Source organism: Lissotriton vulgaris, chromosome 4_1, assembly GCF_964263255.1.
Source record: "Lissotriton vulgaris chromosome 4_1, aLisVul1.2, whole genome shotgun sequence".
Lineage (NCBI taxonomy): Eukaryota > Metazoa > Chordata > Amphibia > Caudata > Salamandridae > Lissotriton > Lissotriton vulgaris.
The window spans coordinates 1,459,808,097-1,459,880,185 of record NC_141691.1 but is presented as its reverse complement, the minus strand read 5'-3'; the positions used below and the strand labels follow the sequence as shown (position 1 = coordinate 1,459,880,185).

Below are 72,089 nucleotides of genomic sequence, written 5' to 3'. Positions count from 1 at the left end.
CTCCCCACGGGATCCTGCACCACCTAAACGGCTTGTGGAAAGCCTGGTGATCTTGGAGCCCTATATTAGGCACCTGTTGGGGGTGTCTTTTAGGACCCACACTGTACCTATAAGGTAGAAACAGGCGGTAGTACTCCCTCTACAGAAGAAACCGAACATCAGTTTTGAGAAACTGGAGAACCTCCGCCCCATATCACTCCTACCCTATATGGCCAAAGTAGCGGAGAAGGTCGAGAATATCCAGCTGATGGAATTTGTGGAGGAGGTGGCCCTCCTGCACGCCACCCAGTTTGGATTCCGGCCTCGACATTCCACCGAGTCGGCCCTACTAATGGCAGTCGAGACCATCAGACAGGGAGTGGATGAGGGCCAAACCATGGCCCTGATTCTGCTGGACCTAAGTGCAGCGTTCGACACCGTAGCACATACCACCTTGCTACAGTGTCTGAATAAAGGCGGGGTCTCAGGCGCTGATCTGAAATGGATCCAGTCCTTGATGGTAGAGAGGGGTTTCCAGGTCAGGCAGGGGGACTGCTACTCCAGAGTGGTCAATTTGGGTCAGGGAGTTCCTCAGGGCTCGTCCCTGAGCCCAACCCTTTTTAACCTGTACGTGTCCCCGGTGGCCACCATCGTGAAGGCTCATGGGCTGCGTATAGTGTCCTATGCTGATGACACACAGCTGGTCATCTCCCTATCACGCGCGCCCCGGGTCTTGCTGCGGACAGTTTCAGAGCGTGCATGCAGGAGCTGGCAGCCTGGATGTCTTCCAACTGCCTAAGGCTGAACGGCAGCAAGACAGAGGTGCTCATGGTGGGGGGGGGGGGGAGCATCTGTGTGGAATTCAGCATGGCGGCCACCCTGTTTGGGGTCGGCACCGACACTTTGTCAGGAAGCCAAAAATCTTGGCATCTGGCTTGATACCGACCTGACATTTAGGCCTCAGATCAACAGAGTGGTGGGGGCATATTTTGGTGTCCTGAAGGGCCTGCGGAAGGTTCTTGAGCTCCTACTCACGGAGGCCCGAAGGACGCTGTTGCATGCCCTGGTAACAGCACGCTTGGACTATGGCAATCTCCTTTATCTGGGGGCCACAGAAAGGAGTCTCAACCGTCTCCAGGTGTTACAGAACGCCGCGGCCCGCCTGGTTCTGAGGCTGCCCAGGAGATCGGCCTCGAAGGCAGCGCTCCGAGCTCTTCACTGGCTGCCGGTGAGGAGTAGAACTGAGTTCAAGGTTCTGTGCACGTGCCGCCGAATCATGGGCGGTAAGGCACCGGTGCCATTACAGGATCTCGTCACCCGCTATGAGCCGCCTCGAGCATTGAGATCTGCTGGCTCTGGGATATTGAAGGTCCCCAAAGTGAGAAAGGCCCGCATGGGGGCAGGTCTTTCAGGTTCTTGGCTGCCAAATGCTGGAACAAGCTCCCACTGGAACTGCGCCTCGAACCCTCTGAGTCAAGATTTAGGGGCAGACTGAAAACCCATCTGTCTGTTCGGTAGACTGGCCCGATATTAAGCTGTGAGGGTTCTGTCAGTTCCACCCACCATAGTGCGGAGACACGCCGTTGAGCGTTTTCAGGCGCTTTATAAACTTGCCTATTATTATTATTATTATTAATTGAAGTTTACAATATATCTGCTGATTTATTAGTGTTAATATTTATGTTTTGTTTTACTGATATCACCACCAAGAAAGTTGCTTCTTGTAAAGTCGCTCAACAATAGTCAATTGATGGCACTTTCTATGGAGTATTGTTCTTGACTTTCACGATGTATGCAAATTAGGGGGCCTCGCACATTCCCTTTCTACCTGGGGCCCCAAAAATCTTAGGACTGGCCCTGTCTTAGATAACCATCTATGGCCTTCTTTATGAATCTTTGTATTCATTGCCCTTGCCTTGTTGATGAACCTTCCTCTTCATGGTCGCAATTCTCAGGCACGCACTCCCTCTTACCGTACACTTCATTTTATCTCATCTTTTAAAACTAACTTAAAACTTGTCTCTTTGCTACTAGCTGATAGCCATAGCAGATGATTGGTGTCAATCTGTGGGTGTTAGTGCACTTTTAATAATTTGCTAATCGGTCAATCCATCAATCAAACAAGTGCATATACATTTAGTAGGCTTCAAGTCATCCACCCATGTTGATTTCTCTCCAACCTGCCACAAAGGGTAGGGAGACATGTAAAAACAAAATGCCTGTCAGTCTGAACACCTTGCAGGTCTGGCCAGATCCCCAGAGTTGAAAATACACCAAAGCTTTGCTAATGGACCAGTATGTAAAAAGTAGTCTTTCCTGGTCTTGTCAGTAAGTCTGGGAGGATTAAGATATCTGTGCCTTAGCCTTGTCCAGGGGCATTGGATTAGTTTACCTTCTGCTCCCCTGGTCCCTTAGGCTATGGGGGTTCTCTATGGGACCAGTGCCTGGCCAAAAGGTGCAGGGCTTTCTCATCGTAGGAAGCAACTGAAGCAGAAGTCACTTTCCCGCACAGACTGAATCCAGTCCAGGTTTTCACTTGGACCAGAGCCAGCGCCAGCAGCAGCAGAGAGAAGCAGAGCAGGACGGGAGAAGCGCCGAAGAGAACGCCGAAGGGAAAATGCACCAGCCACACGCCCATTCTCGGTGATCGTCCCGCTCAGGGACCAGCCGCTCTATCCAGCCTCAGGATGGCCACAGCACAGCACTGCATCGCACCGAAGCTCGGAGCCTAGAAACCAAGATCCAAGACCTGCATTGGGGAGAGCTCGTATCAAGTGCTGTGGAAGCCACCCTACTGGCAGCTGCAGAGTGTAGAGCCCAGCAAGACTGCAGACGTGAACCAACAAGGTTGGGGGCAGCTGTCAGTCTGCTAGTGTGCCCTGCTCTCCGCCCAGCCTCCGGCTCCGCTCGCCCCTAAAAACCTCGAAAAAGTTCCAAAAGCCTCAAGCCTCCCTCACCCCAGGGTATTTGCCGGATAGATTCACCCAGATAGACTCACCGGATAGATTCACCTGTCCTAAACCACCAGGTCAATACCAGCTTCATTCACCAGGCAACCAGGACCATCAGGATGGTCAGTACCTAGACCCCTCCCGAGGTTTTAGAGCACAGAGCTCACAGTAAAGATCAATCATGAGGACAAGAAATGCTGGGCTGGTCCAGCTTCAAGATAACCATCGCCCACATAAAACCGCAAGATGTCAAAAGTCTAAGATGTTGTACCCTCCAGGCAAAGGATGGGTAAGATCCATTTTGACCTCCCGGGAGGGTTAACAATTGGACGAGCAGCCAACCAACTCTTCTCCAACTATAATTGAGAAGACTATGAATCTAAATTCAAATACAAAATCAAATTTAAAAGAACTCACTGCACCCGGCAACATGAACAGCCCAAATGACAATAGTGACATTAGAACCTATTTTTATTTTCAACAAACAAGCAAAAAAGGCAAATCAGGCCATCCTGCCAACCCTGGAGAAATAGCTGACGCATTGCGCCTTGAGACTTGCATCGAAACCACTGCCAACTCATCAGCAAGCGCCACTATGTATGAGACTTTATGCCAAAGATCCCCACTCACCACTCCCCTTTCTCTGCAAATCATCATAGTTGAGGGCAACAGCACCCAGTACAAGATTTCTCAATTGATCAAGGCCTGTCTTGCCCCTACAATTCAGTAAACTGCACACCAGTGTCCGCAAATCCGGACAGCGGAGCCATGGAAGCTTACCCCACTACCCTCTTAGAGCAAGGGGGGAGTTTCCTCCCTTAACAAGACACATTATGGGAAATTGCACCACTCCAATGAAGCCTCAGCAGGGCCCTTTAGCTTCCTCCTTCATGCTAGCAGTGCCCGCCGAGCCCAGAAGCGAGAGCTCTCCAACTAAAGGGTGCTCTAACTCATCAAACCCAAGCCTACTTTTATGTGCAAACGAGTCATGGTCCTCCGGTTGTCCAAAAACTGATATGGAAACTCTCTTGATGCCTCAAAAAATAGAGAACAAACACAATAGATAACGCCAGCACCAGCAGCACCGAACAAGGAACACCCAAACATCATATTACAAATAAATTAGTTTTTGTACGTCAATAGTCCAAAAGGATCCTCAATTTAAAAACACAGCTAACGAGCAAAGGGGCACGAAAACTATTCAAGCGAGCAGTAATGACCCTCTACCCCCTTTGTTCGCATCCCTACCCCCAGGAGTGACTCACAACCATGGGCCCAAAGCACAAACTGGACCGGGGAAGCCTGTGTCCGCACTGAGAATTCAATTTGGAACCCCACAGAGCCCTTGGATGCACCAAAGGCAATTTTTAAACACATTCAGTCCATCAAAAATCACGCCACAGATGGAGAAAATTTGAAAGTACTGTTATACCCCAAATATACCTCGCAAGGGAATTAGGACATCCTCAACAGAGGAAACCTTCTGAAGCTCGGCAAAAACATACTGGGTTTAGAATACATAAAAACAACTGATAACGAGACAATGGCTTTCTTTGGCCCAGGGCCAAACCAAGGAAATGAAACAACAGAGATAATTTTCTCCAACCCGGTCATGGTGATGCTCTGAGAGTATACAAAATGCAACTGGACAATTGGGGCATAAAAATCAAGCCCCCGCTTGCTACTAAATATCCTAAAAAACAATGTGTCAAGTGCACAGCAGGGAGCACAAGAATTGATTGGCCAGAAAAGAATAAACAGCAAACATTTAACCCAACCAGCCACTGGAACAATATTACACGACTCCATAGGAGGCCCGAAAATGGATTTGTGGAGCAATAGTCCAATCCAAATAATCGCAAATGTAGAAGGGGGCAACCGCTCCTGATCGACATGGGGAACAGTATTAAAGATTGGTCTTGGCTCCCACTTGCCTTAAATTCTAGCTCCTAATACCAGGCCCTTATCAAGCAATCAGTCGATGCCACCAAAGGTTAGATTCGCTTTAAAGAATGGCCTCATCCAGCACAGAAGCCCCTCAGATACCAACCAAATGATCGACATCATGTCTTGGAATGTTGCAGGGATTAACAAGGTCCTACAAAGTCCATCTGCAACTACATTCCTTGCAGACGCAGATATAATCTGTGTCCAAGAAACATGGGCAACTTCATCTACACCAGTGGTCTTCAAATTTTTAAAGTTGAGACCCCCTTGTCAAACCTTTTTAGGCATAAGGACCCCTTCTGACAACATTTTCTAGAAACTGGTTCTCCTCATCATCAACATCTATCGACAACCATGAATGCCCCTGTTAGACCTGGCATCTTTTGGCATGTTTCCCCTGTTTTTTTTTCCATTCTGACCTTCTTATGAAATACGGTGCATTCCAGTCCTTTTCCCTTCACAAATTGCTGCCTAGCGCCAACGTAGGCAGGATTGTTTTTGTACAGGAAGAGGCCCCTTCCTTCACCAAAACAATACTGAGGGGCGTTTTCCTATTTCTATGTGAGCTGCAGAATGCAGCACACATGGAAAGATTAAAAAGCGAGGAGAAATGTTTTAATTTCTCCTCGTCACGCCTCCACTGAAGAGGCGCCAGTTTTTGGCGCTGCCCCAGGTTTGCGTGATTTTGTAATTAGGGGCAGCATTAAAATCCATGGGCTTTGAGTGGGAACCCCACGCAAAGCCCATGAAACACCTCCTTGACGCAGAGTAAGACAACGCAATGACTTGCACGGTAAACAACGTTTACCACTAAACTTTTTCCATAAAGGGAATTACAACGCGGTCGTTACAACAACTGTTTTTTTCATTCCGCATACCATTACTCCGCAAGTCAGAACAACGACTTGCAGAGGGGAGAGAAGGTGTTGGATTTAAAATCTAACACCTTCCCTACTGTCCGCACAGACTGGAGTTGGAATAGTAAATTTTACTATTCCAACATCCAGCGCCCCTCTCCGCAAGTCGTTGTTACGACTTGCCGGGTAATAGCATGTGGAATTACAAGGCGGTCGTTGTAACGACTGCGTTGTAATTCCCTACGGGGAAAAAGACTGCGTGATAACGAGTTATATTCGACTTGCGCTGCTATATCTTACTCCATATCTATGAGGCAATGCAAAGCCATGCAGGGGGACTTTGCACCGCCTCATAGATATGGTTGAAATGCTTGCGCCACCGGAATATCCAAAAAACTGATCTTCTGGCGATGCAAGTCTCTCATACATAAGCCCAAAATATTCTTTATGTTTTTTAGGTCTTTCACCTTCAGGTATCTACATATAAAATAAAGGGCAGCGTAAATGAAAAATAAATTTCAAAAGTTATTGCTCAGTGGGAAATGCACTGTAGTACATTATACAATTTCTAATAGTTAATGCACTGCAGAGGTCTGTGTGTAACCAGAGAACCACAGAATTAAATCTTGATTGGTGCAATGGAGAATAGCAATGTGTATTTTTAGTGCTATGGAGTCACAGCCTGTGACAGAAAGTACTGTGAACATGTAAGTCAATTTTTAATACTTGCATTACACACAGGGTAAGATAGAATGCTGCAAAACTTGCGAATACTTTAGATATAAAATGGTTCTTTCAAAATGTTGTTTTAATAATACCAGAGTGTATGTAATGCAGTTTTCTTTTTTTACATAACTGTCTCTTCAACACCTCTTTAGGGGCACTAAGGGCTGTGTAAATGCAATTAAAATTAAAAGCACAGACTTCCCAGCCCCGTGGCAGGCAAAACGTGAACTTACAGAGGTGAAATGGCTGAAAATGTTCAAGCTTCTGGCACCAAGCAAATCTCATGAATTTTGGCAATATCCAAACAAGCTAATTCATGGGACCTCTAATAGAGAGAACCCATTAGACGCAAGCACCTGGATAGCCCACGTGAAAACCTTTTACACCGATGTCCTGAATGTAAATCCATCAGATAGAACCACAATACTAGAGGGGAAATCTGGCAACGTCACAACAAATCTTACGGAATCTCTGGTCGATTTTACCTCCCCAGACAAACAAGTAATTCGAACCATCTTGAAAAAAATATGTCATAATGGAGCACTTGGCCCTTACGGCCTGCCTTGCTCCCTCTTCGGGGAAGACATCGACTTTTGAGCTGACAATGTGGCTCAGCGTGCAGGTTGCTGGAGAACGTTCCAGACTCTTGGAGCGAGTCACTGCAGCATCCAATATACAAAAAAGGGCCAAGCACTGACCCCAGGAATTACCGTATGATTGCCTTATTGGACATTGAGGGCAAGGCCTATGCAAGCACTCTTTTGGCGGAACTAGCGGATTGGGTCAGCAAGGAAGATCTTCTCCCCTTCTACCAGACCGGTAGATCGATCAGGAGGTTCCACCATAGATAGATAACATCATTGCCCTATCATACCTAGTGCACCAAGCGGTGGCTCATGGCACCACGCCACTTTTTGCTTGTTTCATTAAATACACAGCAGCATTTGATGGGGTAGACCGCAACATCCTATGGCAGAAATTGGCACGTTGGAACATCAGCCCGCCAGTGTTACAAGCCATTAGATCCCTGTATTCGTGAACTTGGGTGAGAGTTAAACTCTCATGTGACTGCTACAGAAAAAATCGCCACTGATCACGGGCTAAAACAGGGTTGTATCCTTGCCCCGTTGATCTTTAATTTATACACAGCGGATATGGGCGGTGCTCTGCACGGAGCCACTCTAGCGACCCCTAGGATCGGGCAAATTAAGATTCAGCTGATGCAATATGCTGATGATCTGGTCCTTTTGGATCATGCCAAAATCGGTCTTAAAAAAGCTTTGACAGCACTCTCAGAGTACAACATAAAAAACAAGCTGGTCGCCAACCCAACGAAATCCAAGATAGTGATCTTTGGCCACTATCCGGGAAAAAAAGTGGAGTCTGGGTCCATTAAGCCTGAATTGCGCACAATCGTGCAACTAACTTGGGGTCTGGATCTGTGAAACTGGCCGCTCAAGGGTCCACCGCCACAAGCTCCAGCAGAAAGGGAAAATGGTTACCTATGCTATCTGCAAACTCTATGCCTTCTTAGAAAGTACAACAACAACAGCTATTCAAAGAGCCTTGAGGGCAAAACGACTACCTTCCCTCAACTATGCTCTACAGGTGTTCACAGTTAAATGCACACAGGACCTTGAAAAGATACATTGTGCAGCTTACAAAGAGTTATTTTGTCTACCAGCCTGCACTAGGAACACTTTAATTCATCTGGAATTTAAACTCAATGACAAACTTTGGAAGAATTAGTGGCACTATCGAAATACTTTTACTTAACAACTGTGGCACCAGAGCACTCGATGAAGGCTGTTATAAACTACATCTTTCAACAACCTGGCAATCCCTGGTCCACTTGCCTCGCCTCAGCCAAAGAACTCCTGAAACTAGCCACAGAGAATTGGGACTCTAACATAATTAAGTATACCACCATCAAAATAGCAATAAAAAAAGCAAGTACGATCATGCTCTTGTATGTTGGGCATCGAAGCTCTGGCAGCCAGAGGCTTTCACGAGACCCAAAGTTCCCCCACAAATCACTTGGCCTTAAACTACATCTTACACAGCCAGTGGGGAGACAAGCCCTACATAGGATCCTTGCAGTCAGATTACATCCTGTATCCAATGTACCCAATTGTGAAAGTAAGGCTGGTCATCACGGAGTACAGCCTCTGCAACTATAAGCAAGAATCGGTGGCTCACATCCTACTTTGCTGTCCCGCATTGCGGCTTTCTCACCGAATCCACCTAAAGCCCATTCTCCTTCAACTGGGCACGCGCACAGCAAACGAGGCAGTCCAACAGTTATATTTACTGGACACTGTGAAGCACATGGCCAACTTTGCTAAGTTTATTTATCACACCAGAACACAGCTCTGATGGATAAGTCTACATTGGCTGTGCGTGGGAATCATCCGGGTGAGGGGCCATATCAGTTTGGTCATTACTGAAAGACTGACTTGTTTCACCTAAAAGACTGTTAGTAATTCCATTGTTTTAAATTAACAACACCAAAGGAGGTATTATGAATAAGTTGTGTACATATATCTATCCATTTTACTTCTATACTATATTTTTATATTGGTTGCTTTTGTATTGGTTTTTATTAACCACACAAATAAAGAATTCATTCATTCCATCGTAGCATTACAATTCTGTTCTTGAGCCAGTGGGAGCTACACATAAGTCCTGTGCCATTGCCGGCTTTGCCCGAAGGACAGCAGTGTTGTTTGCCCTTTCAGCTTTGTCTTCCGAATAACTGAGTGATATTGAGATGTCTCATCTGGAGAGGATATCGTTACTGGATACTACTCTAGATGGGCCTCAGTTTCTCAGGGCCAGATGTATGACCCATTTTGCATGCGCAAACAGGTTTGTGACCCGTTTGCGCATGCAAAAATACCAATGGGCCATGTACAAACCCTATTTAGCCAGTCACAATTTATTTGCGACTCGCTAAATAGGATTTGCGACTCGCTATTAGGAAGGAGCATTCCAAGGGCGTCCCTTCCTAATAGCGACTTGCTACCTTATGTAAGAATGTTTTGCGACCACAATTGCGGTCGCAAGACACTCGCAATTTACTGCCCTCTTCAAGAGTGTGGTAAAGCACTCGCAAAAGGGAAGGGGTCCCATGGGACCCCTTCCCCTTTGTGAATGCAGGGGAAAATAATTTTTATGGGCAGGCAGTGGTCCCTGGGACCACTACCTGCCCTTAAAAAATAAAACGAAAACTTTTCATTTTTCTTTTTTTTAAATGCATCCTGTTTTAAGGAAAACTGACTGCATTTTTTTTACACTGCTTTATTTAAAAGCAGTCCCAGACATGGAGGTCTGCTGAGCCCAGTAGTCCACCATACCTGGGTGGGCCAGCCATTTCCAGAGGCACTGTTGTACATTGGTATTAGCGACTCGCAAATTTCGAATCGCAATTTGCGAGTCGCTAATGCCAATGGTCATACATCTGGCCCTCAATCCAATATGTGTTTGTCCCAGGCATTATCACTATCCCCTCAGTGTGATGGACCTATTATTGTCTAGGACTCTCCTCTTTAGAGTTATGAAAATGAGGCAATGACCAAAAGTAAGGGGGTTTTACTTGGAGTGCTATTTTGTGTGCTTGTTGGCTCTTTCTGGTTCTTGTTAGGATCACAACCCCTTTCAAGTAGAATCTTCAGAGGTAATAATTTTCTTCTTTGAGGGAGGTGTTATTGTGTGTTAAGGGTCAGGTGGTGTGTCCCTTCACGTTTCCTGTGTTTCTGGTGTCATGGATGTAATATGACCTAGGATATTGCCTTTGTCAGCGTCAACAGAAACATTTTATTTCTATAAGCTGTTGCAAAATCTAGGGTTTTCCCCACTAATGATTGGCAAGTGCATGTGCCTTTTCCTCAGCTCTGTCACTGGTGTAGTTTCCATACTTCTTTCCGATACTGAATTAACTTAAAACCTGTCTCAAGACTTGCTCTCTGCGCACTCTGATATTCGTGTCCAGTCTTCCTCTGACGTCTGATGAGGGTTGTTTTCAAGGCCGATCTTGCCTTCTGAGTTGAAACTGCAGGTACCTTTGAGCTGATGCTCCTTTGGAAGTCGATCCTCAGGTATGAGGTGGTCTTTACCGCTTTGCCTAAGGCATGGTCAGTGCGTGATATTCAAGGTTGGGTCTCAGTCTGCCAGATTGTGGGCTTAGAGGGAGCTTTATCAAGGGCCAGGTGTTCAGAATGAGACACCTTTCTATTCACCACAGAATGTTGTTGATCGTTCTCTCTCTGCTGAACATCCCCCAAAAGACTATAGGTCATATTATCAAGAAAAGGCGATACATTATCGCTGCTTTTATCAGTAGGAAACTGTCGCTAAAACGGAGATCATGGGCTTCATTATATGCCCTTGTGAATTCCCATAGAAGCCCAGGTTAACACCAGAACCTGGGCTTCTATGGGAATTCACAAGGGCATATTATCAAGCCCATTACTGCCGCTTTAGCGGCAGTTTCCTGACGATAAAAGTGGCGATAATGTATCGCCCTTTCTTGATAATATGGCCCTATATTGTTCCACCAATTCAGAATAACTTTAATTTTCTTCAAATGCCCCATCAGCTAGATCACCCTATATCACACATTTTGTGAATATTTTTTATTTAGATTTATTACACACCGAACATTGTGATTCATCAATGTCTCGAGAAAGGCATTCGTGGCAGATCCAATGTCTATTAGAATGTGACAACTTTGTATGGCATATGGACAAAAATATAAAACACGTTTTCCACACATTGCCCCCTTAAAGTCATTAATTTACCTTAACTCCCGAAGAGTAAATATATCACATTTCATCAGAAGGACTCCTTTCTTCCCAGTCTCCAGTCTGCAGTCCAACTCTAGTAATCCTGACACCTTCCATGCATTGTTTTCAGTAGATAACGCAGCTCTTCTTAAGGGGATCAGAATCACAGCCTCAAATCCGATGGCAGAAATAAAATAATAATAGGTGGAGTCTGTGTGCTTGTGCATCAGGGAGCATGGTCACAAGCCATCTTGAGCACACTTGAATCCACACCTCTAGCTTGAATCCTGAAGTATAAAATCATGCACAGTGATGCATAACTGAGCCTGTGCTGAGCTGTAAAATGGCTGTGGCAACTGGGCCTAGAAATGTCTGCGCCAAGTGTTTGAGATTAGTTTTCCCTCATATACATTAGTTGTGTCTCTTTTCTTACGCTCCTCAAGGAATTACTGAAGATCTTCAATATCTTCACATTGCCTATGTCTGTGCCTGCTCAGCAGTTTGGTAGTTCATCACTGTTGTTGCATCAAAGAGCTTCCAGTGTTTTCTCTTCCGTCTTAGGTGGTGGTCGTGAAATCTGGGTGAATGGTTCACTTACATACAGTTGCCCTAAATTATCAAATCTTCTAATGCGTGAAATTCTATTTACACATAGATGATCCTGTGGAAATGATGATAACGTCTATACTTGGAAGACACCGACTTAGTCATCACTTACGGAATTGAAAACTTCCCAACCTTGATGTGTGACAGGTGGAATAAAGAAGCTCACGTTAAATTGGGCGTAATGGTTCCAAAAGATTCCTCTGTCCCTTTTTTTCATCTTCATCTTCATCCCATAGGCTTTAGAGCCTTTTTTTTAAAATAGCATGGCAGGTTGAGATTGAGGGCCTGATTTAGAGTTTGGCAGGTGGGTACTCCTTCACAGACATGACGGATATTCTTTCTGCCTTATTACAAGTGCAATAGGATATAATTAGAGCTCCCAGTTTTCAGTTTTTACTGATTTTTTCAGATACATACAGACAGAAAATTATTTATTTTCCTGTCTGTATTTATTTTTTAAATACAGAAAAATACAGAAAATAGGCCTCCCTTGCATGATTTTTTTTCTATTGTCAATCATCAGTGCCATGTGTGTATAGATTGAGAGGTAGGGGAGATGAAAAAAGACAAGACATTTCCTAATTAAGCGAAATTAAGTGCAGATCTACAGTTATTTATGCTATTTTACAATGCAAGTGTTTTTAGATAATGCTATTGCATGGTATACTGCTGAAACCTTTTGGACATATAAATGCAATAATACATTTATCAGTTAAATAAATGTGGAAAAATACCCATTGTAGCTTCAGTTATACAGAAAACACAAAATAAAAATGGATAAATACAGAAAAAAGAGGAACAAATAAATACGGATTAATGCAGACGGAAATGTCGAAAAAATGAATACCATAAAGCCGGGAGCCCTAGATAGAATTCAGTTTTAATAAGGCAGACGGGATATCGTTCACATTTGTGATGGAGTACCTGGTCCCCAAACTCTAAATCAGGACCATAGTCTGGTACACAAAGCAGTCCCTGCTCGAAATCCCGAGAATTTGCGTAGAATTCATTCCAGATCCGCTCCTCTTCATTGTCTTTCTCTTGTAGGTCTTCCTGTTCCGGCACATCAATCGACTAATTCGCACCCATTGTGGTTTGTTGAAACAAGAGAAGCAGAGCCGGTGGTTGATATCTGTATTGTAAATGTATACACTCCTAATGTTGATGATAAAATGTTGATGATAAAATGCTATTGACCTACTCAAGCTGATTGTGCAATTTATCGATACAGAAACAGTCTGCGCTGTTAATATCAACTGGGTTCTTGATGTACAAATTGACAGATTCCCTCCAAATGATGATAAACCAGGCATGGTTCCATGATAAACATCATGATTAGGATAAGGCCGATAGATGTGCGGAGAATGCAACACTGCGCTGAAAAAATGTATTCTTGTTACTTGGCCATACAAAATACCCACAGTAGATTGGGTTATATTATGGTGAAACAATACATATGATATACATACAAGGAAGTGAAGAACATACTTTTTTGTGGAAGTGTGTGAAAGTATTCAGCATCGAGAGAGAATCCCGCCCTGGAAAGTGTACGCACTTGCAGACAGGGTCTGCCTCGAATGACTATGTATATGTGATTCAAATCTGCATACTTCACTCAAAACTGCATTTGTATACTCAGCAGATAAAGTGTGTGGGAGGCTTTTAAAGCTTTTTCAGAGGCAGCTGTATGGTGAGAATATGTGTTACTACATTACAGTTTAAACGATGTCAAGCAACAAGAGTAATAGACAAAACTGGAAAAGGAGTCGTCTCTCCATACAGAAAGGTCACAGGCAATAGGGGCACTGAAGCAATCTGGGCGACACACGGGACGAGCTGGACATATTTGCCTCCATGACACACAGATAGCGGCTGTAGAGGAGACAAGAGTGGTCAGTTATTGCCCTAGTTACTGAACAGGGAGAAACCATGGTCAGCAATCATATACCTAGAAGGAGAAAGGAGAGCATATAGACACGCAGGAAGGCATTAATGAGCCTTGTTACTCCCATCTGGCCAACGTCTACAGGCAACCCTACAGGGTTGATGTACATCAGATTGAAAGGTTCCTAAATGGTATTCCTTTGTCACACATATCAGGTAACTTAATTGACATGCTTGATACCCCCATGAGTAAAGTAGACCATCTTGCCGCAGTAAAGGATAAGCAAATGGGAAACCCCTTGACTGTAACAGCTTTCCAAAAGACCTGCAAGTCGTGTGCTGGGTTACTCTCAGAAGTTATTGTTAGCATATATGGAAGCATATCAAAGGTGGCAATTACTGTCATAAGAGAGGCACTGATTATTTTGATGCAGAATCTAGACAGCGTCACCAGACGTTAAGGGTAAAGCCCTTTATCTTTTTCAAATGGAAGGTTCTGGAATGCATGGGTATTGGTCAAACGCATTTGCTTTGGGTCAAGTTGCTATGAAGAGCACCAACTTCCAGGGTTAAAACAGTGGGGTGAGGGCATTCTTGGAAGCGTGAAACCTGGACAGAGGAACAAAGCAGGGCTGCACTTTCATTCTTACTAATTGTTAAGGCAATGGAGCTATTGGGCTGTCGGGTGCGTATGGCTATTAGTAACTGGGATGTAAACATTGGAGACCTGAACCTCTGTCCATGCATGCAGATGGCACACTCATATATATAGTTGATGGATCCACCGCAATCAGTGCAGATCTTTCTTGACTGCACCGATTTGTGTCTGGATTTTGCATTATTTGGGGTCAGGCAAAGTTTTCTTTACTGGGTGGACTCAGACAGTGTGTGCCTCCTCGTGGTTGCTTGCTGGTGGCTGTTGCCATTTTTGTTATATGGACACTTGGGTACGCATGACAAGGAAGTTCAATATGGGGAGCATCGTCCTTGGGCTCAGGCAGTGCACTGCGTTTTTAAACACACTACCATTGTCTGTGATGGGTTGTGTCTACCTCGCCAAGATGCTCCTGTCCCACTGTTGTAATGGGCTGCAGGGATCTATAGTCACTTTTCTCTGAAGGGCATGCAAAGAATGGGATCAATTGATCGCTCTCTGGTCTGGGCAGGGAAGTGCAGCAGGATATGTTTGGAAAATTGCCTAGTGATAATGGTGGTTTGGATCTTAAAAGCCTAGAGTTCTCCTACATGGCAACCCAGTAGGTGCATGTAGTAACATTGTTAAAAGATGAGGCTAGTTGGGAGAAATGCTCCTGTGTGGTGCACCAAAATACAAACATACATCATTTCTTGAGCTCCAGATGATTGGAACAAACTTACCAGATGGTCTTCCATATGTTATTACACAGGTGACCCAAGTGTGGGAAGAGAACGGTTAAAGTGGACGTACGATGCACCCTATTTGCTCTTGAAAGGCATATATGGTCTGTAACCAATTTTTTGCAGAATTGCTTGAGGGATGTAGGTTGGTAAATGGAAACAGGGAGGCTATGTAACATTGCATACTGGTACCCGAACAGTATGTTTATAGCATTAATTGAGGTGGAGAGATTTGGGATTGGAACCAGACAACATATGTATTATGCTATGGGCCGACAGGGAAATCTGGACTTCTTTTCCTGAAACTCCATAGCAGACACAGACAATGGTGGTGATGCCAGGCTTGGTGAGTGGCTGGGGGTGGATTGGTAATAAGTATATAATAGGCACTAAAACAAGACAAAGGGGGCCACATGGCAGGTGGGTTGCAACATGTGGAACGTACAACCCACAAACAGTTGGATAGAGTATGTAGCCAGGTCAAGAAGATATCCAGTAGCGTGATTCAAAGTGGTACAATTAAATTACATGCATAATACTTATTTCACCCCACTGAAATTGAGCAAAATTATTGGATGATCTTCCAACAGTTCTAAATGTCAGGAACTTCGGAGGAGTTTCCTATATGTGACATGGAACTGCTCCCAAATGGTGTTTTTGATCAACAATGTTGGGAAGGCTGCAACTGATTAGGTCAGATGGGGAGGGTAGGTGGGAGGACAAAGTCAAAAACAACCCCTACTAGTATTGGCCCCCCGAGACGAAAATAAACAAAATGAGGCTAAATTTGTAGCACTGGGAGCAGTATTAATTAAGCCCCAAACAGGCAGTTGCTAAGTTCGGAGAAACTGGAATCGACTGCATGGGTTAAAGATATGGTAAAACGGGAAACATGAGATAAGGGTCTGATAATAACTGTAAGAAATTATGAGAAACTCACTGAGGACCTGCTAGATTGGAAAATAATGCTTCAAGAGGTGATCGCCCTGGCTACCGGCCTCTGTGATTATGTGGGAAGATATGATGCCAGATGCATCAAAGGGTTTTACCCATTCTGTGTCTATGGGAAAATGTGTTCATACATATGGCCCTTGGTGTCTAGGGGTCTTGTAAGATTGGGATGGCATTATCAGCATACACTCTGAGATTCAGAGGGTATCATGCCTAAAGAATATAAGGAATGTATAGAAAATGGCATTTATATTCTGTGCAGAGACACAGTCCAATGCATGTGCAACACGTTTCAGCCATGTACCTTACACACTCAAGTGAGATTTAAGCGAAAGTGACTCAGTACAAATATGGGCTTGATTGTGACAGAAAAGGAAATGATGACAGAGCTACTCCGAAATATAAAAAGCATGTTGACTGTCTTCTTTATTCACTGCACACCTTATTCCATTGGAACATTTACAATATTTTACAGCTAAAAATGAACAAAGGTATGCAGAAAAACTTTACAATGAACATACTAAACACCTTCTCCGAGAAGTCATTTAGTAAAATGGCAGATGGGTATTATTCTCTTACAAACAAATGTGATTAATTAAAGAGACCTGCAGGTTCACAGTAAAATATTTAATAAGAAGACTGCTGGTTAAATCAGACATTTTAGGTACACTGATTTTATCTCAACGCTCTTTAGTATGAAAAACACTTCCATCATAGTTTTAAAACACATTTAAAAAATGCAACTGTACATAGGGTTATTTCAATTAAAAAAACAAAGCAAGAGGTTCAGCAGCAACAAGTAGATTTTTGAAGTGAAATCACTCCTCTATTTCCTAACGTCTACTTTTATTTATTCTGTGTTTCTTCTAGTCTATGAAACATGCACGTGTTACTGAAATACATATAGTCTGTTACAAAAGTAATTGTACAAAACAAAGTGGTGCTTGAATTTTTCCTCCTGGGTATGGTCATGATGTATTGGGCAGACAGTGCTTGGGATGCCCTCCTACACATTTGTATTGCACTAGTATCAGAAGGAACGGGATGCAGGTGTTTAGGCTGCACCTCAGGGCGCACGCTAGGTTCATTTATAAGGATCTAAGCTCTTATTCCTGTTTCAGGAAAAACTTGCATGCTTCTAAATGTCCAGATCACCGTGTCACCCCAGCATGTCTCCTTCACTCTGTTTGAGTACTGGTGTCACCCCGGCATGTACCTTCACTCGGTTTGGCCAGAGTAGGGTCTGTTTGTATGTCTTGCGTATTGTAGCATCGAAAGATCAAGAACCCTTTCAATCAGTGCTTCCTCCACTATACTAATATCCTGAAGTAAACAGAAAAGAGAAGCATGGTTACAAAAACAAAGACATTGATGAATGCTCATAACAGAACATGCTACTTTCAGTTCTAGATAAGAAACACATGCAGGTAAATAGTATTACATGCTGAGCTGTTAGCCCTGGGGGTAAAAGGGGTGACAAAGGCAGTCTGGTTCACGGCGTTTACTGCCTCCTCACATGGTCAGTTACATAGAGGAGGAACATCTGTGGTTTCAAAGCACTAGATTTCAAGGCACTAAACTACTCTCAAATAATATCTGAGAAAATATTTCAGTAATGTTTCTACTCCTTTGTACTGAAAAACCACCTGAGGAAGGGGTGGAAGTCATGCTGGAGTCACTAAACGTTGTTTTAATTTGAATCCATTTCAAAAATAAAAATACAGATCACACTAGTGAGATCTTAATATGATTATCATATTTATTATTAACACTGTTTCTGACATCTACTGGGCTTCCACCAAATACACATTTGCAATATGTCAGCAATGTTCCTCCATTCGTTGGTGAAGAGAGCCCCATTCTGACCGATCTGAAAAACACACGACCAACTAAAAGGGACAACATTGAGATGGGGAAGTATTCGCCCACCCTATTTACACTCTTGGATCTCTTTAAATCTTGTATTCTCATCCTACTGACAACACACCTCCAAAAAATCTAATATGACTGTCTAAAAATGATTGATTGATTCACAAATTGAACTTTGTAGAACCACAGTATTACTACAAAACTTCACTACAAGTTGTTATTAACAAACTGAACATTTGTAGCAACTTCCACTTGTGAGTAAGTTTACTACTTTTCGGTATTCACAAATTACACTTTCGTAGTAACTTACACATTTGTAGTAAATGCCTACCTCCATTATTTCCTCCGGTAGGTTGTTGCCGTATCACGGGTTGGCCAAGTGTAGTGCTGGGCTTACTACAAAAGTGTAGGTTACTACAAAAAAAGTTAGTTACTGCAATTTGTGAATACCGAAAAATAGTCAACTTCATTAAAAGTTAGCTTTGTGAATCAGGCATTTTGTTTTTGGAAAAACAGTACTGAAATTGTTGCAGAGTGGCAGATTGTGCCCCTGTGGAGAAGTGTGGCTCAGGGGTTAGAGGCGGCAGACCCGGAAGCTGAGATCGGCCCTGGACCAGGGTTCAATTTCCCGCCTCGGCGGGTCTTGGGCTAAAAAATTCCACGGACTCGATAATTCTCGCTCCAGTGCCTTCTCGACTCACGGGTTCACACTCTGTAACTCTGGGCAATAGTTTGCTTAATCTCCACAATGGCCCCTCGCGGCGGGATGCCTGGCTTTCACCTTGAGGATACCCTGCCGGGGTTATCTCACAGGGGAATACCAGCACGGGTTCCCTAAGCAAGAGCTTAGATACCGACCTTGGTCAGTGATTTGCGCTATATAAATACATGTACATTACATGTACAAGTGCTAACTAACAGAAGCAAGTAACTGGTGCTTTCAAATCTTATGCCCTTGCCCAGAAGGAGCTCTCAAGCGCCTTCCTATCAAAAGGGAGCAACAGATCAGATCTTAATTTATTGATATGATCTCTATTCAGCTTGTTAACGAATATACTGTTTGCTCAGCTAGGTCTTGAACCCTGAATCCTCTTTTGAGCACAACTTGCTAAAGCCGAGCTTCTTGGGGATTTGATAAGCCAGCACAACTTAGCAATCAGCAGTGGCTCGTAGGTATGGACTTAGGGCTGCATCCCCCACCTTTTCCACAACAAGGAGAATGTTTGTCAGGCTAAACAAAGGTCAGCCTGAAAGACACTCTTCTCCAGTTCAGGCCGCCAGGAGCTAGACATGTGATAAATGTGATGACTACTGGCTTCTTGAGCTGAACTTTGATAGACTGAGGATACCACAGCCCTGTGGCCAGGACCTCCTCAGCCTGGCAAAAGTGCCTCGAAGCCCTCCATCTCAAGACAAGGTTGAGCATAATTGATTGCCTCGTATCTGGGCGCTTCAGTTTTAAGCCTTGAAGTGCTCAGGGTCAAGTGTCAGTAGGTGAAACCTCATCATAGAGTGGGGTCAGCAGTCTCACTAACACCATCCCGATCTGTGACGAGCGAGGGACTGCTGCCTCACCTCATTGGCTGACCAAAAGTCAGCTAATGAGAAAGGCAACAGTCTTAACTCTCCTGGGACCTCTGATGCTTCCCTACCACGGTGCAGTGAAGGTTAGTTATCTTTTTGATGTTTGGCGCATGCGTGTATGTAGATATATTTGTGAGTGAGTGTTGTGAATGGGTGTGTGTGTTTGCATGTGTGAATGCATGGAATTAAGGGTGTATCTGTACGTGTATGGCCCCCTGCCTTCCTCCCTGTTAAAATTACCCGCCACCACTGCCACCAATGCACCAATAAGTCAGTGACACAAAATCATAGGTAAACCTTATTAAACATATAAAATTGTCTCACGGATGATGAAAAACAGAAAATACTTTGCTTGCTAAAACCTGTCGACTATCAGCTGCATACGATAATTACAGTTCTGCTCTCTCACCTTTTCTGCATAACCATTCAGTCATGGCTTCCCCTATAAGGTATAGATTGGTTTTGTTGTAATGTTTCTAAACTATGTTCAACAAGTACAAAGCACTCCAGCAATGCACCTCCCCTACAGCAAAAGAAGGGAGCAACTGCTTTCTGATGTTTCTGCATTTGTAACAAAGATTAACTGGTGGAAGCCAATCTGCTCCTGTATTAGAATATGGTAAACTAAATTGCCAAAATGTATGCCCAGGGAAAACCTAGTAAACGGACAGCCAGGTAACTCATAGCTGTAAAGTAATAATCTACTAAGGAGTTAGCCACCACCGTTGAACACAACTACATCCTTATTGTAGACATAGCTCCCCCATCCTGCACCATTCCTCTCCTATGTAACACTACATGCAATTTCAAAAGTTCATCTTGCTTAGTACCTGTCACATCTCCATTCCTTACTCTTAACCTTTTAAACAACACCTTTGTCAAAGACAGAACACTTTACTTCCTTGTAAAACTGAACCTGTAGATTAGGTGTCTGCCTACAGAATCAATTCTGCCACCGTAAGCGGATCTCCCTAAAAATGTTACTTGTTTTTTCTTCGTAAATGGCTAAAAAAAAAGTCAAGTGCGCTAAGAAATAGCATTTAAAGGGTTGTACACATGCAATTGAATTCAATAATGCTCAATATGTTTACCATTTAATATCCAATTCTCCTATGTCCTCACGAAAAACTCTTCAAAATTTTCATTTTTGACCCCTTCATCTTCCAGGATAAGTAATTTCATCTTACTTGAAAAGCCATCAACTCTTTCGGCCATGAATTTCTCCTTATTATTGTCTTTTCTTTTGATACTCAACCTCTAATGTCTGCCAGATGTCATTATCATACTGCCACACACATCAACAGCTCTGAACTCTTCAATCAGACAATCGAGATATTCATCTTCTCCCACCAAAGAAGAAATTTTCTCACACCTGGTCTTCAATTCATAAAACATGTCACTCTCACACTTCACTGCTACTGATTGTTTGTTCACTGTACTCTTCCATTTGCCACCTCCAAACGGTTTCCCTTTTAAGCACTTCTACCAATATCTGGACACTGGACACCTAGTTGAAACTGCTGTCAACATTTCTTAGTCTAGAGGTTTCTCCATCTATATTCTTGTTCTTTATCAGGGAAAAGTGGAAGTTTATCGGAGATGCCCATTTATTTACACCTGAATTCAAGTGTTTCATCCCCTTATCTACCAATGTGCATAGTTGTGTCAATTGCTGAGTAACCATCGAGAAATCCCTTCTTCCATGGATGAATCCATTCATTAAATGTAATTCGTTAAATGTATTTGTTAAATGTAACATGCCAACACTATCAACCCATGAGGACTCTGCCATTCTAAAATCCCTCTATATCAGACTCACCTAGGCCATCATAGAACTCTTGATTACAAGCAAAGCCCTTACCAAGATATAAAAAGTTACATTGCTATTATTGCCCAGGATACTTCTACTGACCCCTACAAAACTGAATTTCTGTCTTGCAGCTGTCTCTGAAATCACATTTTTCCTCCACAGTCAATCCCCATGACTGCACTGGAACACTTCAGCCCTCTGGCCACCTTCAGAAAAAACACTGCTTACCCTGAACCCCTCAACATATGCACAGATCATACACCATTAAAAAATAACAATACTCCTGTCCACCCTTTTAGGGGGGATCTATCCTCCATTCTCTCTTAGGACAAAACATTTATGTCAGCAATCTTACGACAGGATCCCAAGATCAATATAATCATGTCACTTAATGTTTCTGCAACTTTTGCAGCAGCCGACCACCAGTCTTCGTCCAAATGCCACACTTGGTAGACATTTTCAGCTGGAGTTCACTTACTGGTACATATAGCCAAAACACTAAGCTCCAAAGCGGCACCTCCTTATGTCATCAACAACTTTATGTTTAGAGTCGTTTTAGTTTTAGCACCACATATATACTAATGATAACCATGTCTCCGTTTGTATGAGACTGAATCCCAGCCAGAGCCATGGCACTGTGATCTAAGGAAAGTTCACCTGGGGCTGAACATTTTAAAAAAACTAAACAGACACAGAACTACAAAACAGTTGTGGCCATGTTTGACCTTTCATTCCTGAAATGAATGTATAGGTTAATACAGCCATACACAATTGGTCAGGATGCACACTCACTATGTAATCCTCATAATAAAGTGAATGTCTGTCGTGCAGGTGCTTGGCCAAGGTGCTCATGTAGCTTGGATCTCCACCCGGTATTAATTGGCAAATTGGACAGACCTGAAAACAATGTTAAGATTAAAGTAGGTACAGCGTTCTCAATGAAGATACGGGACAATCCTGTACACTTTTCTATATAATTCAACTATATACACAGAAGTTACACTCATGAAACGGGTCAGTGGGGCAACAAGGATAAATTTGTGGTGCTTACAGTGCACCTCAGCAATGCTGTTTTATTTATTTGCGACCCTTCAAAAACTCCTGTCAAACTGAATATTTTCTATGAAACAGAGTTCAGCACAAAATATGTTCCAAGCGTGTAAAGATCCAGTCATTTTGCAGCACACAGGGGATCTCCCAGGTCAGCTACAAATTTCAGACATAGATGGTCCAACTATTGTATAGACAACCGCCCTAGTGCTCCATTTGCTGGTCGTCTACCAATGATACTGGAGGGGTGTGCAAAGTGTTCTAGACTTAAAACACCTAAAGACTCTCACCCTAGCTGAGACACTGGGGCCCAGTGATACAGCCTGCGTACACTGAAGGATTCTGCCTCAGTTACCCTATTTTATGTGTGGCTATTCTATAATTAGTAAATGCAGACAACATGTGGTGCAGATTTATAAGATGAACTATTATGCAACATTCTGAGTTTCAGATTTTGGAATACGGGAAAATGTTATATTACTGAATGTTTTTCCCATTCTGAGGTATGTAAATTTGGAAGATGTCTTGGTTGTCCACCACACAAGAAATCTGTACAGCTGCGGTCTGTGCGGGTAACAGTGGTGGGGCCGCGTGGGGGTGGGATTTCGAGGGACGATGCGGAGGGAAAATTAAATAAAAAATGATGTTTCCCTTGGCATCGTCCCTCGAAATACCCCCCAACGCAGCCCCACCGCTGTTACCTGCATGGACTGCGGCTGAGTCTGTGGACAAAAAACAGCAGTGTGCAATTATCATATCAGCTATATACCATTTATAATCCCAGTTCAGGAGCAAACTAATGTTTGCAGCCTAATCAGGATTTGTGGGGGAGTGAAGTGAAGGAATTTCCACTGCTGCCGTTTTCAAGCACCCTGGCAGGGAGGGGATTCTATGCTCCAGCTTACAGGTACTAATGGCAATTCTAGATGATGCATCTTGCGAACAAATAAAGGTATAATTCTACAGCGTATAGGCAACTGTTGCCTCCAGTGTTTTCTCCTTTATATAGACTCTTCTTCCTCTCAGGTTTCCCCGATCTGCCTATTCTGTATTTTCTTTCTCTTCTCTTCTCAATTTTTCTCTGCTTCCTTTCTCCGATTCCTCTCCATTTGTTTTTCCTTCCTCTACCTTTTCACATCCTCTCTCTTTGCCTGTCCTACTACCTCTTCATACTGCTACACCTTCAGTATTTGAACAGACTGTGACTCCTCAAACGACCCACCACACCTGGCCGTGTGTGTTTTAATATGTCACCCTCAGATTTTTCACGATCACTCTCTGTCTATGCACAAATAAAATGCCTTTCTGGACCAGTCCCATTAACTTCTTGCATGGGTATGCAGGCCCATTAATTTCTGGAATCAACATGTTCAAACTAATTCATTTACGTCATGAGTTATTTTTTTACTCTCATTTTTGGACCAGCTGTGTCACATTAGTAAGTTGTGTGTATTCATTCTTACACTACTTAATTGGCTCTTTTACCTGTTGCAAAAGTAATCTCTAACTTTCATTTATTTACACAGAAATTGACACCCCTGGGTTATAATAATAATGAACTTTATTGCACGATTAATAAAAATCTTTGCAATTTTCTCTTTTAAAAAAAATGAAGAAGATACATGATCAAGAGTTTTAAAAGACGGGTAAAAGCAGTAGAAAAGTTAAAAATGAAAAAGAAAGGACCGTTCAAACAGGTATAATACAGTGCATTTGTTTAAAAAAAAAAAACTATTAACATTTGCTGAGACTTTGATAATCAAAAGAGAATTATTTTAAAGTGCAACAACAGATCTTTTTAAATCAAGTTCAATCGCTAGCCCTGGGTTTAGGGTCGTGTTAACTGTTTTCATAAAGCGCACTAGTCTACAGGCTAGTTGGATGTCTTCTCTTTTAAAGCTGATCAGCAGAGCTTGTCTGCGAGTTCGCACACCACTTTGATTCCAGAGCTGTGTTAATTGGCCCCTTCGGGCTCTATCTAAAGCTTTGCAGCTACATAACAAGTGCAGGACATCCTCCTTTGGGTTGTCGCAGAGCCTACACTTAGGGTTGGACTCCAGGCGTTTCCATGGGGGGAGATGTTCTTTTGACTGAATTACCCCCAACCTCAACCGCAGAAAATCTCCTTCGCCTTCCTTGAGAAGCAGGTGCTGAGGTATGACTGAGGTAAGGCGCTGGTATAACCTTGGATCACAAACCACCCGTGGGACCTCCTAGTTAGTGCTGCTTTGTCTTCTTCCAAGGAAATTATTTTCACGGATTTGTTGACAAGGCGCTTAAAGCATTTGTGAGTACAACTCGAGTCCCAGAGGTCTTTTAGTACAAGGGACTATATAGCTGTTTGGAGGTAGACCATTGCAGGGGATCCCTTGTTTGTCTCCAGCTCTTTCCAAAGGTGGGCATTCAGGGAGTCTTTTCAGCATTCTTTACTTTATGCCAACATTTAGCGTATACGCCCTTGCGTGCAATTTGCTGCTTCTGTAAGCCGAACTCTAGCCTTAACTGAGCTGGGGAGGTGTACGGAGGGAGTGTAAAGAGTATTCGGAGTGTTTTACTGACCACGTTGTCTAAGGTGCCCTCATCTCTCCCTCTCATGCATTCACTGCCGTACGTTATTGAAGGAAGCAGTTTTGCGCGAAATAAGTCCAGCAAGGGGATTACGTTTGGGCCAGCTATTTTGTTTTTCATGCTTTTTAAAGCGATGGCCAGTGAAATCCCTCTGTTCTTTATTGATGTTTCTTGTCGCTGAAATGAGCCGTTAGAGTAAAAATTATCCCCAGATATTTGTATTCTTTGACTGTTTCCATTTTAAGATCGTGAAGAGACCATTGAAATACTTGCTTTTTTGATTAAAAACCATCACCTTCGATTTTTCCGTATTTATATTTAGGTCGTTGTTTTTGGAAAATATGCTTGTTGTGTTGATAAGGTGTTGCAGGCCTACTGGGGTGTAGCTGATTAGTATCAAATCGTCCGCATATAATAAGTTCGAGAGTGTAAAACCCCCTAACTTTGGGGCATGCTGGTTGGATCCACCTCCCACTTTGAGAGTTTTGCCCACAATTTCCCTCTGTCAATACTATTGAATGCGGCTGAGAAATCGATATAGCACACATATAATGTTTTTTTATGTTTAATTGTGGCATCTATCAACAGGGAGAGGGCTAGGATGTTTGTCGAGGTCCCTAGATTTTTTGGGAATCCAGTCTGATTGATAGGGATTAGTTTTTTGTTTGATGCCCAGGAGGTTAGTTCTTCTAAGAGTAGCCCCGAAAAGTATTTGGCGTCAATATCTATAAGGGCTATGAGCCTGTAATTCTTAGCCTCGCTCTTATTACCTTTTTTATAAATTGGTGCGATTATTGAACCCTTCCAGGAGGACGGAAGTTGTTCGGCCTTCCAGATTTCTACGAAGAGCGGGAGCAGTTGTTCGGCCCAGTAGGTTGGATCTTGCTTATAGATGATGGGAGGGATTCCATTTGGGCCTGGGGCTCCGTCCTTTCGCAATTCGTCCCTTCAACTGCTCAATTGAGCCTGGAAAGTTGGTCTCCTCAACTGGGGGCTTTATGACCATCGCGATCGCCTGGCTGAAATCTGGATTTCGGTGGTCCTTGCCTGGCACTTCGTCGTTAAAGTGTTTAAACAGATAGTTTACCCATGTGAGCTCAGTGATGTGGGAGTTCACTCCAGGGGTGTATGGATTGCCTATTTTATTAACAGTTTTCCAGAATCTTGCACTGTTGTTGTTTTTCGAGTCGTAGAGCAGTTTCGCCCAAGTTTTTTCGGTGGCTTCCTGCTTGATTCGCCACAAGATTTTGTTCTTTTTACACTTTAGTGATCTCAATTTGGTCAGTGAGTTGTTGTCACTACCTTCTTTCCTCAACTCGCAAAGTGTTCTATTAATGGTTGTTTTTATTGTCCTTAAATTGGAAGTTAGGGAGGACTGGCGATAATTTTTTAGGTTAATTTTCAGGCCGGCTGATGTTTTTTGGCTTGTCCGTACATCGATTTCTTTGAAGAGGTTGAGCTTGGTATTCTTTAGGCCAAAGGATTTCTGGAAGGACTCCCAGGCGAGTATTTTGTTGTCATTCAGCACTGCAACACTTTCCCAGCATGTCTTCGCTTCTTTCACTAATCGATCAGGGTCACTAATATTGCACTTGATTCAATTGCATTTTGCTGAGGTCGATAGCTTTGGGCCATTTGTTGGAAATGTTAGCGCTGTCCCTTGTGCCCTCAGTGTCAATTCTTGCAGGAGGTGGTCGCTGTAGTCGGATATGCCAATTTTAAAGTCTTGTACTAGTATGAACAGTGAGAAAGATAGGAAGGTGTAGTCGATCGCCGAGCAGGAGATCGAGTCATGAAAAGTTGCTGCTTGGGGACGGTCCCCCGACGATCGCCCATTTATCGAAATCAGGCCCAGATTTGATAGGTCTTCTATTAGGCTTTTTGATAAATTTGTTGGTTTGCCCCATGGACACACTTCCAGAGGTGGGATCCCTCTAGCGAGCGTGTAAATAATCTTCCATTGGATGGTTCTTTCCTGACGACTTCGAAAGGAACATGTTGAAGTCTCCTGAGACAATAAAGTTCGAAGTTTCCGCTTCCATTATTAGTTTGTTTAGGTCTGCCACCAGGGCAGTACCGCCGTTTTTTTCCCCTTTGGGTGCAGATAGATATTGACCAGGATTAGTTCTTGCCTGTTGGTTCCTGATGTTGATATTTCCAGCTGAACTGCAGTGATCCCGTTTTCCGGTCCCAAGGTGTTTTTATTTAGCAGTTCTTTTGCATAATTTATTGTTTGTATCGAAGTGTATGTCGTTAGGCCACCTTTCTCATGTCCAAATTTTGAAGTTCTCCTAGCTGGGAGGTGGAGTGTTTCAAAGCCCTGAAGATGGAACGGTTCAGCTGACCAGGTTTCTTGTAACAAGATTAAGTCATACTGCTGAAAGTATAACAATAGATCTTTATTGGTGATTTTTGCTCCTAGTCCATTTATGTTCCAAGAGCACAATTTTAGCGGCCGATTAGTGTTTAAGGGGATACTGCTTCGCTCTACAGATTGTCATTGGCTGGACTGTCTGATGTTAATTATTTTGGGATCCAGTCCCATTCTTGATTTGGGGTCGGAAAACCATTAATATTTTGCGGAGGGGATGCACCGGCCTTTCGTTCAGCTGAGCTTCCGCGGACTCGTCTCAGTATAGATTTTTGGGATATATCTGGGCGGCGTTTGTTCAGAGTCGAGTTAACGTTTTATTGGAGATTGCGGAGTAATGAAACTGGGTAACCGGGGTTGAAGTACAGTTTAATTCAAATCCCCCATGCTTTTAGTTGATTTTCCTCTCTTAAGATTTTTTTCACCAATTCTCCTGAGTTCCAGATTGTTTTTGTTATTTCCTGCTCCGATAAATGTTTGAATGTGGTAAATTCGACAGCCTCCAAATCTTGGATAGTTAGCATACCTAGGGATGCAATCGAGTTCAGGACTCGTAGGATGTTACTTCGATTTAAAATGTCCTTGCGGCCTTTCGATCTGTAGTCGGGAATGAAGAGTATTGTTTTGTGCTCTTCATGGGTAGTAGCCTCCTGCCGCTGTTCAGGATTTGGTGCCCGTTCTGTGCTCTTGCATTTGCTGTAGTCTTGAGGGCCTTGCTCTCTCTGGTTCGGTGGACCCGAGTTGGCAATTGGGTCACAGGGTTCATACTTGTTGTTCCCCTGAGTTTGTCCGGGTATTGGTTCGAGGGCTGTACTTTGAGTTGGTCCTGGGACTTGCTCTCTCCGGATCAGTGATGCCTTATCAAAAGTTACAATGGGTTCTTTTTTTTCTTGCTGTTGGGGACATGCAGATAGCGGGATCCCAAGGGTTAGTGCCTCCAGTTGATTGAGCGACCAGGTTGTCCACAATTTGTGGCTCCAATGTCTTGGAGCAGAAGGAATTTTGTCTCGACCTTCTTCTTCTGATCCCCTTGTGAATTCAGCTTCTGTAGGTTTATTCTTGGCAGGCTTTGCATCTAGGTCCATATGAGCAGGGGCGGGTGAGGGGCTCTCCCTATACCTTTGACTTGATTCATCCTTTCTGCTTCCTTGATCCATCTCTGGTTCTGACTCAGATTTGTTTGCTTATAGGAAGTAGGTTTTTATAGAGCCTGTCTTGTTTCTCCCTTTTTCTCTTCAATTTCCTTCTTTGTTTTGCTGACTGTTGTTTATTACATATATGTTCCCCGCTTTCGACGATAGCTGGCGACTCTCTGGTCGTGTCCTGCTGCTTTTCATCTTGCCGGAGCTTGGGTGCGCCTAGCGTTTGTTGTGAGTTCTGTTCGTTCAATTCCTTAGGGTGGTCATGTAGATTGTTTGAGTCCGTTGTGACTTTGGGAATAAACACCGGCTGGGTTTTTTTCTCTGCTTCATGGACTGGATTTGTTCTCTCGTCGCTTGCTGCTGCCCTTGCTGCTCTGTGGGAAATATTTACAGACTTTATGTCTGTTAGGATCTCACTCATTACGTCTGGTAAGGAGGATAATTTATCGATGATGGAGTAACATGTGTAGCTTGGGGGGTTAATTGTGGTTTTTGATTGCGCTCTTTTGATCAACTCATTCAAATCTAGTAACTTGGAGTCTATGTTAATGACATGGGTGGTTAAGCGAGTTAGCAGGTTTAGTTGAATGTCCATCTTATCCGAATGGTATTCCATTGCTTTTATCGCAAGGTTCATGGTGTTTAGCAGTGATGCCCAGAGACCACTCTCTTCAGTGTTAAGAGCCTTTGGGGAATCTTCCGTTTTACTTTCTGTGTCATGAAGTGACATGACACCTTTTCCCTGGGAATATGTGTCCACCATTTTCTCACATTCTTCAGTTGTCAGGGAGAATGAGTTGGTTCCAAGTGACCCCGGGTACCGAGCCTGCGGTTTGTAAATAAAGTTATTTTCTGGAGAGTTGATTTTGGTTTGAGCCCTGTCAACGTTTATATTGGTTGTTGAGGTTTGATCTGTTGATGTTTGTTGGAAACAACCTCCACCTTTTTCTTGGACGTTGGTTATGTTACAACCGTCCTGTTTCCCTGTGAGGTAGTGGAGGATTGAGACTGCGCTGTTTGCGGCTGCTGGGCCTGAGCTGTTAGCGGCTGCTGGGCCTGAGTACTGCGTTGTGATTAAATTCGAAGATCTGCCTTGAGTTAAGATGTTTGGCTCTGAAGCAGCGTAGTTTACAGGTGTTAGTGTGGCGTACTGGATAGTGTTTGGAGCAGGATGGCTCGGTTGACGTAAAGTGTTTAACTCCAAAGCCGGATCGAGGGACACCAATGCTGATTTTTTTTTAACTGGGGTGGAATGGAGTGAGTAGTTTTGAGGAGATGGATGTTTTAAGTACACTTTGAGGGATATCTCTTTGACTTGGTCATCAAACTCGTCTGCTCTTGGGTCTCTTATCACACTTGCATCCTTGTTCGCTTCAAAACTTTTAATTTGTTGCCTGGGGTTGTTTCCATCATTTTCAATGCATTGGAGACTGTTTACTGCTCTATTTGAATTGGGCGTTAAGACCCTGTAAGGCTTTGGTGGGCTTTCATTGTCCAGGTGACTCGCCGATGCCTATACTGATGGTAAGGCTCGTGCCAGATCTGCAACATCATGTTTTGTTAAAATGATTATTTCCTGAAGCAAAGGGGAGGGAAGGCCCTTCTGAGTGGTGCTCATGTGATTTAGCACTGCCCCAGCATCTTTTACGAAGGCCAACTTAGAGAAGATTTTCGGTTGGAGGAGAGTTTATTTTTATTTTTGTGGGTTATGATGGAGAAAGCCAGGCGTCACTGACGCTGGCCCTGGAACACGGCAAAGCAACAGAACATCAGGTCGCCTCTCGGTCGGTCGTCCAACAGTGGTAAGCGGTGAATCAGAGACGAACCAGTGGTGGTAAAGCAAATAGCAGCAGTGGAAGTAAAGCAAATAGCAGCAGCGATCTGCAAAAAGACCTTGATGCCCAATAACCAGCTCGCTTACTCGCTTGTCTCATGCAAACCACCGGACACCGAACAACAAACACCAGCAGACACCAGGCTCCACGCCCCTCGAACTCACCGGCCGCTCCTCTCCTTCCTCCTTCCTTCCTCGGGCTGGCTGGCCAGTGTTGCGGGAACCAGGTCACACCGGTGCTTGTGCTCTGCTTCAGCTAAACGGCTAAACGGTGCTCGATTGCAGGGTGTGCTGAGAGCCGAGGCACAGAGGGCTTGGGGGCTGAAGGCTGGATACCCCCGATGTAAAAAAGAAAAGCCCTCTTGCCACACGCCACTCGCGGCTGCCGCCTCTGCTTCTGCTCTGCTTTGCTCGCTCGATTGACGCGCACTCGTTCGCCACCTAGCGGTATTCCGAAAACCAGATGGGTTATGCGATTCTCAGCCCCAGGGTTATGTTGAGCTCTGAGTACTGAAAATCACTCAATGAGTTTATCTAACTTTCCTTTCTCCACTGCCCAGCTCCTCCAGCTCAGTTAACTCCCCGGTGCAAAGCCGCGGCAGGTATTGAAGTCAGCAACAGCAAGCTGTGGAAATTTTTCACTTTCCTACTTGTGCTCCAAATCATGAACTTCTCTCCAAACACGAAGCGCCCCAAAAGTGCTAGATACCGCCTTACATGTTCTACCAATGCACCACACTTTACAACATCAAGCAACTCTGCACTTACTACTAAGGCCTAACACCCGGTGCATTTACCGCTGAGACCCAACACCCTCTGAACAGGTCTTTGGACCCCAAAACGTAGAACCAGGCTTTATTTAGAACTTTGACTTTTAGGTTCCAGCAAAACTGATCTCTTTTTCAAGCAGAAAGAAAAAATATCCATGTTATAGTAAAAATACACTTCACCTACTGCCCTGAAGCCAGGCAAAACTTCATTAGTGGGCTGTTCTACTACTACACTACACTGATACAGGAAGGGAAAGGCCCACTCCACCAAGCATACCCTGGAGGCCTCATTCTCTCAGAGGGAAAGAAAGGTAGGAATGTATCAGCTTCAAAGCTCTCATGTGCCAGGGTGCAGTCACACCATCTTCACTGTCACTATATTAAGTACAGCCTAAAAGAAAACTACCAGCAGACCACTGTCTCTGAATCCTTTCTAGCAGTTGTTTCTGGGACCAGTCATTCTGCATTCTCCAGACATGCTTAGAATATGTTTTCTACCTGACACATCCACCACCAGCAATGGGTACTGTCGCTTCTGTGTTGTTGTAGCATGACCATGCCACAGGGGTCTTATTTAAACCATCAGAAGTATCACACAGGCCCCTTTTTAGAACTTTTTACATTTCATAACTTTTTAAATCTATATGGTTCTATCAAACAATTCCAAATATGGTTATGGGCACGAGGGGGCGGAAAAGTAAGTCATGTTGAGGCAAGAGGCTGAATCGAGTGAATGTGCAGCCCTGACGTTCTTCATAAAAGACCCTTTATCAGAACAGACCGCATATGGAAATTTGAAAAATTACGATTCCGTCATAGTAATGAATGTATCATTTGTCTGCAATGGCAGTGAATCTCTTGTCAAATGCTAAATATGTTAGCAGATCTTATTTTTTGTATAAGGAGTATGACAAAGCCATGGATGGAATTATTATCTGCTGCACAGATGCAAAATAACACAACAAATCAGAATTCATAGCTGGTCCTCCTCTTTACATAAGAGGGAGACTGGGCAGAGACTATTTGCAAGAGATGCATCATAGCTGCTGCCTTCAATGCTTCAGTAGGTTGGTATGGCTAGACTGAGTGATGCATGTGACTAATTGTAATACAAGAAGCCCTGGGCGCAGCCTCTGGTGCTCTCCATCAGTGACAGAAAAGGTAGAGTGCAATGCAGACAGTCTATATTATGTTACGTTAATCTGTGTTATGTTATAAGAGATTTACATAGCCCAGTTTTGCCACTAGCATGGCTTCCGGGCCTGTAAGATTCTGGGTACATAAGCCCCTATTTTCAAACCTACATCCTGTTTCACACTAATATGGAGTCTCTACAAATGGGAAACCATCCTGGGGTCGAGCAATATATATCACTGGGTACAGTTCCCTGGTTCGCCCATTTCAAAGTCATAGCAACTAAAACAAAAGTGTCTGTCTCTATCGGATAATATAGAAAGTAGAGATGTGTCATGGAGACCCTCCAAAAAATGTTTCCATTTATGCCAGCTCACAAGCACACACAGCGATGTCATGCTGTTGGGTATGTTAGTCGCCAAGGTATATTATTGGTGTGTCCTCAATTAAACCGGCCGTAGATCATCAAGGACTCCTTGGCCTTTCAAGGGGGCTCCTTCCAAGAAAATAAGAGATTTTGAAGTGGGAATCAACAGCACGCTGGGATCAACACTCAAGGGTGTTACTTTTTTGGTGTCTTGTTTCTCTCACAACCAATTTGTCCAAGGTCATGTATTTGTTGTAACAATTACTCTGCAGGATTCCTTCTACATTGGAAAACTACTTCCATGAGGCTGGACTTAAACCAAGTACTGCACAGAGAATCTGAGTCTAAAAAACCCTAAACCGAGAGAAAGAGAGGAATAACAACTCCTTTTGCACGTCTAAAGTACCTATACATTTTTCCAAACCTACATCTACGACAGCTGGAGACGCGCACACTATATGTCTTTTCTGTAAAGCTAACCAATACAAAATCTGGCTGTGAGGTGCGGGGCAGATGCAACTAAGCTAAAACTTTCGAAAATGCTAATATACCTGCTGTGGTGTTCGTTCAAAGAAAACCCTTTTCATAGAACCGAGACAGCAGTCAGAAGGAAAAGCCTTAAGTGAAAACTATCATAAATCACTGTAAGCTGGGGAGTGGCCCTGGGCAGCAGATGGTCTGAAAGAACAGATAGGTTGCTCCTGGAAGTTAAAATCAGCTACTGTGGCTGGATAAACGAGGCGGGGGGGTTTCTGTCAATGTAAAAGGCCATGGGACATGGAGAATCCGAGGCCATGTTTCATGAAATATGGGGAAATTCCGAGGAGTGTTATGATTGGCTTACAGTTCTCCCTGCCCTATGGAAAATAATCTTACCTGGCTGTTACACTCTGTCCTTTGTCTTTCCAACAACCTAGCAGCCCTTTTCGGGAATAGATTACTGTTACCTCATTAAATATATAATTTTCACAATGTGCATGGATAGTTGTAGGCTTTACACAGTAGGCTTACTTATTTTAATAGGTGAGCCCTTTCTCTCACCTATTCTTTAGCTCGTACAGTGTTCATAATGTTGTATTTAACGTACATCTGTAAATACTCAGGTTGAAAAAAAAATGTTTAATGGTGCTAAAAGTTTCTTTTTGAGGAGGAGAAGAGCACAGGAAATTGTAAAACCCCAACAGGTGCATGAGCAAATAGTATTATTGACCAAAGAGTTAGTCATCTTAACTGGCTCTCCTCGCATGCATCTCAAGCAGCGTGTGTCAGTAACTGGTCTGAAGGCCGATAACCAGCAATAGTGACTTGATGTGGAGCCAATACTGCTTCAGAACACCTGTACAAAGTGGTCTGGAAAGTGAACAACAGTGAGCAATCCGTGGGACATGTCATTATTGTGGTAAATACCCAAATCCTAACTTTTTAGTTATTCATAAACATTTGCAATGCATCTTTCCCACTTAGCCGTATTATAAATTTGCATGCAAAAGAACCCACTAAGAGTGTTGCAGAAATGTTAGGAATTAATTCCTCTTCTCCCACTCTCCTGAATACACCAGGAGAGTTCCCTTCATTAGGGCTAAAGATTTCGGGAATTGTGGAAACAGCTGTAAATCTCAACAATGCGTAAGGTGTTCATCGATGCCCCTGGAGTTTCCCGATTTTCTACAAATCTAGTACGAAAACTCTGAAAATGATGAAGTCCGTAAAAACATAAACTCTGCACGCTTGCTGTGTACTCGAAGATGCTAGAGCCCATTTGTGACACAACAAAGTCCCTGGTTGAATAATAAATATTCCTTTTTCAGGAGCCCACCCTACCTTCACTTACACCGGGCATCTCGTTTCCTACTAGGGTTTAGTATCCAAGACGCCTCTCCCTCCAGCTCTCTTCTACACTGAACTTAATTTATTTATTTTTATTTATTTACGATATTTTTATTGCGCATGCAAATACCCGAAGGTGTCTCGGCGCATGTGGAGGCCAGAGGGACCGAACAGCAAGCTCACTGGTTGAACAACCATGTCTTTAGGAGCCTACGGAAGCTCATCAGATTGGGGGCAGTTTTGATAGTAAGTGGCAAAAGGTTCCAAAGCTTGGGCACAGCAACCAGGAAACGTCTGTCTCCCCAGGTTGCTGTTCTTGTGCGTGGTACCGGCAGGAGGCAGGTGTTGGCAGATCTCAGCTGCCTTTTAGGTGTGTACAGCTGAAATGCTTCAGTCAGAAACTTGGGTCCGACGCCATGCACTGCCTTATAGGCAATGCAGAGGGCCTTGAATTTAATGCGGCCCTCTACTCTTAGCCAATGAAGATGACGAATGGCGGGAGTAGTAGGCTGACGGCGAGGGATGTCTAAAAGAATTCTAGCAGCCGCATTCTGTATGGACTGCAGCTTAGACAAAACGAGTTTCTGAGAGTTAAGAAAGAGGGCATTCCCGTAGTCAATTTTAGAAAACACTAGGGTAGAGACCAGGGTCTTCCCAGCTGAGGTAGGGAGGTAAGGCAGCAGTTTCCTGATTTTCTTTAAAATAAAGAAAGCAGATGACACAACCTTGTTGAAGGTTAAATGACAGCTTGTTGTCAAAAATGACTCCCAGGTTTCTAGCCTTTTCAACTGGGACAGGTGGAGAGCCCAGCTGGTTGGGCCACCAGATGGAGGACCATTCCGGGGAGAGTTTGCCGAAGGTCATGACCTCGGTTTTGTCTGAGTTCAGCCTCAGACAATTGGAGGACATCCAGGTACTGACAGCGAGCATGGCCCTTTGGAAATTGGCTGCCACCACTGGGCCGTCCTTATGGATCGCCAGAACCAGTTGGGTGTCGTCTGCGTAAGATGTAAGTCGCAACCCATGGGCCTTTATTACCCTCGCTAAGTCCGCTACATAGATATTAAATAGCGTAGGACTTAGCGAGGAGCCCTGTGGGACTCCACATGGGAGTGCAGAGACAGGAGAGTAGAAATTACCCAACTTCACTGTCTGGGTACGGTTGGCTAGAAAGGATGAAATAAGATCTCTAGCCATGCCGTTTATCCCCAGAGCTGTGACACGGTCGACCAGAATAGCATGGTCGACCGTGTCAAAGGCTGCGGACAGGTCCAAAAGAATCAGAACGGCCACACCTCCCTGGTCCATAATGGCTCTGATCTCATCTGAGGCCTTTATTAAAGCGGTCTCGGTTCCATGCCCTTTCCTGAAGCCAAACTGCGTTTCGTCGAGAACTTGGTGAGTATCGACGAACTCTGAGAGTTGTTTATTCATCAGTGCTTCGCATATTTTGGCGGGAAAGGGGAGACACGCAATAGGTCTATAGCTGGTCAGAGCAGTGGGATCCAGGGAGGGTTTTTTTAGAAGAGGTTTAATCACTGCCTTCTTCCACGGGGCAGGATAGTGACCAGTTTGAAATGCGGTGTTACAAATTTCCATAAGTGGGCGAGAGATCACCTCACTTAGATTGGCCATCACTGAAGGGGGACAGGGGTCCAAGGGGGAGCCAGACTTAATAGTAGAAACTAGTCTGCTAATTTGGTCTTGCGTGGTGGGGACAAAAGAGGAAAAGGGATCATGATCAGTGACAGGTTCTTCATTACTGCAGACTCTGGATCCTGTCCCTACATCCCCTGCAAAGGATGAGTAGATATCTGCCACCTTAGTGATGAAAAAGCTGGATAGAGCGTTGCAGAGAGGCTGGGAGGGTTCAGCCCCGGGACCCGAAGACGAGGTGGACAGGGTGGTGACTACTGAAAACAATTCTCTGGCAGAATTCCTGGCATTCTCTATTTGGGCCGAGAAAAAGGTCGTTTTTCGAGCAGTAATAGCCTTTTTATATATTGTCAGGGCATCTTTGTAGGATTGCTTGGCTATGGGGCAGTAAGATTTCCTCCAACGCCTTTCTAAGTTCCTACAGTGTTGTCTGTGGAGCCTGAGCTCTTCGGTGTACCAAACCGCCGATGGAGATATTCTGTTGGGTCGCATAAGCTTCTCCGGGGCCACCTGATCAGCAGCGTTCCGTATCCAGTCTTGGAAATCGGAGGCTGAGGGGGCAGGGTTGGCTCCTCCCGTGGGGGAGGATAGTGTCAGGATGTCTACCATCTGAGGGATATCTGCATTCTTCCAGGCACGGGTCCCTATCCTAGTACGTGGCCTGGAGGGGGAGGGCTAACAGGCCGAGTGTGTATACCAAAAATAATGGCCCTGTGATCAGTCCACGTGAGAGGAAGGATATCTAATACAGAGATGTGTGGGTTGTTGGTAAACAAACCATCCAGTGTGTGTCCCGCCCGGTGAGTAATTCCCTTTACCAATTGTTGAAGTCCTAAGGTTAGGAGATAAGCAGTGAGTTGAATGGTGTCGTGGTTGCCCTGTTCCTCCAAAGGGAAGTTAAAATCTCCCAGTATCATGTATTCCGTCGAGCATATGATGTGGTCATTTAGCTCAGAGAGTGTAGCAAGAAAGGAATTTCGGGGTCCAGGAGGTCGATATAACAGAATTCCTTTGAGGGCTTGTTTACAATTAATATTGATAGCAAAAGTGGCTGCTTCACAGTTGGAGGATTGAATGGGATCAAGCGTAGTGCGGTACTGATTCTTATAAATAATAGCGAGTCCTCCACCTCTTCCTATGTGTCTATCATGTCTCGCAACACTGTAACCCTCAGGGGTTGCCTGGCAAAAGTCCGGGCCTGAGCCAGCGTCTCCCCATGTTTCAGTGGCGAAAAGGAAGTCAAGATCGTGAGCAATAATAAACTCGCTAATATGTAAACTGTGGCATGGAAGGGAGCGCGTGTTAATAAGCGCTGCTCGACAGCCACGAAAATGAGTGATATTCAAATCAAGAGAGCATATGTTACTGGGGGCGTCAGAAGCTGAGGAGTCTGGCAGACGGGGTTGCGGAAGTTGGTATTGGCACCCAGGACAAGGGGAAGGGGTAGCACCCACTGCTGTAGAGAGAGGCAGGGTGATACAGTGTTGGCAAAAATAGCCAGGATTAAACTGTCTTAATTGCAGAGAAGAGTAGCGCACTAAAGGGCCAGGGGTCGTGGCCCTGGGCCGTGTCCGGTCGCGGACGGGCGCAGACGGGCTTGGCTTAGGCACGGCTTCGGCGCGCATCCGGCGCGCCCGCTGCGCCAGCCCGCTGCGCCGTCTGGTCATGGTACCAGTTATATAGAGTGTGAGGAGGGTGGGAGGCCGGCGCGACTAGATCGCAGCCCCAGCCACACCAAAGATGGCGCCCACCGTCGCTTACAACCGGGTCAATAAACGGCTGGGCGAGGCAGGGAGAAAGAAGCAGTAGCGTGTGGAGGGGTGTCAGTGTGCCTCAGTAAAATTCCCTTTTAAATAAGTAATTTAGAGCCCCCAACAGAGAAATAGTGACACGATTTAAAAAGTCCTTAAAAACTAATTGCACAGCGTAATAATATCAGCAGACTTGTAGATACGGTCCGACTAGCTCGCAGCCCTAGTACTCCCACTAGGGAGAGCTCTGAATGGGCAGCGAAGCAGAGTACAAGCCAGGCTAAATAGTTTGGGAGGGCGGGAGGCCGGCGCGACTAGATCGCAGCCCCAGCCACACCAAAGATGGCGCCCACCGTCGCTTACAACCGGGTCAATAAACGGCTGGGCGAGGCAGGGAGAAAGAAGCAGTAGCGTGTGAAGGGGTGTCAGTGTGCCTCAGTAAAATTCCCTTTTAAATAAGTAATTTAGAGCCCCCAACAGAGAAATAGTGACACGATTTAAAAGTCCTTAAAAACGAATAGCACAGCGTAATAATATCAGCAGACTTGTAGATACGGTCCGACTAGCTCGCAGCCCTAGTACTCCCACTAGGGAGAGCTCTGAATGGGCTTACTGAATTACTGTCCTGTTGCTTAAATCGCAAGAGCTTGCAGTTTTTTGATAACTGAATATGTCCTATCCATCTTCAAATCTTTCCTTTAAGTTTATGTTTATGTGATTAAACCAATGACATACATACACATTATATTTTAGAGCGCTTTACTCATGCCTTCTCACCCGGACAACCAAGGCTGAAAAAGATAGCGTCTATTTACCTGCCATCATTTGCTTAGCAGATTATATTTATGATTGAGCAGGGCTTTTTCCCTTGCATGCTTAAAGCAGATGCTTTCTGTGGGCGTAAAAACAGCTGCTTGAATGACAGATGGGGCCCTTTTCCACCTATCTAACGTCAGCATGGCTCGGTTCCCACTTGCCGCTGCACCTGCAGCGCACGCGTTGCATTGTACGATAAAGGTCCCTACGCCAGCCTTGCAAAACCTATGTAGTAAGGTAGCAGGTGTGCAGAGACCGGTTATTTGGCTGGGTGCAAAACTAGCCCCAACAGGTTCTTTGTGCAGTCAAGTGGCACCTGATTGTTTCACAACATGATGCAAAGAAGGTTTTATTAACTTTAAAGAACATGTTGTATCAAATACAAACAAGGGCATGGCAATCCTTCAGTCTTCTAATAAGAGGGATGTATTTTGGAATAGGCTACGGCCAGAGTATCTCTTGTTCTGTCCCTGCCTCTCTCGCCTTTCCTCCCACATCAATGCAGGTGAGCATTATTATATTACAAGATGAGGAATCCGTACAAGATAATTTAATAATCAGCAACAGGCATGTGCAGCTTTCTGGGGCTTTCATTGACATGAAAAACTAACACTGCCTTTGGGGCAGGTCAACAGAATGCACCAAACATTTACCCTACAAAATAACTCCATATGTACCATTGTGTGTGTGTGTGTGTGTGTGTGCACGTTTACACTTCGAAGGCTGTTTCCATTGACTTCTAAAGCTGGGCAATCAAGTGGCACTCCCTAACATCTGCAGAATATTCGGTTATATATAGGGCACTTACCACAAGTCTTCTCTCTGTACCATGATTGGAGAGGCAGTGCTGCACCAGCCCATCTTCATCCAGCTCTACCACGGGCTGGCAGTAGGGGCATGCGTAGAAACACTCACTACAGACAAAAACAACATGGTTAGTGATGCATGCTTCAACACTTGAAGGGTCAAGGGAGCAAAAGCAGATCAATGAGGACAATCCCTTGAGGAAATTGGCTATCATCCCATTGTGAAATGTAATAAACTTGTATACACCGATAACTAGCAATGACACAGACTAAAAGCACTGCTTTGTGAACAGTCTTGAGGCAGGTTCAATGCCATTATAATGAAGTCCTCATATAAAGATGATCCTTTTAGGCACCCGAGGTGAGGAAATTCAGTCAATTCTCCCCTGGGGCCAGGATACAGCTGCGATTTGAAATCTAACTCTTTAAAGTGTAAAAAAATAATAATGTATTTTTATGTTCTGGGGGTTTGGTACCAAGATATCATTATCAGAATACGGTCTGTTGTATCTAAATATCGCTTATATATTTAAGAAAGTTTGCACTTTTGAGTAAACCTACTACTTTCCAGTATTCACAAACTGCACTTATTAGTAACTTATGCTTTTGTGGTAACTTACACTTTTGTAATAAGTACTGCACTACACATAGCCAACCACTTGTACTGCAACACATAAAAATAAAACCCCATAGGAAATAATGTTATATTAAATTATTTAAAATAGTTAAAAATGTAAATAAATATAAACTAATGTTACAAATATATAAAATGAGTACATATTTGTTATTAAACTATAAAATATGTAATAACATGTACACCTCAAAGTAGGTAGTCACAGATTTGCACAGGGGAAGTTGTCCTATAGGAATCGTGTTGAAGACCATGGAGGAGCAGTCAGGGAGCATGCAGTGATCCTGTGGACAACTGCCTGCTCCCCCTGATGTGCTCTAAAAACAGAATTTTTTTAAAGCAGCCCCAGTCCCTTTAAGGAATACGTGGTACTAAAAAAAGTTTGGGAATGTAAAGCAGGGGTGACTATCTGATGTTTCTTTCAGGCCACCATCTCTGTATTTATAGCCAAACGGATCCACAAATAGAGACATGTCTAATTAATATATATTGGGTCAGGTGTGCTGCAATTCCCTGTAAATGTATATTTTGCGATGCAACCTAGGTCATACATAGGTCAAACTGTAAAATTAAACACAGGTCACATAAAGCTGCAACACAATTTATGACCACTTTTTGCAACTCGTCTTTTAGTACACATTCCCCCTAATGTTTTCATATTGTGACTTATTAATTTTGAATTCTAAGGATGAGATCATTTAAGTTCAACTTTACACGGGATTGTATTGAAGGGATCAGCGGAGACCGTCCTTCTAGAATGAGCATCCTGAAATAGAATAAAAAGAAGTCCAAATCACCAACTTTGTACCTTAAATAGGTAATAAATCTGCCTTTCGAAACCAGCCCTGGTATAGAGCATTCCAGACAAATGAGGCCCCTGAATTAGTTGAGGAAGTAAAAGAAAGATTGTCCTAACAATATTCCCTCGACTGATAAGTGTGCTATTGATCAAAACTCTACTGTGATGAGATACTCAGACAAAATACTAAATAGTGAGGCGAAACATTTGCAAAGATGACTAAACCAGGAGCATTATGAATTGCAAATCACTTGTCATAAAATATTCCTAATTAGGGAGTAATCTCAAGCCATTACAGTCCACAAGCAGATTTTTCTGTTTTGTGTACAACAATTGAAAAACAAATCTCTCAAAATATGCTGATTTTAATAGAAGAAAGGAAGATGGCATAGTTTCCTTATTCTCAATCTACAATTTCAGGAATACAACAGGGACCTCTCCTCTGCTAAGGGTAGGAGCGTCGCCCCACTAATTAAAATGCCCCCAGTGAAAAATAAAATGTTAATATGCATTATTAGCATTTTATTTTTCATTGACTCTGCAAACCCCTGTCTCAAGTCTCAGGATGGGGGCGGTAACACTGCTGACTGAAAACAGCAGAGAAAAGTGCTGGCCTGGGCAATTTAAAGTGCGCATGTCTCTTTGGCCTGCCGTCTTGCGACGACCAGCCAGACATGCACACATTAAACCTCTCAACCGAGCAGTCTTGAACAGCTGGCTTGAGACCAAGAAAAGGATTCCAGTGCTCTTTGGAGCTCTGAGAGAGCGTGCACCATCCAATCCTGGCACTGCTCTCAGAGCATGACAGCAGTGCCAGGATTGGTTAGGGGACTTGGCTGGGGCTCTCTGGAGGAAAGAAGAACACCAAGACCGGAGCGAGGATGGAAGAAAGCGACTTTGTTTTCCTGTTTTATTTATGTAGTTTTTGCTGTATGTATCCCCAAATCGCCGACATGCATTCAGGGCCGGACTGGGAACTGAAAGCAGCCCTGGCAAAGTTTGCCAGACCAGCCCCCGTCCGTCGCGTAGCGAGTAAGCCTGACCGCTACTAGAAGGATTTGGGGGGGTCCTCCCTAAAGAAAATTTTGGAAAACAACAGACCAAAATGTTGAATTTTACAGCACATTTTTCATTACATATTGAATTGTATCAACTTTCAAAGCACAGTAAATAGTAGATGATGACCTTCAAGAGCATCAGGTTACCCACCCAGTCATATGTACCCATAGACATTCTTTCAGAGAGCACCAAAAATAGGCACAAGTAGTGAATCAGAGAGAACAAAGTAAAAGTGAGACCAGCCCCCACATGGTGTGTAGCGAGCAAGCACAGTGAGCAACCACTACTAAGGGGAGTTTGGGGGGTTGAACTTGTCCCCCCCAAGAAAATTTGGGAGACAGAAAGGCCAAAACAAAGCATTTTTTAACCCATTTTTCATTACATATTAGATTGTATTAACTTTTAAAGCATATTAAATGATTACCTTATGGAGCACCAAGAGAGTGTTTCCTAGGACAGACTCAGAGAAACTGTATAGAAGCTAAAATCTCAACAGAAGGAGAAACTGCTTCATTGGACAGAGTCAGACTGAGGCATGGTGTGAAACAGAATAAGATCACAACTGAAGAATAGAGTGCACTCCCTAGGACATGCTCAGAGATCGAACAGTACAGCGTTAAATTACAACCTGCAGATTACTCCCTGGGTAGGTGTAAAAGAGATTGAAATTGCATACAGTGCTGCCCAAGACTCTTTAAGGGGCTGTACTGTGATGATCACAACACCCTTCGGGCCACTCTTGATTTTTCAACAAAAAGTGCTATGCGGAAACAATGCGGACTACAACAACAACTACTCTGATGTAATGATTGAACGCGGCGCCTACCAGGCTGACTGCCACCTGTTGTTGGCAGTATCTGTTTAAACTTGGTAATCCAACATGGCTCAGACTCCGTCCCAAAAAACTGACTTTTATGTTTAGGACAACGCTTTTGTCCTGAACATGAACTAAAGGCCCCCCACATTAGCCTAAGACGCGCAAGTGCCAGTGCCTAGTGGCAACACCAGTGGCCAGTAGAAAACAAAACAAAAAGACTCACTAGTGTAAAAAAAACACTAGAAAGCCCTGTTGTCTGATTCAAATATATTTTTCAGCACAAGCCCCAAGTTGGGGCTTGTGCTGAAAAATATATTTTCAGCAATCTTGCTGACCCCAACCTTCACCCCAGTTACAACCCCCAAGGGTCAAGCAGCACAACAGCACCACCAAAGGGAGCACAGTCACAAGTATCCACAGAGCTGCACTAGCATAGCCAGACTCGCACAGGCAGGCAGCCAGCCACCACCACCTCGCTCCGGCAGCAGTCGGCTCCGCCGGTGGCAGGAGGAACCAAAGGGTTGCCTGCAAAAGATAGGGGTAGGTACTGTTGGTACTAGGACTACTAGTATAGCCGGACTCTCGCTCGCAGGCACAGGCAGGCCAGGCAGCCTGAGCCAGCCACCACCTCGCTCCGGCAGCAGCCACTCTGCAACCTCACGTTCCGCACATATTTGAAATGTGCTATTAATAATTTTTTAGAGCATCAATTCATTATTTCAAATCCAAAATGGCATAGCCTTACAGTATGTCTTTGGCCACAGCTGCAGCCCATCATGTGGGTACTTTATAGCACAGTTTAAGTATAAATTAACCTCTTTAATTACGATTTCTTTTTTAGAGCAAAATATTTAACTCAGTTTTTTTTATTTTAATGTTTACATTATGATTTGGGATTGGTATAGCTCCTGTGCTTTTCTTAAGGTGTAATTACTTGAAACTGCAGTGAAATTATGCAAGATCATACAGAATTACATGAGGAGTGTAACTTTGCATTTAGTGCTATATACTTGGTGCAAACTGCACCCTTGCATCCATAATAGACCCCAGGATGAATTGTGTGCTAAGAAAGCAGCACTAAATGCAACAGAACAGGAACAGCAGCCTCTAGTCATGCTCTGTTCCTGTGCTATTGCAGTAGGAATTGTTACCCTAACTTACTTTGAATTATGCAGGCAGGCATGATTGTGTAATTTTGCATACAAGAGTAATGCAAAATTACAGAAATTACTCTGATTACTGTAGCATAATTAAAATTTCACCCATGTCTACGTATGATCTGCATTTATGCATTTTAAAAGCCTGTGATTTTCTGTATAGTAGGTTTTACCACCATAAACATGCTTAATACATGGTAAATACATCACTCCGCTAGTGCTTTATAAAGTGGAGGATATTTAAAGAATGAAAACTGCATACGCATTTACTGTTAAAAGTATAGAGCTCTTCTAAAGTGTGATGCCCTTTTGAGAACAATAATAGTTTGAAGCAATTGCAGGTTAAAGATCTATAATTGTTTTCAACCAGTTAGCAAACCTTTAAAAGGGCGAAGAAAAAAGTGATGGCAAAACACTACGTCAGCGGACAGCACGTAATACATACCGTTGTGGGGATTGTTCACTTTATCATTTCTGTTATTATCTTGAATTTAACCTTGTAACCATTAAGTGTATTTAAACGTGTATCTTTGAGTTTCTGAGTTAAAAAAGCACTTCCTCCAACACATCAAGCTCAACCGTAGAGCGTTGAACATCCTGCAAGGGGAGATGCAGGTGGGAGGTCGACACCTATCATAGTCCGAAAAGAGCAATTAACAGCTGATGGGTGGGGGCAGGGAACCCTGGCAGTCTGTTGGAAGCTGCAGTGTAGTTTGCATTAAGCGTGTCATGTACTTTCTTCAAACAGGAAACAATCTTGTTTCCTAAAAACACTGAAACCGGTATCAGAGGGTTTCATATATAAGAGCAGGTGAAACTGGAATCATAGCGATTTTGTAGTATCTCGCTGAAATTGCTCGAAAAAGAAACAGCAGCACGTTACTGAATCACAAGTACATACATAAACGTAGAAGAGATGCAGTTTGTATTTGGTGGGCCATCGACATTAGCCTGTGTGCGCCTGTGTCCAAAAATAATTGACTCAGCACAAGCTGTGTAATACAGCACACTTTTGCATCTGTGCGCATCCGAATACGCTGCTTACACACGGACATTATGAACATAGAGTTTCCCTCTTTTATCCTGATGCCTATACCCTTTGCTTAATCCCAACAATTTGCAAAAGACACAGTGACTCACCTCTGCGGGCGGCGGGCGACGGACAGTCGGTACTAGTGAGGGAGGGACAGGCAGGGGCTGGAATTAGAAATAAATTATGGGGTGCCTCGCTACCTCTCAGTCTCTGTCTTAGTGGCTTTGTTGGTTTGGAATGCTCCTCTCGACCTGGCCTCACGGCGCGGGTCACGCCCACCTTTAATGCGCATGTCCCCCCCCTAAGGTGGGTGAACTGAGACCGCGCAGACGCGCGGGCGGAGACATATGCGTGCTGTGCGCGAGCATGGCCTAACCCACCCCCTAACAAAGCATTACATAAAGATGATCAATGATTGCAGGCGCAGCCCAGGCAGTGTAGAATCCAGAGCCCGAGAGAGTGATGATATAGTTGTGCTTTTTTTTGTCCCCGCACGGAGCGAGGAGAGACACAGAGACTGAGTAGTGAGTTCTTCCCTGATTTATTTTCTGACTTTGACGCTGTGGACCAAAAAATCGGCCCCAGCGACGAAACCAGCCCCCTGCAAAAAAACGGCCCCCACCCCTGGCAGCCTACCGGGGGATTTCCCGGTGCCCGGCATTGCCAGTCCAGCCCTGCATGCATTACATTACGATGTAAAGTTAAATATTTTACCATTTAAAACGATCATGTAATGCATGTCAGCATGAAGTTAATCTAGTTTACTGTTTTGCCTTCGTCACCACTCTCCCTCGCAGAAGACCGCCACTGGAATACAATAGTGCAGTGTACTCAGCAAGTGGCGTCTGACCAACCATCAGTCACGTCAGTATGCTGACAGGACTCGAAGTCAGAGAAGGAAATACAAAGTTCCAAAAGACAGAACAAGCAGCTGCATGCACTTGGAACAATATAAATATAAAGGGATTCGTTCTGAGCCCTCCGGGTATCATGATTCAGGTGCAAACTTGCACTGAAACTGACATTACAGCTTGTGCAGCAATGCCACCCCCCCCCCCTCACCCAACACACACACACAATTTGTATGCTGGAAGCTATTCTGGGAAAATTCCTGCTTGGAACCGGGAAAACGTGCAGCATTACTGCGATATCTCCTGTCGCGAGACGTAGAACTTGAATTTATGCAATAATCCTCCGTCGGGTAAATAACCCCCCCAGCAGTGTCGGTATTAACACATCGATTAATGGGGCAATCTGTATGAGGTTCAATGTGTCAGGATAAAGATGGATTCCTTTGAGCCTCGTCTGGCTTCCAGAGTTCTAGATGATAGTGCACATGTATTCTGGGCTGTACTGGCAATACAGAACCCTGGTGAGAGTATCAGAGGGCTGAGTGGCTCCTTCCAGGACTGGATGGTCGAAGGGATGTTAACCCTGTATGCAACCCTGAATGACAGGCACATCATTTCCCCTATAGGAACATATATGCTGCAGAGAAATAATACTCCTGTGAACTGCACCAGATCCTACTGTAATGGAATGAGAAAATGCTCGATCGGGTCCTTAGGCCAAAGCAGCATGTAAAAGGTGAGTGGGGGAGATAGCCTTCGATTCACAGGTATGCAGCATGCAATATTGTGCCACCAACAGTAAAGAAAGAACTAGAAAAGGACAAAAAACGGAATTCGCAAGTATCCCTCTGATGTTGGAGTTGTCTTTGGCTGTGTTAAGTCTTCTAGGTGAACTTTAACCCCAGTGCCTTGTGTTAATTTTTATGAACAGACGTGTGCACTTGTGATGAATGATTTGTGGAACAATAAAGCATGCAGATAAACAGGTATTTCTACAAGTTTCTCCTTACAATGTGGTCCTGGGGCGTGTAAACATGTGGCTCTGGTATAGTGTGACTACTTTGTGTGCAAAGTGATAGGGTAGAGGTTAAGATTTACTGGTTGGTTTTGTTATTCGGTTCAGTACACTATACCTTGCTAGGCAGTTACCAAGCTCCTGCAGGGGTCCATACTTCTTTAAATAGTCCTCACACATGTTTAGATGGTCCCTCATGTCACTCAGGCATACCTGTGCAAAATGGCAAAAATAGTTTATGTTACTTTGCAAATCGGGGCATTTGTCTTGGAGACCTGTCTGCAATACATTCTCTCTATGGCAATGAAATTCAACATAGGTCCAAGTTCAAACAAGGTTTTCAAGGATAACTAATATGTAAATGAGCTGCTTCTAAATCCACTGTATGTAAATTGACCCTATGTAAGTAATCTGAAAATATGGCATAAATCTGGCTCTCCTGGATACACAGTAGATTTCCAGGTATAAACAAAATTCATTATTTAGGGCCTAATTACGATGTTGACATTGTTTCGGTACTAGGACCGACTGACCTCCTGTCGGCGGTCCCGACCTACCAATTAGGATGTGACTGTTCGGTTGCACTCCTATTCTGTACAATGGGAGCGTGTATTCTACCGGAATGCATGCTCTCATTGTAAAATGGAGAGGTGCAGTTCATCCCTGCACCCCATGGGTGCAGGGATCAACAAGAGGGCACCATAGGTGCCCCTCGGCCTCCAACCTGAGGCCGTGCACCCATGGGGGGCCCTGCTGGGGGCCCCCAAAGTCGACTTCCTACAGCCTTTCTATGTCGGAAAGGCCTGAAATAAAAAGCTGTAGGAATCTGACATTGTAATCCCTTGGGCGGAAATAGCCGCCTTTATGATTACCGAAGTAATTCCGACTGGCGGACGGCTCTCCAAGCCTATCGGAAGCCAGTTGTAATTCCTTTCCAACTGACACCATCCTAATGGGTCGGCCGGAAAGGAATCCGACCCGTTGGTTATGATGCAGTAGGAATGGCTCCGACCAACGGTCGGTGCCATATCCTACCGCATCGAAATTGGCCCCTTAGTGTCTTTTTGTTGACTGACCTCCCAATTTCCTTCCTCAAGACAATACCACAACTCATCAGTACTTTATGACCAGCTCTCCAGGTCTCTCGCTACATGCCCTGCAAATCATCACCCATTGTGCGCCTTCTCATTTTCACTACATGCCCTCTAGAATATATTTTACCCTGCCCATTTGCAAACAGTCAGGAGCCCGTATCCCACATGTTTAGACACGTTATCTTGGCAACTTAACGTTGCATTTAATAAAAGAATTCAAATATTCTGCAACTCTGTTTCATCTTCACGAAGGATGACTTAATTAGACAGTCTTAGTCTGTACATAGATGGATTGACGTGGTAAAAATGAATAGGTAAGCGCATATGGCTTTGCCTTCCGTACACAGCAGCATTTTCTTAAAAGAGAGGGTTAATACAACGAAGAAAACCCCATCTCTTTGTTTCATGCAATGATCTGTAATCGTGGAAAAACGCATCACTTATTATTCAGATTGTGGCACTTTACTGCAGCACTCACTTACAGGTTATATAATTGATAAATATAAGTGGGAGTTTGAATGAATATACCAGGCGTTGCGCCATTGAAGCTTTGTGCACCAACTCAACAGCCAAATCAGCTTTGGTGTATGTCTGAGAAGCATAATCTTCTCATCGTGCCAGTGTAAGCTGCCTAGTGACAGCTAACAAAGCAGTTAATAGCACTACCTTTTGTTTACACTCCTCACAGTTCTGGAATACTGTCTTCATCTTCTTGATGATGTCGGCGGCGGGTGCTCCCTCAGCAGACAAATGAGCTCGGCAGTAGGGACAGGCGTAAGTGTTGCTTTGAACACTTGCAGCGAGACAGGACCGGCAGAATCTTTAAAACAAAGCAAAGAAAATATAAAAATCCATTCACAGTGAGATCTGTGGATAAAACAAAGCAATGCAAAAGCATAGTTGCTAGCCCTCGCTCCCTTTACCATTTTAGCAGCTCTTTTGAAAATGCGTTTTGCTACTGAGATCACAGTTTTTAACCTATTCCCTGGAACCCTACACAAACCTTTCTAGGAATGAAAGAGCAAAGCTCAGTGTTGTCTATGACGTCACTCTGAATCCTGAGATGGAAAACTCATGGTTATTACTGGTAGCAACCCAACCTATATTGTTATGTTGTATATACACACCGCCCCCTTTCCCATGATCTGCTGTATCAGCTGTGTAGTAGGAGAGAAGCCATAGGGAACCAAACACTAAAATGACTTTTGCCCCCTCCCACTACCTTCAGTCTCTTCCCTCTTCCTCGCATATTAACAAAAGGCCTGGTTGCACCACCCCCCACCTCTGGATTTCTTCATTGTTAGTGTTATAAAAAAAAGGCCACATAGAACAACAAATAAACACTAAAGAAAAGCAACAGATCATGTTGAGCAAACAAACCATACAGCTCGTTCGTACACTCAGTGCGGAACAGATCATAAGATAGGTAGAATAAAAACAGACAAGAACCCACCAGATGCAAAAGGAACAGTAACATGAAGCTGAACTAGGAAATGTATCCTGGACAGGGCAACGTGGATTTGTGTCACTAGTGCTTAGGGAAACTGACCCAATGGCCTCTTAGTGACGTGTTAACCTAACCTCTGGCTGAGGGCTGCTAAAAGTGTCGAAATATTGAGCGCATCTGCAGGACACATTCTGTTCCTGCTGTCCAGCACAAGAAGTAAACATTCGTTGACCCTCATTTTCTTAGTACAGGGAGGAGTAGACTAACAGGAAGAAAGTCCAACAAAAATCCTCAATAAAACACGAAGGAAGGCACTAGCTGATCTACCCTCGATGTTATCTGCCCATGTATATTCTAAACAAGGAAACGCCCTTGCTAATTTGTGTGGCGCCGAACATATATAAACAGTTATCGACTGATTTGCAGAATTTATGAAAACACTGGAAATTGCACATTGTAACTCACCCAAAAACTGAAAACAAAATACCCAATTGATGTGTTTTCATGGCATTGTCCGTAGATATTAAATCACATTCAATCACAACGCATGCATGTAAAGCAATACTGTGTTCTCTAATGCAAAACATTTTTTTGAAAAAATATATATATATATATATATATATATATATATATATATATATATATATATATATATATATATATATATATATATATATATATATTGTCTTGAACAAGATCTCGATGCTTTTAACTGTAAAAAATCAATGGAAATGCGAGCAAAAGGAGTGCAGCGGCAAGCAGGCTTGTGTTTTTTTACATGAAGGTGGTGGCACCCGGCTGTGGGTCACTGCCGCTTAAGCTCTTATGTACCTGATTGCTTTTGACATGCTGCTTACATCTTAACCAAGAGCCAATCAAGTGTATACAAAACATACCAAAGTGGGTCCCTCCTTTACCCAGACACTCCTGGCTGCTGAGTGTCTGAGGGCAAACAAATGAGTACTGACCTGCGACCTGTCCAGCCCGGTTAGTGTTTTGACTGCAGTGTTATTCTTTCTCTTCAGAGGTGTGGGGGATTGGGAGGGGTCCTACCAATCTTCCTGCGTGTTGTTTCTGCAGCTAGAGAAATGCTGGCGCAGTCCCAGTAAAAGCAGAGCAGGCATCCAGGGAAGCGATCGGACTCACCCATTAAAAGAAAAGCAGCAGCATAGAGCAGTGCTGCAACTGCCCCATTAAATGTATGAGCGCTATGTCAAGAAGCACTAGTACTGTTTCATTTGAAGCACCGGCACGTGGTGGGAAGTGGCATTGCTGACCAGCCCTGCTGAAAGTATTGAGGCCCTGTTGATCAAGCGCAGGTACCGTCTAGTGAAAAATAAAGAGGTCCTGTTGGGAACAGGCCGTGCTGCTAGCAATAGTACATTTGTTAAACCCCCCCCCACCCCGAAAGTGCCGGTTCCAACCCATGAAGTATATGTGGATCCTAATGTGAAGTGCTGGTAAAGTATTGGGGGTCTGATCAGAGCTGCCACTTTAGGCTCTTAAATATACAGTGGCCATGAAGAAGGCTACTGTGCTACAATGCAGAGAACCAGGCGAAAAGTGCGGGTGATGTCGATGTCCCGCTTAAGTTTGGGTGCTGCTAAAAAGAGCCCTACTACCTTTTTGACTGAAGCAAAGAAACTCCCTAGCACACGTCAGAAATCAAGTTCTTTTCAGTTTTTATCAAAATTATGCATTCAACATTTTTGCATTCAGAAATGAATTTTGTTTGTATAATCCGGTTGTTTCTTATGAAGTTTTATTCTTGGACTCTCACAGCCAACACGTGTTTCGTCGTATTGGGAATGTAACCCACGACTTTTTCAAGGCTCTTTGTGGTAAAGCGGTTGTATATATTTTGCGGTGATACTTTCAACCCGCAGTGGGTTTCTGTAGGGGACGATCTCGGCGTCTCAGTAAAATTCAGTGAAAGAAGTCAAGGTGTGTAGCTTCTTAACTCTGTTTATTCATATGTAGGGCTTTCGCCATTCCAATGATGTGATAATCTGTCCCCGGTCCTTCCGTAAGATTCCAGTTCACTGTTAAGAAGCTACACACATTGCCCTAGCCTAACTTAGAGGGAGTTGTGGTTCCCTTTACCTTATAGCACCATTCTTCAGATACTGGTCGCACCACATTAGTGAGATATTCTGACTGGCGCCTTAGAAACCTATAAACAATACCACTGGCCTAGTGTTACCTTTTTGACTGAACAGCAAACCCAACCTAGAGGTCCCTGCAGTGGCCCATTTATGGTAAGGCATCTTTGCAAAGGAGTGATCCTGTTGTCCAATTAGAAGAAGTGAAGGTCCTCCATAGAAGTACCACCAAAGGCCAAATTAAAGTATAGCAACCCTGCAGCAAAGTGCTGGGGCTCTTTAACTAAGCGCAACAGGTGCTCGCTGACAAGTGCTATAAAGGGGCCTAGATATAACCGGCACTGATCATGCCCAGTTGGAAGTATCTGAGCTCTACCTCGAATTGTTAGTGGTGGCTCATTAAAATGCTTGAGACCTGCTGAGAAGTGCCAGTACTCTGATACTTGAGATATCAAAATGCCAGTACCGACCCATATAAAATACTGGAGCTCTGATGAGAACACTGCTGTAATTTTAGCAACAATTATAGGGGCCCTGCTGGAAAATGTTCTGCTAAAAGTGCAATGCGTGTACAAATATTAGTCAGCAATGTGCTAGTAAAAACACCGGATTTTGCTGACAAGGGCCAAGATGGCCCCAACAGACCTGGAAAAGGTTACCACTGAGCCCAATAAAGCTGCAGTAGTCAAGGTGTATAGTAGGCCTGATGGGAAGTGGCACCAACCCATTTACAAAATAATTTCAGTAATGGGTCATTTGAAGCACAATAAGGCGCTAGACAAGTTGTATAGCACTTACTGTTTTGATAAACGTAAGCCAGCCTCACAGGGAAGTGTCACTGAAATCCCATTAAAAGTGGCACAGTTCTACACACAGGTGTTGTTGACGCCAATTAAAAATCAGGGTCCTCCAGATAAATGTCTGTATTGTTCAATTAACAGTAAAAAAAAAAAAAGCCCATCGGGGAAGTGCCTGAACTGTCGAATTAAAAAAACAGGAACTCTGCTGTAAAGTGCCGGTTCTGGCCAATTAAAAATAAAGGTACTGAGCTAATGTGATAAGCAGCGTTTTACTCTATTTAAGCCCACAACTGCGTGGTAACCAGTAAAGCAGTCCTTCTGAGAATGGGACAGCGATGCTCTCTCAAAGGATGTCAGAGTCCTGCTGGTTAAGTGCCAGTGATGTCTCATTAAAAGCACTGGGGTCTGCTGATAGCACTGTCAGAATGCAAGGATTTGCTCCATATTGGGAAGAACCAGTATGATCCCTTGCTGAGCAAGACAGCTCGCCGCTGACAAATGCGGTGATCCATCACGAGTTCGAACCACAGTGTTCCATGCTTCCGAGGAGAATTTTAGACATGAATCCCGCAGACTGGGTGTCAGTCACAGGCATTATGCACAGAGCACAGAAGAAGGGCTGTATTTAGCACAATATAAAAAGGATTAACAGGGAAGGGTCTTGCCACACCAGCCCTGCCCTTTGAAAACAGGGTGTAGGCTCTCATTATCAGCCACGGCCGGTGCTTTCAAAGCAATGGACATTAGGAATAATAGAAAAAAATACGGAATTTCACGTGCCACGCCCTGTATCCGTCGCCTTGAGGCACTGGTGACCCAGACGTGAGAAACCTCTTACACTGGGCACAGCTGGAAGCTTACACAGCCAGGGCTGCCCTCCCCTCTGCTGCTGGCCTACCTCACCGCCCCTTCACACCTACTTCTCACAGTGACACCAGGCCAAACCCCGGCCATGACTGTAGAACGCAAGGTCAGCTCAAAGGGTATGGCTTCGTGAGGGAATGTGGGTGCTTATTGTTACCCAACTCAAACGGTACTCATTTTACCAGTCTCTTAAGGGTGAAAGGCTGAGTGAAACCACCAGGAGTGGAACTATTCAACCAGAGGTCAAACACGGAACCCTGAAGCACTTGTTTTAAGGGTTGTTTGGTCAGATTAGACACACAGTCGATTCCTCACAGAAGAATTACGTGTCGCTGACTGTGCGTGGGAAAATCACAGCCTTCGACCGAAACACCACGTAGCTGCTGGTGCTTATACATATGAGAACTGGGGCTACTAACCATGCTCCATGACACGACAAACATTGATGCTACCAGGCACTGCCACGTGTTCAATAGATACTGTGGCACAGCACCAAAAATAACACATTTCATTCAAAAAGACAGAACCGCTCTCTCTCCTGTGCTATTGCAGACCTGTGAGTACCTAGACTGAGATCTAGGGGGCGTGCGGGGTAAGAATAGAATGGAAACTTCAACAGCTGCAGTGGCAGCAGCTGGAGAGGGGAGGCCTCGCGAGTGACCGGATCAGCAGACGTGCGCCTTTGTCCATCAGAAATGTTACTGATTAACATCCTAACTTCAGAATCGGGGCAAGGGTCACTTCCATTACTGACTCCTCTTTGCCCTTCAGCTACTGTGCGAATCCGCTCAAAAGAGTTGCATTGCTTCTTCGCCTGTTTGTTTTCTGCAAAAGCAATCGGGCACCAATTATATACGGGATAAAGTATCCCTGCAATAAATCGTAAGGATGTTGCAGATCACTGAAGAGTATAGAGCATGGGTACTCACAAACTTTCTCTCGGGGGCCAAATTTACAGTGTGGTTTGTGGCCGAGGGCCGCACTGGTGGGGGTGGAGTCAGTGGGGGAGTGGGGCGGGTCTAGTGCAATATAAAAACTGTGACCATGAGGTTGAACACAGGTCTCTGCAGCGGACGCCTTCGTCCACTGAGCCACCTGACCCGGCGCGCACACACATACACACACACACACACACATACACCTCTCTCTCACCCGCTGTCACCCTCACTCTGACCGCTTTCTCTCCCTGTCTCACTCCCTCTCTCTTTCTCTCCCTTACACCCTCTGTCACCCTCACTCTGACTTTCTCCCTCCCTCCCTCTGTCTCCCTTCCTCTGTTGGCCTCCCTCCCTCTCAACCTCTCTCTGTCTCCCTCCCTGTCTCCCTCTCCCTGTCTCCCTCTCTCTGTCTCCTTCCCTCTCGCTGTCAACTTCCCTCCCTCTGTCTCCTTCCTTCTCTGTCTTCTTACCTCTCTGTCTCCTTCCCCCTGTCTCCTTCCCCCTGTCTCCTTCCCTCTGTCTCCTTCCCTCTGTCTCCTTCCCTCTGTCTCCTTCCCTCTGTCTCCTTCCCTCTATCTCCCTTCCTCTGCCTCCCTTCCTCTGTCTCCCTACCTCTGTCTCCCTAACTCTGTCTCCCTCCCTCTGTCTTCTTCCCTCTGTCTCCCTCCCTCTGTCTCCCTCTCTCTGTCTCCCTCTCTCTGTCTCTGTCTCTCTCCCTTTCTGTCTCCCTCCCCTTCTGTCTCCCTCTCTCTGTCTCCCTCTCTCTGTCTCCCTCTCTCTGTCTCTGTCTCTCTCCCTTTCTGTCTCCCTCTCTCTGTCTCTGTCTCTCTCCCTTTCTGTCTCCCTCCCCTTCTGTCTCCCTCCCCTTCTGTCTCCCTCTCTCTGTCTCCCTCTCTCTGTCTCCCTCTCTCTGTCTCTGTCTCTCTCCCTTTCTGTCTCCCTCCCCATCTGTTTCCCTCCCTCTGTCTCCCTCCCCCTCTCTCTGTCTCTCCCTCTCTCTGTCTCTCCCTCTCTCTGTCTGTCTCCCCCCCTTTCTGTCTCCCTCCCTTTCTGTCTTCCTCCCCCTCTCTCCCTCCCTCTGTCTCCCACTCCCTCTGTCTGTCTCCCTCCGCCTCCCTCCCGCTCTGTCTCCCTCCCTCTCTGTCTCCATTTATAGACTTCTGACTAGTAAACCTTTATGTAAAGACAGTACACTTCTAAAATGATAGCCCTTCAGGAAGTGATCCTGTATTGAAGAAGATAGGAGAGGGACTTCACGACCACTACTGATTTAAATGATGCATATTTTCACATTGCAGTGCATTCATTTCTCAGTTTTATCTTCTTTTGTGGCAAGCGAACACATTCCCAATTTAGTCTTTCGTTGGGTAAAATGTCAACTACATGGATGTTTACAAATTGCTTGGCAGTGGTTGTGGCACATTTACTCATGAATATCATAAGTTCATAATTAGATGGCTGGTGTAGTAGAGCACAGCTCAAATGCCATTTCTCCTGGCTCTGGAAGATTTGAGGTATCGCCTTACTTTCTTTCGGATAGTGTTGAGATTTGAGGACCTCCCCTTATTGTGACTTGCCTCCTTCAGTGTTTATCGTCTGCCCGGTCCAGCCTGTCCGCTTTGAATACACGTGTGGTGGGAATGCCCAGTGGGCAGGGGGGGTAAGACTGAGCCCCTGGGGCTGCGTCCATTCCATGCGCATCTTGGGTACAATTAAGAAGAAACCCTTGTATGAACCAGCTGAGCTCTGCCCGGTTCCTCTACCCGTGCTCTTCCTTTGGAGTTCAGCAGACCAGCTATTTCTAATATCAATTTGCAGTGTTTTGAGGTGACTTTTCAATAAAGGGGCTTTACAAAAAAACATGTTTTTTCCAAGGTGTGCGTCTTTCTCAAACAAGGAATTGGATATTTTAGTAAGAAAACCGGGTTGTTTCTGCTTTACTACGTGTCACAGCCTCTAACAGTGAGAAAAGTAAGACACTTAATAGTAATGTTGGTGGCATGCATCGCATTTTCTCTAAATGCTAATTTTCAAAAGAATTCCTTGCTGGAATCATTGGCACAGCAGAGGTTAGAACCAACTGGAATCTAGAAAGACCTAGTGTTCTTTCATTCATTCAGCACGCCTGGTCACCTGTCAGGCATTTAACACATGCACCAAGAGTATTTCCTCACTCAGTGCCAGACAGGGCTGTTCCTCAGCAGTCATATGGCAGAGAATAAAAGAAATCTCTTAAGCACTGACACAACAAACTACTTTTTGACCCCTAATCACATTGAGCAATAATGTGCTTTAAATAAACTTCGCACAAACACGGCCAGCGCTGCTGGGCAGTTTTGCAGACCCACATTCACTAGTAACTCTGTCTCCCTCCCTCCCTCCCTATGACTCTCTCTCCCATTCCCCCCCCTCCCTTTCACTTTGTCTCCCTCCCTCTGTCACCTCACCTGGCGTGTGTGTGTGTCAGCCGGGGCTGAGGCAGCTTGCCGGCCGGCCGCACCGAGTACTTCACAGGTCATTAAAAGACCGTTTACTTGCAAATGAGGCGTTGTCATATTTCGCCTCTTCTAAGCGCCCCTGCATCCCTCTGGCCTCTGCTGGAATCGCCCGGCACCCATACAGCGCTGCTGCAACCTCACTGTTTGCGGACACTCTTACATTTTTTTTTAAAAACACACTTAGTATGTCGGAAAGGTCCGCGGGCCGCCAAGGAAGGCTTGCCGGGCCGCTGCCGGCCCGCGGGCCGTACTATGAGTACCCCTGGTATAGAGGAACTAGGCCGTTAGTGACTTGCGATATCCTTATAATGTATGGCAGGGCCTACTTTATTCCTTATAATACATGGTGATACCATTACCCTTCCCACAAACCACTTAAATCCTTGGTGTCTTGCCCTTTGATGTTCATTGCAGACAAGAAGAATAAAAGCAGACTCCGCACTGTGAAATTAAACACCACAAAGCAGTTAGTACATTTTTGCTTAATGTAAGTCAGTGAAACACCCTGACATCTTTCCTGCAATGACTTATAGTGTGGAAAAATAAGCCTGAGTTTTTAATATCTCCTTTTTGCTGATCACTTTTTAGAAGAAGACACCATAAGAAGGAAAGGCAGTTCCTGTGTTTTTTTCTTGTTTAAACTACAACTGTAATTATGCTCGGTGGGCTGCCTTTCATCCTGGCCGCTGGCTCTGACAGCAGGCATTATGGTGTCAGAACTCAACTGTAATGACCTATTAAGGTTGAGCAGCAAGGTAATTTCTTTATTACAGGTGACTAGAGGCATCACAAGTGACATGTAATAAGGAAATTAGAGATGGGCTTTTATAAAGGGCATGCATAGTAAATACTGTTGATTCTATAAACATGGTGCTGGCAGTTCAGTTGATCGAAAAGCCAAACATTCCAATTCCTGCATCACATCCCATAATGAATAAGTTTCATATGTTGCAATGTCCATATACATCCAAAAAGACGTTTCAAATAAATTCAATTCCTGTTTTGTTGGTCTACCAACTTTTTATTGATTTGTTTGTATCAAAACAAATTGCAATCAACCCAACCAACGCATTTCGTCCCTTAGGACTTCATCAGGGCTGAGTAATGAAAAGAATCACTCATCAACACTTTGTGTACGGTGTTGTCCCATGCCAATGCCCTCCTAGAGTCAGATCAATTAAGTTGGCTGGTATAGTACCCCCAATGTCGTCTTCTTCATCCGTGTCTAAGCCCCTAATCCACGGGCAATAGGTCTGTCCAGAGCCAAAACTAAATAAGCATTGTCAAAGCCAACAGGTCTGGGTTGTGGCTGACAGTCTTTTGGCTTTGAGTTAGTGTTTTGGTTTGTCACTTTCTTTGTAAAACCCCAAAATTATATACATTGTTGTAATAAAATCAAACCGTCTTGGTTAATGCCAGACCTAAAAAGAGAAGAGCAAAGTCCAGAGAGAGGCTTGTTTTTATATGTCTAGAGTTACCCATTAAAAGAAAATGCAATGCCATGCCTTAAGAGCGGGCTGCATGCCAACCAGCATCAGCTCATCTGAACAGCATGCAAGTTCATACGCCTGGTATTTCCAGGGAAAGGGTCGAAGGGAAACTTTCTGTGGCGGTTCACTCCAATATAGTGAATCTGTTATGGCAATTTCGTGTTCTAACAGCCCAGCTATGGAAGCACAACTGACAGACACCCTTGGACCCACAGGTGACCAAATTGTGTGATGCTAAGGCAGACACTAGAGCTCTGCCTGGCTGAAAGTCTGCATCCAAAGAAACCGAGAAGTGCTTAAAAACAGGCTAATCCCCAGTTTAAAGCGCTGTAAAACATTGCAAATATGTATTGTGTGTATTGTAGCGTTTGCTGCGACAGCCCTGTAGCTCTTTTACTGACAGTTACTTCGATAACACAACTGAGTTGTACTCGTTTTAATGACTTTGGGAGGATAACAGGCCGAGTTAGCAGGACGGCATTTAAGCATGTAGCCTGCAGGATGCAGCCATTTTGGCAGTAGATGTGTTAGACCAATGGGGCTATGAGGCCGGTTCCACAGATCGTCGCCTGCCCCCTAACAATTAACCACGTTTTTTTTTCGCTCATGAGAAAGCCTCTTTGTTGCAATGTCTTCTGGAATCTCTTTTTTGTTAAGGTGCAATGTTAAAATGACATCACAAAGGACCATTCATTGTGCATTGCTTTTTGATTGAAAAAAAAATGTTCTTTCTGCTACAAAATGGCTTTTTCCCATAATTCATAAAATGGACTACAACAAAGGAAATGGCTTCACGTGATCAGCGTGTGCTTGGCAGTGCCTCACAGCCAGCCAGGAGTGGGAGTTTCTGAAAGTTACAATGTATGCTGGTCACAGCTCCACAGCGGACAGAAACTTGGGATGAAAGATGGCTTTATTCTAATTACATGGATCTGCGACCCCGAACAGCAATTTGATTCTAGTGTGAGGGAAGGGGGGGAGGGGGGATAGTCCTCTCTTTATTATAATATATAACAAAAACACCACTAAAATGAAACACGCAGGCACTTCATGACAAGTTAATGCGTCACTCTGCGTGTCTCCCAGTGCATTGTCACTGCGCAGGAAATGCATTTCTGTCAGAAAGAAAAACATGAGGCATCGTGTCAAGTTTTAAACATGGCATTTTTTAAGAGTTGCATATTTATAATTAAGACCGCATGCACGTGGAAATTAGCTGAAATGCAACTTCTTATGGGACGAGAGACAGCATTTGTGGCTTTGTTTCACAGGTATAGCTATTGTTCACCAGGATATCAGATATAATTAAACCATTTCTGCATATTTACAGGTTTATTGTGTAGGGGAGCAGTGGTCACCAGTGCAGCGGGTGCAGTGGCACTGGAGCACAGTGGTGAGAGGGGCCCACTGCACCTTAACTATGGATGTATTTTAGTACCAAACAGTTTAAAGGGGGTGGTACCTTATTTGCACTAGAAACCATGACACCCTTCAACGTCACGCATTGTTTACAAGCGCTAGGTCCAATGACTAACTTTTAAAGCCGGGCCACCGCATGAAAGATCAGAGAAGGGGAGGCCTCTGCGCGTAGGTTACTTAATAGCGTTATGTAGTATGTTAGTAGACAAAATCTACTACAAAAGCAGTATATGACTAGCCCCCAACATCTTTTCTAATTTCAAGTCACAGCCAGAAGTGTCCCACGAGAGCTGCGACGAGTCCTGTTTTTCGGGGGCAGTCCCTGTTTTTTTTTAAAATCAAAATGCCATCTCTATTTTTGACCTCTTGTTCCGCGCAGATTAAGTCCTTTCATGTTTGGTAGGTCCGCCGTTTTCAATATGCTTTTGGGCGCATTAAATATTGCATCTGCTATGTGCGCCATGTGGTAGCTGTGGGATGCATAGGTGGACAGCCTCCAACTGCTCATCGCACAAAGGCCTCAAACAACAGGTGGATTTTCAAAATGGCACCGAGCATGAACCGCCACAACTTCCTCTTTCACTTTAACAACCACAAAACGTGCTGTAGGAAAAAGTAGCTGCTGGCATGCGCTGCTGCAACTTTCTGTCCAGCTCTAAAACTACTTTTTGTTTGTAGAAAATAGTGGAAATATGCCCCCCCCCCCCAAAAAAAAAAAAGATCATGGGTGTCATAATATCCTATCATGCCATCAAACACCTGGAAGCCATGTTCAAACTGTATAAATATAAAGTAAAGTTGTGACGCTTTACTGTCCATTAAACCGTTTGTTGCCCTTTGTGCACCAATCTAGCTTGCTTCATTGCTTTGTGCTTTAGCACTGCGCTGGCAGCAGTGCCTGCCGCTGGAATACTCAACCCCCACCCTTCTTTGTTTTACTTTTCCCCCTTCACATAGAAGACAGTCTTGACACAGGGATTACAAAGTGCCTTAACTTGGTGGGGAAGTGACTATTTTAAAACAGATCGTGACAGAAAGTAAGTTTTGTCTCTTTGTTTTTGGTGTAAAAGCCTATGGGGCGGTGTGTAAAAAAAAAAAAACCCTGGTGTGTCGGATCTGCTACTGTACTCAGTGAGCACGTGGCCTCAACACAAAGGCAACAGCCGATCCCAGGGGGGCTAAGTCTGCTGCCAGCTGTGGAGAAAAGGGAGAATGCACAACTCGAAATATCACGAGAGCAAAACAAAGAGTGGAGAAGGTGCAAAAAACAATCGCTACAATTAGAGAGGCGCGCAAAACAAGACAAAGTAAGAGGTCGAATGCAGAAAAGCACTGTAGGGAGAAAGGCAGATGTAATCAGTAAGGATTGAGGACTGTGGAGAACTCTGAGTGACACAGGACGTGTACCAGCTATTATATGGCCAGCTGTCGCACTGTGGGTGCAGAGACAGGTGTGGGCACGAACGCGTGCGGTGGCACAGAGTGGCCACGAGGACACGTGGGGCGCCAGGGCAGGGGTTACTCACACGTGTCCGCAGCGGGTCCTCACGGGGCGGCACAGCACCTCCAGGCACACGGAGCAGTAGAAGGCGGAGAGCTCGGGCTCCCCGGAGTCCCCCAGCGGCGGGTAGGAGAGGACCGGGGGCTCGGCCTCCTCTTTCCCCCGGGCCACGCTGCCAATCATGGAGCCCATCGCTCGGCGGGCGTGGGTCGGCCTCTGCCCTCCTTCCGGTGACTGTGTCAGCAGAGAGGACGGTGGCCGCACTGTCCGTGCCCCTCCTCGTCTCTCTCCCGCTCTGCTGGGGACCGTCGCTGCGGAGGTGCCCTCCTCTCGGTTCGCTGGGTGCCACCGCTGCTGAGGTGCCCTCCTCTCGGTTCGCTGGGTGCCACCTCTGGTGGTCGTCGGCCTCCTGCGCAGTGAGAGCTCAGCTATTGTTGTGAAACTGCAGCTGCTCGGCCGCCAGCTTTGTAAACACAAGCACGTGAAACCCGAAACCAGCTGCCCAGCAGAGCCCAATGGGCCGGCCGGGGCCTCCCCCAGCCCCCCGCCCCCCGCACAGACGCACTGCTGAAGCAGCAGGCCCAGACCTGGGAGCCAGCCTGTCCTCAAGTAACTTCAGCTCTGCCGCCTCAGCTGGCACGCAAAGCGGCAACGGCGGCCCTCTGCTCTTGCAGTGAGAGCGCTGCCCCTTTGCCTGGCACGCATTAAGCCAAGCTCAAATATATTAGGCGTCACAGCAATTAACAGATCATTTTCGTTTAAAATTAATGAGTTTATCTTTGGCAAAATAATCACGCCTGCAAATTATATACTGTTATCCCCATGTAAAAAGTGCGCATATTTGTCTTAATTGCATGTAGATTTTTACCACTGCTTCAAGCATTCAGTAACGCTCTCCCCCGGTAAGAGGTATACATCGAAACAGCACAGGTCACTAATACGTCAAATAGGGACATGCATTTCCTAGATATTACCAGACGCTATTTTAAGAACATTTGTTTGTATCCCCCGCGTCCTGATCTAAAGTGATATGAAATGGGATTGGGAGGGAAGTCATACATTGCAGAAAATACACTCGCGATTTTCCAAGAGGAGTCACCTGATATATTAGAAATGGCCAAATTTGGCTCAATATGGGTAAATGAAATTGCCTTTTTTCATTGTAAGTTTTTGTCCCCGATGAGAGATGATCTCAATTTTCAATAAATACATTAATTGTCTTGAACAGTGCAGTTCTGCGAACGTTACTGCCTCAAAGCTCTTTTGGCACAGAAAGCAGCTTTATGAAGAATTTAGGAACATTAACATTTTTTCAGTGTTCATGAAGGCCAGGGTGTTAATCCGAACCAGTTTGAGGCATAGGTCATTTACACTTTCGCTTAAAGCATCTCTTCATCGGGTCCTCAGTGGCATGTCGGCCTCTGTTGCCATGAGACAGCTAGGATGACGCCTCCTCAGATCCCTTTAAGGCATGGTGGAAGTGAGCTACTGCCCCTTGCAAGGGACTGACTAGGACAGGCAGCAATCCCATATCTGATAAGTAATAACAATGGATAAACAAGCATTGGCAAAGCCAATGGGTCTCGCTTATGCAAGAGCTTTTTATTGGCTTTGCTAATATGTTTTAGAAATGTGTACACCTGATGTTCAGCATGGCTAAAAGTTAGTAGGGTAAATGAGAGTGTTGTAAAGTGGAGCAGAATGGAGTGTTATAGAGTGGTGTGGAGTGGCATCCAGTAGACATGAGTGGCGTGGAGAGGGGTGAAGTGGGGTGTCATGCAGTAGTATACAGTGTTGTGGAGTGTCATGGAGGGAATAGAGTGGAAGGGCATAGAATTGAGTGGCGTAGTGGAGCACAGTATCAGAGTTGAGTAGAGTGTCATAGAGTGGAGTAGCATAGAGCGTCATGGAGTGGTGTAGAGCAGTGGTTCCCAAACTTTTGACTCCTGAGGACCCCCATTGAGTCACCCCCAAGCAATTTGTAGGAGTTAAATTTCAAATATTAAAACAGTAATTCGAAAAAAATACACACGTGTGTGCACAAAACAAATACTCAAAGTACTAAGGATTTTGGGGCCAGATGTACGACCATTTCATTTAGCGCCTCGAAATTGGCGACACATTGCGAGTGGCAAATTGCGAGTCGCTAAATGAAATGTACAACAGTGTGTTTAACACTGTTTGGGATTCCCAATGGGGTCGCAAATTGCGACGTTCATTAATATTAATGAGCCTCTTGCAATTTGCGAGCCCATTGTGAATGCCAACCCTCCCACTCATGGTGGCCTGCTGGGCTCTGCAGGCCACCATGTCTCCGACTGCTTTTAAATAAAGCAGTTTTAAAAAAATGCAGCCCGTTTACCATGCATTTAAAAAAAAAAAAAAAATGAAACGTTTTTGTTTCATTTTCTAAGGGCAGGCAGAGGTCCCTGGGACCACTGGCTGCCCTTAAAGAATAATTTTGCATGCATTTGCAAAGGGGAAGGGGTCTCCTGGGGACCCCCTCCCATTTGCAAATGCATTACCATCTACTTGAAGTAGGTGGTAATAGCGACTGTTTTGCGACTGCAAAATATTTGTACATGGTTTGAGAATCACTATTTGGAAGGGAATGCCCCTTCCGAATAGCAAATTCAAAACCTATTTAACGAGTCGCAAACAAATTGCGACTCGCAAAGTAGGCTATGCACATGGCTCAATAAGTTTTTGCATGCGCAAACGGGTTCGCGAACCCGTTCGCGCATATAAAAACGGATCGTAAATCTGACCCTTAGTATTTTATATTGAAGTAATAGCCCCTCTGTCACATGTATTTCATTGGTTTTATAGCATCTCTCATACCGTTGTAGGATATCAGAGCACTTTAGATCACACACATATAGAGACATTGAATCATACATGTAAATCAGTGTGTATATAAAATTTTAGAGTGCTTGGTCTGGAAAAGCACAAACTCAGGATTCAGAACATAACACAGTGGCTAGCACTGACTTTTACTTAAAAATGTATTTCCACCCAAATAAATCTTTTTAGCAGCACCAGAAAAATGAATAACTGGGGGAAAAATATAAGTTACTAACTGGAACCATGCAGTTTGCAAGCAGCTCTTTGATGACAGTTTATAGGTCCATCTGCTAGATACTGATTGTCACTGATGAAGTGCACAGTAACAAAGATTCTCTGTGGCAAAAGCAGTAACCACGAACCTATGCACATAAAATACTGTTAATAAAATGCATGTTACACGTTCTTTGCAGTAGGCACATTAAACCTCTGTGCTACATTAGTTAAATCAAAGCTGCCACTGAACAAAACTCTCCTCACGCTCCAGCAGGTACATTAATCACTGGCATTATCTTGACACTTTTATTGTTGCTGAAAAGCTGCTAATTATACAAGAAACTTTTCTGTGCTTTTAAAACTGTTGCCTACGGACCCCCTGGGAATGTGTCACGGACCCCTGGGGGTCCGTGGACCCCAGTTTGGGATACACTGGTGTAGAGCAGAGTGAAGTGGTGTAGAGGGTGTTGCGCAGAGTGGAGTACAGCAGAGTAGATTGTTATAGAGTGGAGTGGCAAGGAGTGGAACAGAGTGGAATTTTGTGTCAGAATAGAGTGTACTAAAGTGGCATGGAGTGGCATAGAGGGAGTTGCGTAGAGTACCGTAGAGTGTAGTAGTGTTGTAGAATGGCGTAGAGTGCTGCAGAGTGGAGTGGCATAGAGTGAAGTAGAGTGTCAGTGAAGCAGAGTTTAATGGAGTTAAGCATCACAGAGTAGAGTGGAGTGAAGTAGAGTGGTCCAGAGTGAAGTGGTATAAAGTACAGCGGTGCAGAGTAGATTCACTAAGAGTGCAGTGGCCTAGAGTGAATTGGTATTGAGTAAAGTGGTGGAGGGTGGCATAGAGTAGAATGTTGTAGAGTATATTGGTGTAAAGTGCAATGGTGCAAAGTAGTTGGCCTAGGTGCAGTGGAATAGGGTGCATTGGTTTGGCTTGAGTCCACTGGTTTAGAGTAGAGTGGGTGGCATAGAGTATATTGTTTCAGAGTATAGTGGAGTGGTGCAGGGTAGATTATAGTGGTGCTGGGTAGAGCAAAAGAGAGTGGTGTAGAGTAGAGTGTCTCAGCATTGATTGTAGTGGCATAGAGGGGAGTGGCGCAGAGTGGAGTAGAGTGCCATAGAGAGCAGTGGCGAGGAGTAGATTGTTTCAGAGTAGAGTGAAGTGGTGTAGAGTGGTGCGGTGCAGGGTAGAATGGAGTGGTAAGTGCATTGGTGTAGAGCACAGTGTTGAAAAGTGGAGTGGTGCAGAATGCAGAGGCCTAGACTGTAGGGCTGTAGAGGCCACTGTCATAAAGTGCAGTGGGGCACCGTAGATTAGAGTGGCTTGGAGCTCATTGGCGTAGAGTACAGTAGAGTGGTGCAGAGTAGAGTGCAGTGGCATAGAGTAAAGTGGCGCAGAGTAGAGTGGCATAGAGTTCAGTGGGAGAGAGTGCTGTGCTGCAGAGTAGAATGTCGTAGAGTGCAGTGGTGTAGAGAAGAGTGGCGCAGAGTGCTTTGGTGCAGCTAGCAGTGGCGTTGAGTGGTGCAGAGTAAAGTGACAGATTGCAATGGTGTAGGGTGCAGTGTCGTATAGTGCCGTACAGTGTAGTGGTGTTGAGTATATTGGTATAGAGTGCAGTGGTTTAGAGTGAATTGGTTTTAAGTAAAGTGGTGTATAGAGCATTGGTTTAGAGTGCAGTGGCATTGAGTGCAGCAGTATAAAATTGAGTGGTGAAGTGGGAAGTGTCGTTGAGGGGATTGGCACAGCGTGGAATAGAGTGGCATATAGTAGATTGTTTCAGAGTAGAGTGAAGTGGGGTAGATTGCAGTGTCATAGACTGCTGTGGTGCAGAGTATATTTAGTGGCTTAGTGCTGATTGATGTACAGTACAGTGACGTAGAGTGGGGCAATGCAGAGTAGAGTGATGTAGAATTCAGGGGTGGAGCGAGCACTGTTGCAGATTAAAGTGACGTAGAGTGAAGTGGTATAGAGTGGAGTATCACAGAGTGGTGCAGGGTAGAGTGCAGTGGCATGAGTGGAGTGATGCAGAGTAGATTTGTGTAGAGAGCATTTACATAGAGTAGAGTGGTGCAGTGGCGTAGAGTGTAGTAGAGTGGCATGGGGTGCAGTAGAGTGGTGTTGAGTGCAGTGGTTTAGAGTGCAGTTGCGCTATAGTGGTGCAGAGTAGAGTGGTGCAGAGAGCAGTGATGTAGAGTACAATGGTGCAGAGTAGAATAGAGTGGCGTAGAGTGCAGTGATGAGTGCAATGATGTAGTGTTCAGTGGCATATTGTGCAGTGGCATAGAGTACAATGTTGTAGAGTACAATGGCGTAATGTGCAGTGGTGCAAAGTAGCTGGCATATAAGCACTGTGGCATATGGTGCATTGGTTTTGAGTAAAGTGGTGTATAGTGATCTGGCGTAGAGTGCAGTGGTTTAAAGTAGAGGGGCATAGCGTAGCGAAGAGTGCAGTGGCATTGAGTGGCACAGCATAGAGTGCAGTGGCACAGAGTAGAGCAGTACAGAGTGGCATAGACTGCAGTGCCACAGAGGGCTGTGGTGTAGAGTAGATTTCCTCAGAGAAGAGTGAAGTGGAGTGGTACAGGGTAGAGTATAGTAGTGCAGGATAGAGCGCAATGGTATTGAGTAGTGGCACAGAGCAGAGTGGTGTAGAGTGGGGTGGCTCTGAGTGGAGTTGAGTGGCATAAAGTGCAGTGGCATAGAGTATATTGTTTCAGATTAGTGACGTGGCATAGAGTGGATTGGTGCAGGGTAGACTGGAGTTGTATAGAGTACTTGTGTAGAGTGCAGTGTTGCAGAGTGGAGTGACATGGACTGGTGTAGAGTGCAGTGGTGAGAGTGCAGTGGTGCATAGTAGAGTGCGGGAGAGTGCACTGGTGTAGGGTAGTGCAGAGTAGAGTAGATAGGCATATACTGAAGTGGCATAGAGTGAAATGTCAGAGTGCAGTGCTGTACAGTAGATTAGAGTGGCATAGAGTGCGTTGGTGTTGAGTGCAGTGACATAGAGGACAATGGTGTAGAGTGCAATGGCAAAAAGTAGGGTAAAATGGTATACAGTGCAGTGATGCAAAGAAGATTGGCATGGAGTGCAGTGGCACAGAGTGTATTGATTTTGAGTAAAGTGGTGTAGGGTGCATTGGCGTTGAGTGCAATGGTGTGGAGTGGGGTGATGTCAAGTGGTGCAGAGTGTAATAGAGTGGTGTTGAGTGCAGTGACAGAGTAGCTTGTTTCAAAGTAGAGTGAAGTGGCATAGTGTACAGTGGTATAGAGTACAGTGTCGTAGAATGCAGTGGTGCAGAGAAATTTAAAGTGGCTTAAAATGGATTGGTGTAGAGTGCCGTGGCATAACGTTCAGTGGCTTAGAGTTTAGTGACTTCGAGTTCAGTGATGTAGAGTTCAGTGGCATAGAGTTCCGTGGTGTAGAGTGGCAGAAAGTGCAGTGTTGCAGAGTATACTGTTGTAGAGTGCAGTGGTGTATAGTGGAGTGGCGTGAAGTGAGTTGGCAAAGAGCACAGTGGCGCATATTACAGTGGCATAGAGTGGTGCGGTGCAAAGTGGTGTAGAATGCAGTGGTGCAAAGTAGAGTGGAGTATGTAGCAGTGGCACTGAGTAAAGTTGTGCAGAGTAGAATAGAGTGGCGTAGAGTTCAGTGACACAGGGAAGATTAGAGTGGCATAAAAACAGTGGTGTAGAGTTATTTGGTGCTGAGTAGATTGGAGTAGAGTGCATTGATTTAGAGCAAAGTGGTATACAGTGCATTGGTGTAGAGTAAAAGCTTTAAATAAATTTAACTAGAAGTCTTTTAAATTTAAATAAAAGCTTCAAAAATTCAGGTATTTGTTTATAAAACTTTTCTTAATTTTGAAGACATAGTCTTCAATCCAACTACCCCCCGTTTATTTATCCAATTAATTAAAAATAGGTTTCATGATAAGCACACAAAAGTGTATAAGGGAGGGCACAAAGGGTGGTCCCCACAGAGGAACAGGTCTAGGAGTCCAAAGGGCAGAATGAACACTAAAAAGAAAAAGAAACACTATGTATGTATTTCTGTATATTTCCCTAATTACAAGATACCTAAAACACTGTCTTTTAATTTTTTAGATTACAAATCAAATGTCAAAATGTCCCGATGAAGGTGTGACTATTGTAAACGAACACCAAAACGCCGCGTCAACTCTTTCTTTTGACTTTTTTATCACAGATTCTTCACTATGTGGAAAATTTATTTTAATGCATTTTAATAATTTAGATTGTAACCCTTAAGGGAGGTATTATAATAAACTGTGTTTTTTACATACATTTCTTATATCTTTGGTGAATTTGTTTATTTTATAATATTTGGGTATACAGTAAGAAAAGTGTTCTATATATTCATTTGCCACTACAATTTAATTGACAAATTAGGACTTCCCACAGACCAACTCGCCCCCACACGTCTTGTTTTAGTCAGTATTTCTGACCTCATTTAGTAATAACAAACCACAGGGTCTCTTATTTTGCACAATTTACATTGGTGTAGAGTGCAATGGCATAGAGTGCAGTGTTGCAGAATAGGCTGGAGTGGCGTTGGGTGGTGCAGAGTGCAGTGGCGCATAGTAGTGTTGGGAAGAGTGCATTGGCATAGAGAAGAGTATAGAGGTGTGTAGTGGTACAGAGAAGAGTGCAGTGATGCAGTGTGGAGAGGAGCTACGTTTTCAGGCAGCCTGTCTCTTCCAATTGCTGTCTCTACAGCTTTTATCAATTTGATTTTATAATTTCAATCACTGTTCTCTTAGTGTCTCTCTTGTTTTCGGGAACATAGCAGGGTTTGCCTTTTTAAGCTTTAAACCAATTACTACTGTTCTGTGATGAATTTGAATGTCTGTTAATAGCCTTATTTCACTTTATCAAGCTGCTAGAAACACACGCTGAACGCCTCTTCTATTGCTAGCCTTAGCGCTCTCCACACTTGACAGCTGCTCCGGTAACTGCTTCCCCCGCCTCTCAGAGAAGTTAGGCGTTCAGGAGCACTGGGGTAGCCATTTTTACTTCTACTGCGGTCTAGACGTTTGCGGGGCACAAGGTATTTAATGTGCACGCCACCGCGGATGCGCAGCAGATAGAGCTAAGTTTGCGGGAAGCCTGTCTCTTCCAATTTCTTTACGAATTGCTGTCTCTACTGCTTTTATCAATTTTATTTTATAATTTTAATCACTGTTCTCTTACTTTCTCCCCTGTTTTCTGAACATAGCTGGGTTTGCCTTTTAAGCCTTTAAACCAATTACCACTGTTCTATAATTAATTTGAATGTCTTTTATTCGCACTAATTCACTTTATCAAGCTGCTAGAAACACGCGCTGAACGCCTCTTCTATTGCTAGCCTTACCGCTCCCCACACTTGACAGCTGCTCCGGTAACTGCCTCCCTCGCCTTTCAGAGAAGTTTGGCATTTGAGGAGCACCCGGGCGGCCATTTTTATTTCTCCTGCGGTCTAGTCATTGGCGGGACACAAGGTATTTAATTTGCACGCCACCGCGGATGTGAAGCGGACGCGCGCAGGGGGCGTGCCGCCGGCATGCCAAAGGCAAGCCCGTCCACATCTGGATCGCTGCCAGCACCAGAAATGCTGCCCATTTTGGTCCAGGTTGGTACTACTCAAGAAATTCGCTCTTGGCTCTCAATACGCCTGAAAGTATGTGCCATTTCCACCTAGAGTCTAATAAATTAAAAGGCCCAGAAAGCTGCAGGGGATGTAGATATTTTTATTTATTTATTTATTTATTTTTGTGTTTTATAGAGCGCGAACATGACCCGTGAGGGTATCAGAGCGCTTTACACGGTATACATTGTTGAGCAAACAAAAGATTAAGGTGCAGCGACAAACAGATCAACCGTTACACGGTATACATTGTTGAGCAAAAAGATTAAGGTGCAGGGACAATCAGATCCACACGAATGGTTGCACTCATTGTCATAGACAGAAACAAAAGCAAGGTTCCAAATGTATTCGTCGTGGGTAGCTTTTGATATGTGAGGCGGTAGACTTAGATTAGTCCCACTCAATGAGGAGGTTGTGGGCAGGCCTTAGGCGAAGAATTTACCCATGAGGAAGGTTTTCGTCTCAGTTTTGAAGCGTGCTAGAAGAGGGATTTTTCTGATGGAGGGTGGAAGAGAGTTCCAGATTTGTGGTGCTGTTCCGGTGAACGCCCTGTTATAAGTTCTTGCGACAGCCCGGAGCCCTGCTTGTCTGTTGGGGGAAGTGGGGGCAGGACAGTAAGCCCAGCGAAAACGGCGGCCGAGATCGGCCTGAGGGAACTACAATCCCCAGTGTCCCTAGCGGCAGGAAGCCGCTCTGACCCGCGCCAGGAGGCGCAATAAATCACGGCTAACCCCCGCGTCGCGGGATCGCGCGCGGGTCGGCGCCGGGAGAAGCCCGGGACAAGGGCGGGACCATCTAAGGCCATCCGAGGCCAGAGGAGGCCGGGGCAGGGCCATTCCCCTTGGTCTGATATGAGGATATGTGGACAAAGTATCGAAGGTACTGTTTCCCCTTACCTATTCCCCTTTTACTAATAGGTCCTTCATTGTGGTACTTTTGGGTTGTCCATATTGGAAGATGGCTGATGACATGACCTGTAATGGGGGTACCAGGAATATCGCCATGCATAGTGGCTTGATCAGAGGAACAATGGACCATTATCTAAAGAGGGTAACGCTCCCCATTGTTAGAGAACTAGAGCGAATAGAGCGATCCCCCGCACTGGTTAGTTCGCCCACTATGTGTTCTTCCTTACAGTCCGCTGATGTTGCCCCAGAGATATCCTTACTGGAGGAACTAAACAACATGTGTAAATCCACGTATGCCCATGTGAACATAGACAATGATAAAATTAGTTCCCCCATCCGCGCTATATCAAATATTAGCCCTCGGTCCTGCAATCAACCTCAACTAACTTTTAGTACACAGAATGCGCCCCCTTTAATACGACCAAAAGTGAACTCGCTTTCGGCATTGACCCCTCAGCCCACTATCTCAAAAAGGAAGAGAGATGGGGTCAAACACTTGGGGAGACGGGCCAAGCAACAGAAACTAAATTCTTATCCTGTATCTCCCAAAACACCCAACATAGTTACATTGAATCCAACCTTCCATGCTTCCTTAATGGCCTCAATCGAGAACATGATTAAGACTATAATATCCCCCTTGATGGATAAAATGGTTAGTTTAGGGGACAGGCTTACGGGCGTTGAGGAAGCTATCAAGGCCAATCCACTACCTGCAAAAACCTTGGCAACATCCACCCAACTACAGCGTTTAGCAGCCACAGAAATGCCCGCAACTTACATACAAAGCAAGACCATTTCTGACCAGCTAACAACTCCACATGAACAAAGTCTGGATCCCCCTGTCACAACCGTACGGAGTTCCCGCCCTACAGTAGGGCTAAACAAACAGTTGACTTCAAATAAGGGAACAGTGGCCAACCACAATAATATGCTGCCCAAATCCAAGCATCTACACTTGCCTCCAGAGGCCGCCCCTATTGTGTGTGTCCTTTCGGGGGTACCTGAACTTAAAAGGGGAAACATGAAAGCCACACGGACCTAAGAAACAAGGTCACATTTTGGTTAACGAAAAATAGATCTCTACCACCCAACACTGATGGAACCATACTTAGTGTCAGAAGGGTGGGCTGGCTAGGACCTCTACGCAAGGACTTGGTGGGTGATCTGGTACTTGTTAAATTCAGGTCTAAATATGTGGTCCCTTTTCTCCAATCTTGGCAGCCTCAAATAGGAGATGGTCCTATATCTGTCTGCAGCATATGTGACTTCTATCCTAGATCATTATATGTCTAGTTGAAATATAAGAAATCATAGCATGGCCCGTTTTTTAAAAGAGTGTTTTTATTCACAGCCTGTTTTTCTTAAATGTAATGCTATATTTGTGTACTTAATGCTTTGATTTTCTCATGATGTTGCTTTTATGATTTTTTAATTTTACAAAAATCGAATAAAGCTTTTTACAACAACAACAACAAGTTCTTTTTTTTTTTGAAGGAGGCAGGTTGAAGCAGTAGGTTTCCGGCAGACCTGGAGTTTCTGCTTCCTCCGGAT

The 72,089-nt window shown here is 44.6% G+C and overlaps 1 protein-coding gene across 3 annotated transcripts; it reads right to left on the bottom strand.

The window, feature by feature from the left end:
• Window positions 1–16,459: 16,459 nt before the first annotated feature.
• On the bottom strand, window positions 16,460–61,416 carry RNF125 (ring finger protein 125). Of its 3 annotated transcripts, XR_015309908.1 has the most exons (7): window positions 60,958–61,364; window positions 48,540–48,693; window positions 46,898–46,992; window positions 39,420–39,525; window positions 20,645–22,222; window positions 18,831–20,498; window positions 16,460–18,481 (listed from the first exon to the last, which is right to left on the bottom strand). XR_015309908.1 is itself a non-coding variant. In XM_086965690.1 (6 exons), the coding sequence occupies exons 1-6, from the start codon at window positions 61,122–61,124 to the stop codon at window positions 17,281–17,283; spliced, it is 732 nt and encodes a 243-aa protein (XP_086821816.1). In that variant the 5' UTR covers window positions 61,125–61,416; the 3' UTR covers window positions 16,460–17,280. The 3 variants fall into 3 exon arrangements, 2 of the variants coding, with proteins under 2 accessions (XP_086821816.1, XP_086821817.1); XM_086965690.1 differs by lacking the exon at window positions 18,831–20,498 and having other exon boundaries at window positions 16,460–17,385; window positions 22,118–22,222; window positions 60,958–61,416; XM_086965691.1 differs by lacking the exons at window positions 18,831–20,498; window positions 20,645–22,222 and having other exon boundaries at window positions 16,460–17,385; window positions 60,958–61,370.
• Between the last annotated feature and the right edge of the window lie 10,673 nt (window positions 61,417–72,089).

What these genes read in the sequence shown, in the direction of transcription:
- RNF125 (XM_086965690.1), bottom strand. Translation starts at nt 61,124, where the DNA reads ATGGGCTCCATGATTGGCAGCGTGGCCCGGGGGAAAGAGGAGGCCGAG. An exon ending in CTTGGTAACTGCCTAGCAAG is followed by an intron (nt 39,526 to 46,897) that starts GTATAGTGTACT and finishes TTTTGTCTGTAG; the next exon opens with TGAGTGTTTCTACGCATGCC. An exon ending in TTTATTATGAGGATTACATA is followed by an intron (nt 17,386 to 22,117) that starts GTGAGTGTGCAT and finishes TGTTTACTTCAG; the next exon opens with GATATTAGTATAGTGGAGGA.